We start from the raw sequence: 63,628 nt of genomic DNA, 5'->3' as shown, positions 1-63,628 counted from the left end.
GTGTGAAAAAGAGAAATTATTTGAGAGGGCCGCAGGAGTGGCAGTGTCTTCTGGTTTGATCCAGGTTTCAGTTAGAGCCATGAGACTGAGATGTGAATGAGTGGAAATAGATGAAATAAAGTCTGCTTTGTTTACAGCAGACTGGCAATTCCAGAGACCAATTGGAATGGACATTAATGTAGCAGAGGAAATGGGTACACTACGCAGATTAGTAGGATTACGGCGTCTAAAATGTACAGAGCGTGATTTACGGGTGTGTGTGATAATAGTAGAGATTTGGAAGCACATTGTGAATACGGGTCAGAGAAATTAGCAGATGAAAACAAGCAAAAACACAAAAGTGGACAAAATATATATATAGCTATACTCAAGTGCCTTGTCGGTGTCCTTGCTCGAGTGGAGTCGCGCAGAGTAGAGTCGAATGGTCTTTACACTCTTCGGGCTTCACACGAGGAGGGCTTCACACGAGGGCTGCCGCTTCCGCTGCCGCGGAGTACTACTCAATTTATACTCGCATTAAATGTCGTTATTGAATACAGCTGGCTACTCCCAGTGAAACGCATTAGTTCGCACGAGGTCAAACAATAACAAACCAGACTACAACAAACAGCCAACTACAGCAAACAGACAGCGTTCTAAAGAACAGCTGAACTACAGATCAAATGAGGAAAATGTAAACAGAACTCACACACTAGCTGTTTTCCCTGATGTTCGATGCTTCTCTCTGACTCAAAGTAAACAATGAACGCTCTATATAGCACGCTGGCTTATGGCCACGCCCAGTGAAACGCGTTAGTTCGCACGAGGTCAAACAATAACAAACCAGACTACAACAAACAGCCAACTACAGCAAACAGACAGCGTTCTAAAGAACAGCTGAACTACAGATCAAATGAGGAAAATGTAAACAGAACTCACACACTAGCTGTTTTCCCTGATGTTCGATGCTTCTCTCTGACTCAAAGTAAACAATGAACGCTCTATATAGCACGCTGACTTATGGCCACGCCCAGTGAAACGCGTTAGTTCGCACGAGGTCAAACAATAACAAACCAGACTACAACAAACAGCCAACTACAGCAAACAGACAGCGTTCTAAAGAACAGCTGAACTACAGATCAAATGAGGAAAATGTAAACAGAACTCACACACTAGCTGTTTTCCCTGATGTTCGATGCTTCTCTCTGACTCAAAGTAAACAATGAACGCTCTATATAGCACGCTGGCTTATGGCCACGCCCAGTGAAACGCGTTAGTTCGCACAAGGTCAAACAATAACAAACCAGACTACAACAAACAGCCAACTACAGCAAACAGACAGCGTTCTAAAGAACAGCTGAACTACAGATCAAATGAGGAAAATGTAAACAGAACTCACACACTAGCTGTTTTCCCTGATGTTCGATGCTGCTCTCTGTTTCAAGTAGCAGTTCCCAACTATAACCCTTGTCAGCAGTTGGATGTTTATTTTTGTCAGCCAGCAGAGAAGCTACTGTCAGCCCAAGGTTATAACATTGCAGTTTTTCACTCCTGTCAACAGGAAGCTGTCCCTGCAGGCCTGCTGTGAGGTGGTAGGCCCCATTAGGCCTCCCTGGAAGCAGGCTCCCATTCGCCAGTCGCTGTGTCAGCTAGCATGGGCTGCTAAGCTGTTGTTGGGTGGTAGGCCGCATCAGGCCTCCCTAAGACTGGTCGTAAGGTAGTAGGCCTCACCGGGCCTCCCTAAGGGCATGTTCCTGGGCTCCAGTCACCTGAGAAACAGCTAGCACGGGTCGCTATCAGGTAGTAGGCCTCACTAGGCCTCCCTGAGGCTTGCTATCAGGTAGTAGGCCTCACTAGGCCTCCCTGAGGGCGAGTTCCCGAGTCAGGATACTCGGCTAGCTGGTGTAGCTTGACCTTCAGGTAGTAGGCCTTCACTAGGCCTCCCTGAGAAAACGAGTCTCCGTTTTCCAGCTACTTTGACAGTCGGCTTCAACTGCTATCAGGTAGCAGGCCTCGCCAGGCCTCCCTCTAAGCGAGTTCCTGAGCATGACCTCTCAGGCTTCTCTGGCATACACTGGGCCTCACTAGGCCTCCCTAATGGGTCTTTGGATCTCAGTTCAAAGACTATTGACTGGCATGATGCTGACAGCTAGTGGTCACCCTAGCGCGACTGGTGTCGCTTCTGCTACTTGGTCCCCAAGGAGGGGATTTCAGCCTGCAACCTGGTTTACCTACCGGGCAGCCCCCTTTAAGCTCCCCTCCTTTCGGAAGGGTCATATGTGAGCCAAGGCTGCCTGGGCCTGATCGGGTGGTCGTAGGCCCCTAGGGTGGCCTCCCAATTAGATCAGTTTTTAGGCCAGTCTGGCCTCCTGAGTGTTTCTATCTGATAATAGCTCAGTAGATCCTAGGATTGAGCAGATTACTCCCCTCGCTGGCAAGGGTAGAAAGCGCTGTGCTGAGTGCTGCTCTCCGGGATTCCCGTCTCAGATCCGGTCCGAGGAGGCCACTGCCATTCTGCAGTCCCTGGGACTGGATGCCTCTTCAGGAGGCGAGTGTCCAGAGGCTCTGTTATCGAACAGACAGGGATGGCCCGGCTGAAGTGCCCGTTGAAAAAGGCACCAAGCTAGGCCTCCTTGGTGGCGGTAGTGGCTGGCTGGGGCGCCCTAGGGCCACCTAGCCACATTCCCTTAAAGGAGCCCCCTTCTTTCGAATGGGTTGGATCCGGGCCTTTGAGCGGCCTGGGTAGAACTTCTCTAAGTGTTCGAAGCTTCCTACTCGGGCTTATAGCTTGGGCTATGACCGTAGGGAATGTTGTCACTGACAGCCTTATGTGACCAGAGGGGGAGTGGTTCAGGCATTTCAGTTGAATTTGTTTGTTCTGACAGTGGTCACTGCCAGTAGGCATGCACTCCCCTCGGCATGGCGGTGTTGGTATTTCATTCCCCGTAGCGTCAAGCTGACGCAGCCCTATATTCATAGTACAAAAATTCAGTCAGACAATATGCAATCAAAAAGCACTTGGGAAATTTCAGTACAGTATTCGCCAAACAAATTGGTGACACTTGGCCTATTATTTGCAGTCTCAAATCAGGACGATACAACGGTTGTTGTGACTAAAGGAAAATGCATCAATGATGCGTTGAACATCCAAATCCTTCGCTCTTCATGTATTGATGGCCAAAAGTGCCAAGTCACTGTTTCTGGCATCCCCACAGTTGCTTCTCAGATACGTTTTCAAGCGTCTGAGACAGGAGAACGATCTCTCACATGACACAGATGTCACATGGAGTGTCAGGGATATCAAGATGGGTTTGAGCAAGTCCATAAACGCATCTTTGTATGGTTCCACAAGTAACAGGAATTCAGAAGTGTTTTTAATGAAGTGTCCTTGTTTTGTTTTTCTTTCAAGCAAACGCCGGACTTGGTGCATCTCTGTGTTTAAATTTTCTTCTGTGATGCCGTAAAACTGTGCCATGGGCAATAGACAATTCTTGTCTAAGAATGACTTGTGTTGGGGGCTGAGGGCTGAGACGCCCATCATTACATCGTCAGCATCTTTAGAGAAGCGTCTCGTCAATTCACTGACCAGCCTGTCAACAACTTGATAAAAGCAGCCGGTGCGCAGATCATCATCAGTGAGCGCAGTGTTATAGGAGCCTCAACGATAAAGTCATTCAGTCACTGGCTTTGTTGTCGGGCATCGCTTCTTCTTTGTGGTGTTATGCTCTCCGATTCTAGGCCTACCCTGGCACACAGCTCATTTGCACGGTTTTGTATGTCACTCCAATCTTCCTCTGAATGTTTTTCAGACAGTGCTGTGAAGACATTGGATCAGATCACTTGCTGATGAGATGTCCAGATTGAGTGACTACAGCTGGTCTGAAGCAAATTTGGTGACCCGGAAAATGAGGTGCAAAACAAACTGTTGGTCTATAAGCCCCTGAATTGCCCTGGCATCAGTTTTTCGCTTCGCACTCGTGTGTACATGAACATCCTGCAAAGTGGCCAGAATGGCAGGGAGTGATTTTTTTGAGTGCTGACATGCTCAACGTGTTTCACTAAGTTTCTTCAACTCGACTGGCTGTTCAGATGGTTCAAGCTCCTTCTGGGTTTTTTTCCTTCGGAAAATATCATGGACCACTGAACCAGAAAAAAAATTGTAGAGCTCAATCTCAAAAAACGCAGCAGCAGGCTGGGTATTTCGTACACAGTCCACTAGAACCAGATTAACCCTCTGGGGTTCTTCATTTATGAGTTACACTCAGGACCTTCGGGTCAAAAATGACCCGGAGGGCGGGATTAAGATAAAAAAGATTTGAGTAAAATCAATGAAATATATTTTTGTTCAATAATATTTTTTATTTTCTTTTTTGGTGTTTTGAGATAATTTTATGATTTATAATTAATATTTATGCAATAATTATGACCCATTTTTTCCCATTGAATATAATAAAAAAAAAAATTATATATCATTTTTTTATTTTTTATTAAAGCTGTATTTCATTTTAGAGTCAAGCCTAGGCCTAATGAAAGCAATTTTTTAAATGAGATCGGTGCCATCCGGTGGACACATTGAGCATTTTTATCACGCAATAGCACATTTTTACCACAATAGTGGATCTTGCGTTTTATAAAAAAAATGTACAAATCGTAGCTTCATCAGAATGGTCCGAAACTTGGTGACTTTATTGGTACTTGGTATATGATTGGTATATGTTTGTGTGTGTGTGTGTGTGTGTGAGAGAGTTTTTTTGTCTGTTTTGCACTCGTGATGTTTTAGAGATTCACCCCTTCACTGTTGAGTCCTTTTTGTCTGCATTCTGGCTGATTTGTAGATTGTATGCACAAAAAAACTCTATATTTTCATATTTTTGCCAATTTCCCATTAATTTCCTATGGGGGTCATTTTTGACCCGAAGGTCCTGAGTGTGACTATTTTTTTTACGACCACTTTCAAATCCTGTCCCCTATTTTTTTGGGTGTTCATATACAAAGTACCAATAAAGTCACAAAGTTTCGGACTATTCCGATGAAGCTACGATTTTTTACATTTTTTATTTTAAAAAATTTGGGTCAGAAATGACCGAAGAGCCCCAGAGGGTTAAGACAATGTGCATGACAGTGCCCATATAATGCGTCAGGCAACTCTTTTCTGAACTTTTCCTGCACCTGTTGCTACACCCCGACATCACCGCAGCTCCATCATAGCATTGGCCAATGCAGGCGTTGACATCGATGTTGCAATAACTGAGAATACACTGTAGAAGAGAATCTGCATCCAATCAATCAGCTGGCGTAAGTTTAAAAACTCTCCATAACATTCTCGGAAATAAAGGTAGCGGACTACTACCGAAATCTGTTCTTTTTTGCTTATGTCTTTGCTCTCGTCAACGATTAATGCAAAATCCTTCATCTTTTTTGCAACCGTTTGGTCAAAAAGGCTGATGACATTGAGGAGTTGAACAAAGTTTCCCTTGTTCGCTGACTGCTCATCCTCTCTGTGGCCACGCTGAGCGATGCCCTGACATGCCGTGTAGCGCAAACTTTCATGAACTTGACTGATTGATATAGTCAATCAAGTTTTGTAAGTGTTCTCTTGGTTCTCCAAACGTAATGTTACAGCTCTTGTTGTTAGCCGTAGCTAGCTAAGTTAAGGCGAAGGCTTACCTGACACGAAGTGTTCATTGCATAGTAATGTGTGAGACGTGGGTGTCCAATGATCTCTTCGAATGACAGCTAACCACTTCTTTTTTCTATCCAGTTCGGGGTTCCCCTTTCGGCTGTTGTTGCAGCCAACTGCACAACAAATTGCAGGCATTACTGAGACTGCCAGTCATAAAGATGGCGGCGCAAAGCCACAGTGACGCCATGTGACCCGAACTAATACACATTAGTTAAAGGGGTCCTATAATGCCTACAAGATGTAAAATAAGTCTCTGATGTCCCCAGAGTGTGTATGTGAAGTCTGAGCTCAAAATACTCCACAGATCATTCTTTAATAGCATATTAAATGTGCCACTTTTTGGGGGTGAGCAAAAGCAATCTTGGGTCTAACAATAAATTATTTTATAGTACATTTTAAGGATGAAACAATCACGATATAAACATCAATTCTGTGATAAATAAAAGTCAATGTACTATTAAAATTGAAAATGAATTAATGTACTTACACATCTTACACACTAGGGGTAGGAATCTCTAGGCACCTCACGATTCGATTCAATTACGATTCAGAGGGCTGCGATGCGATTATAAAACGATTATCGATGCATCTTTTTCTCTATACAGATTTTCTTTTTTTCTCACATGGCAATTTTAAAGTAAAGTATTTGTAATGACTCATAATGAATTTACTTTCAATATATTTGGAACGTTATATCTTGGCTCCAAAGTGTGCAACATAGCGCGAAAGCCCTGGTTCTCAACGACTGAATACGGACGCAAATCCTTGACAATAAAATTAGCGACAGCGCTTGTAATCCGCTTTGCCCTTTCCGAGCCAGGTGGAAACTTTGACACAATCGCCTGCTCAATGGTCCTCTGGTTGGCAGCAACAACTACCGGTAACGAGCGTTTTTCCTCCTCTGGGTGGAAACGGGTAATGTGATTCCTCATGTTTGTTGTGTTTCCAAAATATTTCAGTTTAGTTTTACACAACTTACATATGGTGTGGCTCTTGTCAATGTAATTTTCCCCTTCATAGAAGCCAAAGTGCTTCCATACGCTTGCTTTTAATGTTGAGGGCGCCGGTTGGATTTCGCACTCCGCCATCATGCGTATCTGTTATGAGCAAGCCACAGACTGTCCGGGCGATGCACTTCCCGCACTTCAGAGTTCCGCCTTTTTTCGTTCCGTATTATTATGTTATCAACATTTAGAAAATCGATTTTTTTACATTTGTGTATGGATTCAGAATTGCCCACGTCCGCATCGCGATGCATCTAAGAATCGATTTTTTCCCCCACCCCTATTACACACGCACACTCCTGTCAACAAAGTTGCGACTGAATGAGACGCGTCAAGCCAGCGACTGATTTCTTGGACACATCGTTTTCTTCAATGTGTTTCATCGTTGTTCGCAATGTCTGAAAATGTTGTCCTCCCGTCCTTGTAGTTTTAGATTCAGTTTGTTTAGAACAGAAAATATGTCAGCAAGATAAGACAGGGTTAAAAATTGAACGAGTTTACGAGATATGCTTTTCTCAGTCAGAAAAGCATGTATGTCATCTTTAAATTCGTACACTCGGCTGACCACCCTGCCCTTCGTCAGCCATCTCACGTCTGTATGATAGAGTAAATGTTTGTACTCGGCTCCCATTTCAGTACACTTGGCCTCGAAAAGTCGGCTATTTAGAGCACTGCCTTCTATGCAGTTCACAACTTTGACAATGTCTCTCATCACTACTTCAAGCTCAGGTGGGATTCCTTTTGATGCCAAAGCTTCACGATGAATAAAACAATGATGCCAAACAATGTTCAGTCCTGCTGCATCCTCAATCCTTCAGACAACTCTGAAAGACAGATCGTCTATGCCATGTGACAGTGATGTCCCTTGATTGTTTGTGTTTTTTTTAATCATTACTTTATTAGCCTAATTGGGTGGGCAGAAAGCTATGCCATAATCAGAAATAACATGTTCCGGCTCAAATTAAGCCCTGTGTGTTACACTTCTGCTGAGTACCTGAGCTGATGACTGAATTTCTTGAGCCTTCCTCTGGGAAAAAGCAAATGGTTTGCATGGCGTGTATTTAAATGTCTTTCCATTTTCGCCGGTTTCAAAGTTTAATTTGCCAACTTTTCACTGCATATTACGCACATTGGTATTGCAGCATGGCTTGCGTCGGAACAGTTTACACACCCAAACTTAAAAAAAATCATCTTTATATGGCTTTACTCCAGATTTCCGCTTTTTCTTTGCTGGGCAAGTACTGCTACGATGTTCACATGCATCGCCTTCGTTATCGTCCCTGCTAATCTCCGCTGTTTGCGGCAGGGTTGGACAGCTGACTGCGTTTCCTGCAGTTTCCTGACTGTTTCCTGCAGTCAGCTGGGAAATCATAAATGTTTCCTTTTGACTTTGGCTTGCTCATGTTCGGCATGGGTCAGGTGAGGTGGAGTATTGATTTTGTGTGTATTGAATGATTTTCAGTGTGCTTCTATTCAAAATTATTATTAATACTATTATTAATATTAGAAAACTGAATTAATTATTTTAATAAAACGTTTTAAAATCATACTGACGACCCATTTTTTAATTCTCAGACCCAAAGACCCATCAATAGACCCAGGGTTTGAATACCGCTGAAGTAGAGGACGGTTTTATGCCGTGATCTGCAATTGACCCGGCAGAAGTGCTCTCAACAGATTTTGAAGACGCAGGTTCCTGGACCTTGAAAACTTCACATTTCATCTTGTCCAACAAAGTCAAACAAGACCTGAAAACACAAGACCCGTGATAGACAAAAGGAGCACAATAAACCTATGACAGAACTTCTGAATTGGCTCAGACATGATGAAGTTCCTCTTGTTCACATATACATTTGTTCAAAACTCTCCATCTTGGCAAGATCTGCCAACCTTGGCTAGTATACAGTGTAGTATACCGCACTCTTCGCTTCTCTGGAGCAATTCGTTTTTTTTCTTACTATAGTATTTTTGTGCTTTTGTTGACTTTTTTGTAATGTTTTGTTTAGAGTTATTAATTAGTTCACATTTTGGTTATTTAGTTAGAATAACCAGCCCAGAAGAATCACCTGTTTTATTTTATCGAGAGTCAGGTTAGAATTGCTTAAGCTGTTTTTTTTCCATTATTGAAGTAAACGAAGGCGTGCATGGCATCCAGTGTCTGTGACTCATTCATATGTTTTATCCGGACCCACTATTTGTTTTATTCAATCTAACAAGCTATAATTTGGTTATGGGCCATAACAGCTAAATCATGGCTCTATCTTCTCAGTGTTTTAACCTTGTGCAAGGAACCGTAAGTAGATTTAGGTTACCAGATATTACGTCTCTGCGCAGGCTATATGGATGCAATAGTTCGGACAGATAACAAATGAACGCCTTTTCTTGAGAAATTTGGCCGCAGCATTTTGAACCAACTAAAGAATGGAAATGCTGTAGTTCAGAGAATAATCCATGCGGGAGGTGATAAAAGCATGGATCGCCGTCTCAAGAGATTTTTCGGAGTAAGAAATGTTACATTTTTGAAAGAAGGCAGAGCTTAAAGAAGCTTGAAGAGACAACAGAGGAATATGTTCATCTAAAGTTAATCGACTATCTAGCAGAAATCCAAGATTCTGTACACATTTGGTATCAAAAAAAGACAAATAACCTAGAGTTATCACACTCACTTTTGTCAGATGAGCCAAAAACTATAACCTCAGTCTTTGAATCATTCAAAAAAAAAAAAAAAAAAAAGACTTCATTGACCTCATTGAGACATGCTAATAAAGGTTGAATTGCAGAAGGGTCATTTTTTATCGGCAGATAGATCTGGGTATCGTCCACTTAAAAATGAAAAGATACACCATGCCTTCTGAAGATCGGACCTAAGGGAAGCATGTACAGGGAGAAAAGTGAGGGATCTAAAATATAACCCTGGGGAAGTCCAGTTTCAAGATGAGCAGCTGAGGAGGTAAAACCGCCAATCCTGACAGAAAAATATCTGTCAGATAAATAATATTTAACCAGTTTAAAACTGAACCTTTAAACCCCACATAGGATTCCACAGAGGTTTCATCCAGTGCTGCAGCAGTAGAGGTGGACATTTTGATTCTTTCAAGAGATTCATTCATTTTCAGTTCGTTCACCAAAATGATTCGTTCAGAGACCATTTCTTCATATTACATAAATACTCCAGCAGGTGGCGTAAAAGAGTCTTTTGTGTTATGTCTTAAGTCAACGAACGTATTTACTTGTTACAAAAAACTTCATAAAGTTTTGGCTTTGTTAAAATCTGTGCCTAATCTACTAAAATAAGTCTAAATAAGTGGTTCAGATGACCAAAGCACAAGGCTTTCTTCCATAATTAACATTTTAATTATTTGGTGAGACATTTACACATCCATAAATCTGTGATTAGGCTAGAGTTATGTTCTGTATGTTAAATGAATATATAAACAAGCGTATGTGCACAGTACCTATAACTCCGCTATCTGCTGATTGATGAATGAGATTGCCTCACGTGCTAAATGACCGACCTGCCGCAGTACACTCATTCATTTCATTCACCAACAACATTTACCAGTTCATTCAACTCGTTCACGAATGAGACTCAGTCACTGATGAGCGTATTCGTTCAGTAGATCCAACCAACCAAATACATGCCCCTTCACAGCCAGAACTGGAATGCTATTTCCTGACATGACGCAAATGAGACCGAAACAAAAGTCATATTTTTTTTTGTTTGTTGTACAGAGATGCCCCCCTCTTATGCTGCATTCACACCAAACGCGAATAGAGCGTCAAAATCGCGTCTTGTAGGACGCTTGAACATTTTGAATCCACTCTGCCTCTTTTCATTTTCATTAAAAATATATATTAAACATTAATAGCCACACAAATGTGGTCCAGGCAACTCCTACATTATCTTCACTGCATGTATATTTAAATATCTTTAAAAAATTAAGTTATGAAACGTCTCTTTGCCCTCAGTCAAAACGATTTGGCAGACAACAAATGATGATTCATGACATCAAAGATCAGCCGTTAGATCCACACAAGAACCACCAAAGGCCATCAGAGCCAGCGGCAGACGGCAGAAGGACTGGCCGAGGAAAGGCTGCTCTCGCCGGGGTTATGAGCGCTGAGCGCCGCTGATCCACTGGAGCTCACAACTACACACACACAAGATTATTATTTTTAAATAGGCGCTCTCTTTATAAATAAACCACAGATTTGAGCTTTAAACAACTACATTATCACCTGAAAAAGTCTTAAAACTACATTTTGTGACACAATAGTAGTATTTTAAATTATGCAGGGTTTCACATCACATGACTTTACCATGTGACAGCAGCGAGCAGGCTCCTGATTGGTTAACGCGGCGCAAATTGACGGCAAAGTTCAGATTTTTCAACTCGGGCGTCAGACGCGAATTCGCTTCAAACGCGAGAATGCACAAAAAGCACCACTTGCGTGCAAGACGCTCAATTCGTGCAAACGATCCGGAATCGTGTCCATCGCGCCGCAGGACCTCCAGACGCATGTGAACGCATCTTTCCATTGACTTAACATTGAAATCACTCACTCCTGACGCTCTATTCGCATTCGGTGTGAATGCAGCATTAGCTCAAACCACGTAAAAAATTACAATATTGATTTGTCTTTATGTTACAAACCATCAACTTGCATTATTAAACTGTTTTCATTACAGTGGTAAAGTGTAAATTTCTTTCTTTGCTGCAAATATGCTGTTCGCCATCATTATCGTTCAAACAACTGGTCAAAGAATACATTTGACTCCCTGCACTGTAAAGTTCCCACATGAAAAAATACTATAGTATATTATAGTAATTACTCTAGTAAATACTATAGTGTTTTTGAACCGTACTATAGTAAATATACTACAGTAAATTAACAAAGTGTAGTAAATACTATAATATACTACAATTTACTGTAGTATCTTTACTATAGTATGGTTCAAAAACACTATAGTATTTACTAGAGTAATTTTACTGTAATTTTGCTATACTATAGTATTTTTTCATCTGGGTTATGCCTAGCTTAGACTACACGACTTTAAACGTCGGCAGATTGCTGTGCTGTTCAGACTACATGACTTGCCGTCTGTAATCTGGATTCTTGAAATTGTTGTACGTGACAGTGTGTAAATGATCCACATCAGGGGGTCACACACTACACAAGCTGACGACAACTCTGTCACCCAACGACCCTATCCTGTCCCCAAACCACGTTTAGCCACAAATGAGAAGTGGAAGGTTAAATGATGTGAAACAGGAGTTGTTGTTTTTTTAAATGAACGTCTGGAAAAACATAGAGTTGTAAGCTATTTGCACAATGATCTGTTCTGAAAAACCCCAGAAAAAGGACAAAGAATAGGGTGAAAGACTGGATCAGGGACTGTCTGTGATACAGGGAGAAGAACCAGATATATTTACCAGATATTTATCCGTGAGCCTCTTTGCTGCGTTGAGTAGTTCACACATAAAGATTGGTGAGCCGATTCACAAAAATATTATATTAATCATATCATATAACAAAATAAAATGTATTGTTACTACTAATCTATATGAAATTATTATAGGATCTCATTCAATGCTTTCAGAATCTTTAATTTATGAAAAATAAACTTTGCTAAAGTGATTGTTTTGAACAAGTATTACCTGCATATTAATACATATTATTTTAGCTGAAGTATTCGTATCAATACCATGTGTCTTTGGTTTTAACCCGTGTATCTCGCCACCTCATACGATTTTTAAACTAAATAAACCACTTTTATGATTTATTTTCACACAAAATCAATATTTCTGCAATCAATCATATGGGAGTAGTGAAAAGCACATTTTTCTTAGGGTGTGCCTTTATATATATATTATTAGTTATTTTTTATTATACCCCTGGTATATAATAAACCCAGATGAGGAACAATCCATTTAAATCTAGAAACAAATAGTCATCTGTACGTGAATTACTATAGTATTTTCAAACAAAGCAAGCAGTGTTCACATTTCCACAGGCTTTGCTCTTCAACAGGAACTCATAGCTACACCCTTTTCAATGCCAACATAACGTCATTAAACACAAACACATCTATGCCTTTTTTGATATTGTGCCAGCACATCCACAGGGACTGAAGCAAAGCATGCTGGGAGCTGGAAATCTGCTGTAACTGATTCAGTTTGAGTTCTGCTGAACAGTTATTGAGTTATCTCAACTTTTTTATATCAAGTGCAATGAACTTTATCTGATATTTGAGCGAAATTAGCTCTTTTCGTTTAATACATGTATGTGTGTGTTTTTATATGTACATTTAATGCGTGTTTGTGCTTTGTTTTAACGCGTGAACGGGACTTTTATTTTGGTGTGGAGACGTGACGTCACGAGTATGAGCCAAGCTCCTCCGCCTGTGATTTGGCTGAAGAAAGGTTTGTGTTTGCATGCGTTTAAAGTGTTTAATTCGACACAAAGTCTATTCTATAGCGTTTGCAATATATGTGCATGAATCCACTGTTAATGCATGCAACATCTTAATGCGTCATCTAGCATTAACGAGCGTTGTTTATGTGAGTAAAGCGCAACTGCACGTGAGAAGCAGAAAAGACGCGTCTCATTTAAACGCGAATTCGACTGGGATGGAGAAACGGATCTTTTCCCAACTCCGAGTCAATTGAATCAGTTGCTCTGCAATCGCAGATTGACTCACTGTTCGATTCACCGACACAAACATGAACGATTACAACCGTTTGACAATGTTTTCATGTAAGTGGGAAATGATAAATGTGAACTATTAATAATTAAACACTAAATATAATTCGTATATATAACATTGTCTGTATAATTCATATTCTCTGTTACTCTTGTATTCATTTGAAGTCTAGTTTTAAGTGTTTTGCTAGTTAAATTTAGAGAAAATGAAGTGTCCGTCTAAAATAAATGTTATACTTTCCACAAAATGAACCATATTTTACTATAGTAAATGTGGAGTAACTGTGTTTTTGACTAATTGATTACCATTTGTGTAATCACAGTTTTACCACAAATATACCATGGCTAGAGAAGCAAAACCATTGTTTATTTGCTATCATGGTTTATATATTTGACCCTGGACCACAAAACCAGTCATAATCTTGTTATATATGGTCGTATACATAATCTGAAAGCTGAATAAATAAGATTTCCATTGATGTGTGGTTTGTTAGGACCACTATTGGAATGAAAATCTGAATTCTAAGGGTCCAAAACAATCTAAATATTGAGAAAATCTCCTTTAAAGTTGTTCAAATGAAGTCCTTAGCAATGCATATTACTACAAATAATGCATTTTTTAATGCATTTTATATATTTATGGTAGGAAATTTACAAAATATCTTCATGAAACATGATCTTAATAACCTAATGATTTTTGGCATATAAGAAAAATGAATATTTTTGACTCATACAATGTAATGTTGGCTATTGCCACAGATATACCCGTGAGATTATGACTGGTTTGTGGTCCTGGGTCACATATTTGTAGTAAAACCATGGTTGATTTCTGTAAGGGATAATAACACAAGTGTTTTGTTTGTTGGAAAGAACAGCAATGGAGGACGCCATATTCATTCTTGCGTATTTTGTGTGGAAGTCGTATTAAAATGTAAATGTCACTGCTAACTCCAACCCTAATGAAACACCCAGAATAAGCGAATCACTATGTTCAGAGTTACTTGTTTAATGAGGGTTGGAACTAAAGTCAATATCCCAAAGTAAACTGTACCGTCCCATTCGTTGCCAATATTATCCAAGCTTTTTTTGTACATTCACCGCTCCAGGTGTTTTTCTACCGCAAGCCGTTTTAACATTTTAAAAACGTACTAGTATCTATTTTCATGCTGCTAGTTGTTATGTTTGTAGACCCTGCTCTTTTTCCAGAAGTGACGTGTAGAATCAACACTGCTCAGGTTTATTTTGAACACTCTGTAGTGTACACAGATGAACACTGAGTAGTGGTGATGGAGCATGTGTGCTAGGCTGTTGTTTAACTATACCATATGTTAGCTTATTTTAGCCCAAAAAATTATTATACAAATTTTCAAATCAGTCGATATCGATAATTCTCATGATAAATGTCACATATTTATTTCTTTCAAGTTTAAATGCATGTTTTTGCTCCTAAGTGAAAGATGCTGAAACCAGAGTGTTAGGTGTTGTGGTTTTAAACTCCTCTTTATTATCAGAACATGACAAATAATTTACACTTTTCCAGTCATTTTTCCTTAACAAAATATATATCTTATTAGAAAGTGAATTTTTTAGCATGGGTTAACGGGTGATAATGTTTGAATTCACGAAACAGGTTTGCGTTCCTGACTTTGATGCGTATCTTCAGCACAGTTTGCAGCGCAGGCTGAAATATTAATGATGTTACATGTTTTGTCTCTTAGAAATGCACATTTGACAGAAGCTTAAGTTGGGATTCAGATGTAAATTTATGTTCATTAACAAAAACAATTTTATATAGTAAAATGTAAATATTCTGACTGAGTTTTATTAATAATTAACCATTGGTCTTCCATAGGTAAAGGATCATGATAACCACAGGTAAAACCACACATATAGCACCTCATTACCATGGTAAAATATAACTATATGGTATTTGTATGAAAAACTGTAGCCTAAACACATTTAGTTTAAATGCAGAAATGCTATAGCTTAATCACAAAAATACTGTAATTATATTAGGGATGGGCGTTTCAAGCAAAAACAGCTGGAAATTATTCGCACCCCACCCTCATTACTCCTTTAATAAAATAAATTTGTTTTAGCATCGATGTGTGAATCACAGGATGTGTGATGTCAAGTATAGGGATCGTACGGGCCAGCTGCACCTGTGATTCGCGGATTAATTGCAAAGTTTAACCATCATAGAGTGAAAGTTTATCATTTGCATGTGTTTTTAAGTCGAGTCAGGCGTGCGCTGTTTTCAAACGCGCAAACAGTGTGTGAACGCCAAAATCAGTTTGGACACGTGCATGCAAAATGAAGTCAAAATGGCCATCTCGTCGAGCATCGAAGTAAACACAGTCGGTTATGGTCATAAACAATTGAAAAAGAAACAGATGCGTATGGTTATATTGGATCCATGCGTTCGTCTTAAAGGGACAACAGCCTAATAAACACACAGCTGTTTGTGTCGCCAGTGGTGATCAAACAACAAAAGAGAAAATTACTTTTGTAGCTTTAAGAAAGATAAGTTAAGTATTAATTAATTCATGAAATAAATTATTATATTTCACTATATTTTCATACTGTTATTTTACATGTGATTATTCAGTTTCTGCTGCTGAATACTGTTAGATTTACCTGAAAAACATTATTTCTTATGCTTATTTCTACTGTGTCTTTCTTCTGTTGTATTTATCTATGCCTGTAATATATTTTATTATTTTCTATTTAGATTCACTCCCACACAAAATCACCCCAATTATTCTAGAATGATTCATTCTTTTCAAACAGAGCTATTCAAATAATTGGTGAAATCGTTTTTATATCGCAATATATATATATTGCAGAAATATCACACATTTTTTCCAATATCATACAGCCTTAATATGAATATCCCACATTTCTGCCACAATGCCTTGGTGGTGTTACTACAGTAAGTCCATGGTAAATGATGGTGATTTGTGGATTGTAAAGCCTTCTGACTGTATTTGTTGCACTCAGTGTTTCTCCTGTCTGTCAGTGCTGTTTCCTCTGGCTTTAATACTCAGACGTGTGTGTTCTTCGCTGAACTCGAGCGCTGTTTAGTTGTCATGTGACTGATCAGCGAGTAAACGCATCTGCTCTAGTAAAGCTTCTGCTGCCGTTTGGACTTTGAGGCGAGCGTTCAAATTAATTTCGTTATGCCTTTGGCGCATAAACATGATCTTGATATAATTTGATCAAGGAAAATTAAATCACGATAATTATCGTTTTATCGCCCAGCCCTATATTGATGTGTTTTAATTGTCTGTATCTCATGTACAAAGAGTCTTACATGACTTGAGAGGCTGTTCATGTCCAAGTTCCAACTGTGAAACTGGTATTTAGGCTAATTCTGACACACACAAAGGCAGCATGAGATTTAGCCCTAAGTTCTTTGCTTTCTGTTAATTATTCTCGTCTTAAACATGACACTTTGTCCAAACACACAGGAGTACCCCGGTTCAGCTGACATCCGTGTGACGCACTCGTGTAAAGATGGCGTTGTTTAAAGAGGAGAGTGAAGACATGGGGATTGGAGAATTCGGTGTGAAACCCGAGGATGTTGAGCAACAAGCAGGTTGGTTATTTGAGCCTTATTAAAATCATACACAAATGAATGATATTTCTGAATGTCACACAGGCTGTGTTCGATGTGTGTCTGTGTGTCTGATGCGAGTATTGATACAGCTGCTTCGGTTCTGCGGCACCTGCTTAAATAATGCTTTCTAACCGCAGAAAGCGCAATTAGAAATGGGCCGTCCACACAGAACGTGTTTTTCCATTCCACTGCGCCGTTTTTTCCTCTGTTTGTCAATGTAAACGTGCTAGACGACTGTCTTTAACCAGTGCAGTGTCGCTCAAGTCAAAAGAAGTTCACCTTTTAAAATCCGCATCTTAAGATACATCGCAAAATATGTAAGATGCGATAATAGAGGCATAAATCTAGGGCTGTCAATAACGATTGTTTTGGTAATCGGTCGATAATTTTTTTTGTGGTAATAAAAATAAACCCAAGCAAACAATAGCCTTTAAAAGGTATCGAGTACTCGAATTTAATCAAAGAATCGTGACAGCCCTACATAACGATATAATCGTCACGTATAATATATTCAAAGATATGGTGCCCGCAAATTACGTCAAAGCCGTCTATTTACAATAAGTGCAATTTGCACTAACTCCGCCCACTGAGGTCTGGTTGAGCCAGTCAGAGCGCCGCAAGACACTAGTTTGTGTACAGCAACAATAGTGCAGAGGTAAAGTGTGCAGCATAAAGTTTTGACCCGAGGTTCGAATCCGCCTTTTGCCGAACTCACTAGGTTAGGGGTAGGTTTAGGGAGGGCTTTATTGTCCCAATAAGGCGGCAATCATTTACAACCCCAAATCAGAAAAAGTTGGGACAGTATGGAAAACGTAAATAAAAAAAAGAAGTGTTTTCTAAATTTACTTTGACTTGTATTTCATTGCAGACAATATGAACAAAAAATATTTCATGTTTTGTCTGGTTAACTTCATGTTTTTTGTAAATTGCATCCTTTCCTGTCATTCAGACCTGCAACACATTTAAAAAAAAGTTGGGACAGTAAAGCATTTACCACTTTGTAATGTTGCCATTCCTTTTCACACTTAACACTTAAAAGACGTATAGGGACTGAAGACACCAAGTGATGAAGTGTTTGAGGTGTAATTTTGTCCCATTCTTCCTGCAAACAAGTCTTAAGGTGGGCAACAGTACGGGGTCTTCGTTGTTGCATTTTGCGCTTCAACATGCGCCACACATTCTCTATTGGAGACAGGTCGGGACTGCAGGCAGGCCAGTCAAGTACCCGTACCCTCTTCCTCCGCAGCCAGGAATTTGTAATGTGTGCAGAATGTGGTTTTGCATTGTCTTGTTGAAATATGCATGGACGTCCCTGGAAAAGATGTCTTCTTGAAGGCAGCATATTATGCTCCAAAATCTCTATGTACTTTTCAGCATTAATGGTGCCTTCACAGAAGTGCAAGTTACCTTTTCCAAGGGCACTGACACAACCCCATACCATGACACACCCTGGCTTTTGGACTTGTTGCTGGTAACAGTCTGGATGATCCATTTCTTCTTTGGTCCGGAGCACACGGCGTCCATTCCTCCCAAAAAATACCTGAAATACTGCTTCATCTGACCACAGTACACGTTTCCACTGTGTGATGGTCCATCCCAGATGCCTCCGAGCCCAGAGAAGTCGACGGCGCTTCTGGACACTGTTAACATAGGGCTTCCTTTTGGCACAGTACAGTTTTAACTGGCATTTGTGGATGTAACTACGTATTGTGGTACTTGACAAAGGTTTGCCAAAGTAGTCCTGAGCCCATGTGGTGATATCGCTTCTAGATGAATGACGATTCTTGATGCAGTGCCGCCTGAGGGATCGGAGATCACGGTTGTTCAGCTTAGGCTTGCGCCCTTGTCCTTTACGCACTGAAATTCCTCCAGATTCCTTGAATCTTTTAATTATGTTATGCACTGTTGAATGTGAAATATCCAAATCTCTTCCTATCTTTCTTTGAGGAACATTGTTTTTAAACATTTCAATAATTTTCTCACGTATTTGTTGGCAAACTGGCGATCCTCGGCCCATCTTTGCTCCTAAAGGATTAGACCTTTCTTGGATGCTGCTTTTGTACCAAATCATAATTACAATCACCTGTTGACATCACCTGTTTCAAATCACATCATTATTTAACCATTTTACCTCATTACTAGCCCTAAATTGCTCCTGTCCCAACTTTTTTTTAAATGTGTTGCAGGTCTGAATGATAGGAAAGGATGCATATTTACAAATGACATGAAGTTGACCAGACAAAACATGAAATATTTTGTGTTCATATTGTCTGCAATGAAATACAAGTCAAAGTAAATGTAGAAATCACTTCTTTTTTCTTTTTTTTTGCGTTTTCCATACTGTCCCAACTTTTTCTGATTTGGGGTTGTAATAATTTGTACAAAAATACTGTAATCATTTACGCTATTATTATTGCATCCTGTCATCTAACTAGTGTAAGTAGCAGATCTCTAATAAATGCTGCTATTTTCACTGTAAATAGAGTCTATTGCTATTTAAACTTGGTGTCTATATTAAGCTGCGTTTCCACCGCAGGAACTAGGGACTTTGGGGTGGTACTCTGTGGGCCCATACACCCAGCGCCAGTGCATGCGAGTCTCAGCTCGACACACTTCTCATCTTCACATCCAGCTCCACGTTGTTTAAATATCAAATGCACTGGCGCATCTGTTCACCCATGGGCATCTGGTCTGAACACCAGGTGTGATCAGGAGCGTTGCTATTGTGAGGACCTGAAAACGACTGACCATTGACTAACACACACCTGCTCTAAAGTCAATAGAGCATTTTTTTAAATGTATTTAAAGGGTGTGTTATTAATATGAGCCTATAGGTGGTGCACAATGTGCACTTATTACACACACACAGGAGCGCACAGCAAAACACAAGCATTTTAAAATATTAGAAATAAAAGGATTCCTCTCTGGAGAAGCGTTCAGTCTTTCCTCATGTAAATAGTGAATCCTCTCATGGCGCGAGCACAACTGGCTTTTAAAGGGAAAGGGAGATGAGACTCTGATTGGTTTATTGTACGTTACGCCCAAAACACATCCATGACTCATTAAGATACGAGGGACGACCCTTTTAGGCCATGCGCCGGGTGCGCATACCATTTTTCCCATCATTAAACTAGCAAAAGTGGATTTGGACAAGTTTTAGACCTTGTGATTAGATCGTTAAAATAGGGCCCTGTGTGTTTCGACAGCAGAAATCAGGGTCTAAATGAAGTTCTGGGTAAAATTTCCCCCAAAGAAAGTCCCTGCTCACGAGGTAGTACTTTTTCAAAGTTCAGGAACGTTTGGAGGTGGGACTTGGGTGCTGAACATGCTGAGTTCACGCAGCATTTTATTTCAACCACCATTTTTAAAAGTCAGTTGCGGTACGTGCAGTAAGAGTTGTTTGACATTCGAATCAACAATGGAGTTTAAAAAATACGACCGATGGAGTGACGAGGTTCAGGCTTTATTAAGCTCATATGCGGAGGACAAAATCCAGTGGGAACTGAAAACGTGCAGTCCTACGTCACCGGACTAATCTCACGGTACGATGGAAACGCAGACAGCAGCAGATCTGGGGGGAAAAAGTTCCTGTGTGTGTTCCTGCAGAACATTTCTTGAATCTGTTAACACTTATTTTTCTTAATTCGTATTATTTTAATTTATAATGTAGGGATTTAAACTGTCCTTTTGCTTTATAGCTCTTTTGCACATGTCTCTTTTGCAGGGAGAAGCAGTCAAACAGTAGGAGGAACAACATACTGTAAGTGTTTTTGTGTCTCTTCTCATTTGATTTGAGTGCGGTTGTCGTTTTTAATATATCTGTATATTAATTTAAATATAAATATGTATAGTGTATTCAGTAGAGCTTAGTTCAGCCCCAAAAAATCAAGCCTGACCCTACCCGAGCCCGTGCACGTTGTGTCTGAGCCCGGCCCGACATATTTAAGGTCCTTTCACACTGGACGCGATAGTTTTATTTTTTGATCAGCTGTTTGTTTAATGCTTCCACACCAAACACGAATGTGCAGCGGTGAAGAGAAATAGATTTTTTTTTTTCATTTTAATGACGATTTTTCAGTACGACTGTGGCACTTAAATGCTTAAATTGTGACTCAACTGGAAACAGCTGCTCTGGATCGATTGGTTCCTGAAGTGTGTGTTTGTCTCGTCAGATGCTGTGCTACTGCCTGGAGGAGCTCCTCAAATTGTCCAACGGACATTCGAAAGTAAGTGTTGAACCACCCATGATAAAGTGTTAGCTCCTGTACAAGATTAGCATACTCCCATTCAGACTCTGTTCTTTAAGACTGAGTAAACCCAGCTCGATCTGCCGGCGATTTGATTTCTTCCCGCAGCTCAGGCTGGAAACCGGTACATATTTCTATCCTGCTTCTGTTACAAATTTGTGGGGACTAATCACAAACTGGCTTATCCACCTGGCGTGCTATTGGCGGGTTTAACGGATAGAGAAGCAATGGATTGTTTGTCTAATTGTTTGAAGGACTATCCAATTTCGTACAGAGACATTTGAACTATGCTCGTTTATCACACCTCTTGTGCAGTAGAAAATACAGAGCAGACTCCCCAGACCAATGTTCAATTAATGAATGATGAAGTGATTTTGACGCGAAATATTTGCTTTGAAAGAGCCTTAACAGTAATTAGGAGCCTGAGCCCAATTTAAACCCAACCAATTTTTAATACGTGGGCCGTTATAACTGACATTATCTTCAAAGGGATAGTTCACCCTGAAATGAAGATAAAGCCATCTTTTACTCACCCTACTGTTGTTCTAATGCCCTATGGACCTCAAAAGCAGAAATTTAGAAAAACGTCCTGCACGTGCTCCTCCATATAATGGCAGCAAATGGCGACCAGGCTAAAACTTTATGAAAAGGATTTTTAAAAATTGTATCACGCAATGATACAGTGAGACACGCGCCATATATGTAAAGTGTTCAGGACGACCCGCACGCACTCAGGAACGCGCACAGAGTAACGGCCGAGCTCAGTATTTTGACTGAATAATAAGTTTTTTTCTCGCAAAAACCTTACAGTATGCCTCTGAACACTTTCCATAGAAGATAGAAGGACATTGGGCATTGGAACAACAGCAGGGTGAGTAAAAGATGATTGCTGCTCCCGCCCCCCTTCCTGAAGACGGTGGCTTTTTTACACAAGCTTCAGATACAACATCAACAACAAAACTGGCCAATCTCACTCAGCCAAAATGTCATAAATAACCAGTTGTAGTGTGAAGACTTACATGTTTGAAGTCGGACACAGATGCAAGGTTGTAGCTTTTAGACGCACCTGTTAGTTTCTGAATGCTTAGTGGATCATTTATGTAACGTTAGTTGTTGTAGAGTTACGTTGATTCAACTCATTGACTAGCATGTGCCGTCATGTTAATCTATAAATGGTTGTATCGGTACTTTTGTGGGAACGTAAAACGTCTGTCACCTGACTATACAATGCTAAATAAATGTGTGTTTATGAATTACGTAGAAGGTGTTTTCAGGATAAAACTAACGCCACAGCTCTAGTCTCTGTGAATACAGTCAGAGACTATGGTAACTGTAGCCATATTAGCCGTACAGCATTCAGCTGGACTTTTGGAAACATTCACAGAATATGAAGTGCCATCCTCTCGTGTTCTGGATATGTTAACGCACAAAGTGTTGGTATTGACCCATCCTTCAGAAACAACCTCTTTGTAAATCCAGTGTTGTACTGACCCTCGTTGGTGAAGCGGTCATGCGTAAAATTACTTGCGCAAATATATACAATTTAACCAACATTCTTACATTTACATTTATGCATTTAGCAGACGCTTTTATTCAAAGCGACTTACAACTTGGGAGTACAGGAAGCGATTGGTCATGAAGAGTCAAGTAAGCGCAACAAGTGCCTGAAATACTGAGTCCATGTACATTGCTCAGTGTAGCACAGGCTAGAGTAGGGAGGGAAAAAGGGAAGAACAATTAAAAAAATTTAAATAACAAAAAAATATGAGGTTAAGTGCTCACGGAAGAGATGAGTTTTTAGTTGACTTTTGAATGTTGTCAATGATTCTGCGTTTCGGATGGCGGTGGGAAGACCATTCCACCAGCTGGGAACGTTGAATGAAAATGTTCTGGAAAGGGATTTTTTGCCTCTCTGTGATGGTACCACAAGCCTTCGCTCCTTTGCTGAGAGAAGGCTTCTAGTGGGGGTGTAGACTCGTAGGAGCGAGTGAAAGTATGCAGGAGTTGAGCTCGTGGTGGCTCTGTAGGCAAGCGTCAGCGCCTTAAACTTGATGCGAGCAGCGAGTGGTAGCTAGAGCAGAGATGAAGAGAGGTGTGATGTGGGTCCTTTTGGGCTCGTTGAAGACCAGACGTGCTGCTGCATTCTGGATCATTCGAAGTGTTTGGATCGCACAAGAGGGGAGTCCAGCCAGAAACGCATTGCAGTAGTCAAGTCTAGAAATAACCATGGCCTGGACAAGAAGCTGTGTTGCGTGCTCTATTAGGAATGGTCTGATCTTCCTGATGTTGTGGAGCGCAAACTTGCATGACAGAGTCTTTGAAATGTGTTCTTTGAAGGACAGCTGGTCATCAAATGTTACTCCAAGTTTTCTGACAGACTGATGGCGAAATCAAGGATGTACCCAACTGGATGGTGAAGTTGTGTTGATAGTGGGACTGGCAGGGAAGACGAGAAACTCAGTCTTTGCCAGGTTGAGCTGCAGGTGATGTTCTTTCATCCATGCAGAGATGTCCGCTAGACAGCTTGAGATTTGTGCAGCTACTGTGGGGTCGTCTGGTTGGAATGAAAGGTAGAGTTGTCTGTCATCAGCATAGCAGTGGTATGAGAAGCCATGTGCCTGTATGATGGGTCCCAATGAAGTAGTGTAGATGGAGAAGGGGAGAGGTCCAAGCACTGAGCCCTGAGGAACCCCCGTGGTCAGTTGATGTACTTTGGATTCCTCTCCTCTCCAGGCAACCTGGAAAGACCTACCTGTGAGATTCTTCTGCACCTTTCCTTTGAAAATTACATTCATCATCGATGTCCTCTGTGGCTCTAATGCCGGGAGTCTATGAGACTCGTATGTTCGTTGGTACATCCAACATCGCAGACATTGTAATACTCTTTTGCTGATACAGCGAGTAAACAGAAATAGTGGTCTTTGTGCTAAAAGGGCCAATCATCAACAACCATGGCCGGGGTTTCTCGACTCTTGATATGAAACTGCGCGTTATGAGAGATTGTTAATGATTGATGGGGATTATAAAAAGTATTGGGTGGATTTTACCATTATAGGCTGGTTGTTTAGACACACTGTGGACACATTTATGCCTCATAAAAGTAAATTTTGTATAATAGGTCCCCTTTAATGGGTGTTATTGGACTGTAACTGGTGTGGTTTTCTTACAGATGCTCCAGTGTCTCATCCAGCCAAACTTCGTATCATTCTTCAGGAACATGACATTCGCAAACTGGACTTGCCTCGTGGAATCCCTGGGACTGTGAATGAACTTGAGTGTATTGTGAGGAAGACATTTGGCCTCGGTGGGAGGTTTACTTTGCATTACAAGGATCCAGATTTCGGAGAAGAGTATTTCTCTCTTACCTCAACAAGTGAAATCAAGGACAAGGACACCATTAAGGTCATTCACCTTTTAGAAGCTCCTACACTTACTCTGACCTTTACCAATGTGGATAATTCCATTAAAAATGCACCAAAGACCTCCATCCAATCCTCCGCATCCTCGGTCTGTGCTTCAAAGACCGCCATCCAAACCCCAGCATCCTCGGTCTGTGCTTCAAAGACCGCCATCCAAATCCCAGCATCCTCGGTCTGTGCTTCAAAGACCGCCATCCAAATCCCAGCATCCTCGGTCTGTCCTTCAGTGACCTCCATCCAATCCTCAGCATCCTCGGTCTGTGCTTCAGTGACCTCCATCTATCCTTCTAACAGCAGTTCCTCTCCTGGATCACAGGATACTCAGATTATTTCGTCACCTGAACCCAATGCTCAGCGTTCAGAGCGTTGGCCCGCTAAGTTCCCAGTACCTCGCTTTGCATATGATACAGAACTTGTGCTTGCATCAGGAAATGAAGCTTTCAAGAAGGATGGATTTCAACTCAACTTCGCCTCAATCCTTCCAGACATCCTGGAGAAACTGGCCGAAACCATCTTTCAGTATGTGGCCTATCCAACAAGCGCACAATTGTCGGATGTCATTGAGGCGCTGATTCAGAAACATCCTTGCCTTAAAGAACCGGGCTCATATAATGGATGCTATGGATGGCGACAACGACTAAAATATAAAATGGGCAACTATAGAACAAAGCTGAGAGGGCTTGGATGCCCTGAGCTCGATGTGAACTCTCTCAAAAAGAAGCGAGCGCATGAAAAGGCACCAGCGAAGAATATCAAAAAGCCAAGAAAGGCAGAGGTGAACTTTTTGCCTCCTCACCCACAAGGAGAAACCGAAGTAAGCTTGGAGCGTGAACGACTGGAGCTCCTTAATGAAGTACAGATGAGGAACAACTATCAGATCATCTGTGAGAAAATGGCAAAGACGTTCTCCTTCCGCAGGCAGGAAATTGTCATTCAAGCACCATCAGTCAATGACGTAAAAGACAGGTGGCCTGCTCTTTTCTGTTCAGATCAGGTAAATACTTGTTCATTAAATTGTTCACGGTATGTGCTATATTAAAGTAAATTTTCTACATTAACAAATTGCGCCTTCTTTATTTGTGCCTTGTTTTCTGCAGATAAACAAAGAGTTCACAAGGATCACCACAGTTACCCTGGAGGAAACATTCATGGCAAAACTGGACCAGTACTTCCCGAAAATAATATCCTTGATGTTGTCAAGAAGAGGGCCTGCAAAAATTAATGTTCAGCGAATAAGGAACATGCTGCTGGAGGTATGAATAAACGTCAAGTCAAGATTTATTGAGCACTTTATACAATACAGATTCTTTCAAAGCACCTTCACAGTAATAAACAGGAAAATAATTCATCAAATATAAGGCAGGGTTCATCAATACTAGGCGAGTTGCAGGGGGAACTAATACTATGATACAAAACAACACAAAAATATGCTCCAATGCAAATGGTAACACTTTAGGGTCTAATTCTCACTATTTACTAACTATTAATTATGACTTTTGCCTCAATAAATTCCTAATCACTGCTTATAAGGTAGTTGGTAGGTATTAGGTAGGAATTGGGTTGGATTAGGGGATATAGAATATGGTCATGCAGAATAAGGCATTAATATGTGCTTTATAAGTACTAATAAACAGCCAATATCCTACTAATATGCATGCTAATGTTAATTCATAGTTTTCACGTGACGTCACACCCCTATAGGAACGCCCACCTGGAGGGCAAAACAAGGCTTTCCTCCATAGCCCGCCAGTCATTTTACCAGGTTTGTAGTCAGTATTTATGTAGTAAGACCAAATTCAATATCACCTTATGGATGATGCATACTTTGTACAGGCAAGCAGAGGAACACAATATAAATGCAACATGAGGTTTCTTGTTAAGTGTTTTTCCATCGAAACCCATTATAAAGAAAATGTGTTGCGTTCATATTCTGGGCTCATCTGCTCGCCTGTATATAGCATGCAGAAATGAATTTGATCTTTTAATATCACTGTTTTAGTACATTAAGGCATTTTAAGGGTGGGTTGCACCAATAAGGTTTAAGCATCTCTTTCTGTGTATTTAATCTGTGTTTAAAATTAAGTGGTGCAACACAACTCGATTTCAAATAAAACCCATATCAACAAAGCGTTAAACTTTGCTTAATTTAATCCTTCTTGGTGCAACCCACCCTAATGGTGATGATACACAGGGCAACTTTTTGAGCAATGTTACTAGGCAATGTTGCCGTCAACGGGCAACCAGGTAAGACACGGGGCCCGTGACTGATCTAAAGTATCCAGATAGAAATTTGTTGCCCATTCCCAATGGGAAAGTGGCCAAGCAACATTTCTTTGTAACATTGCCCAGCAAAATTTCTCAAAAAAGTTGCCCCATGTATCATCACCTTATGTGTTTTTCACATTAAGCATTTTAGAACGTCCCACTGTTGTTACAAAGTGGTTATAAAAATCTGGTGCACGTACAGTACACTCTTCTGGTGACGAACTTCACATCACATGCACTGTACGCTGACCCTCACATGCGCATAAAAAGTGAAGAATACTTTTGACAGTCATGTGACTGAAAACTGAATAGTGAGAATTTGACCCTAAAGTGTTACCATGCACATTTTTCAAATTGCGAAGCACTTTATTTACATAATTACACATCTTGTGGCACATTTTGCACCCTTTGTTTGAACATGCCTTTCATAAGGGAAGGCCTCTGTTTGGGGTCCATTTATGGAGATCCTCAGACAGGCAGAGAGGTACTCTCCTTTAAGCTGGTTTATGAGGTCTGTTTTTACCTAAAAATAAAGCAAAAACAAACTACCACAAACTACGCAATGCAAAGAAAGTGCATAATTGTTTGTTGTGCTTTTCAAAGTGGTGCACTTACCCTGTTCATGGTCGAGAAATCACGTTCAGTTAATTGTGGAAATGGGGATAACAAGTGCAATTCTCGCAAGAAGGCTCAGGAAGGGGTAGAGGTTGTCCCACTCATCAAACTCACTTGCCAGCAGACTCATGAGCTCCTCCTGGAACTTGTTCTTGAAACAATATTTGGTTTACCATGGCATTAGTGTGCTGATTGTAGTCATAATCACGTTATTTCACCTACCGGGAATGCCCCAGTAAGGACATGATTCTTGAAAGAGCACAACTCTTGCAGGACCACATTCTCATGTTGAGGGCTGTTTGTAGTCCTTAGACACTGAAGGCTCCAAGGATGTCCAGATCATGGAACCTCATGTGAAGGTGTTTTTTCCAGGCCAGTTATGCAAGGGTGGATGACCCACAATGCACAGATCAACATCCTTTTAAGAAGAACCTACTCCAACCTTGCCTCCATCAGGCCATGGAGTCTGTTCAGGAGTGCAAATGATAATAATAATGCAAATTTTAACATTTTCTTCTAAGAGGAAAATTAGTTGGTTATACCTCTCGCTGGAATCTGGCCCATTGCTCCTCCCTCTGCACTACTTTGACATCTTGCCCTTTCCTTTTCCTCTCCTCCTCGGGCTGTATGTTGAAGGCTCCAAGTCCTTGGGGATCATCGAGGTCCCGATGAAGGCGAGACTAGATTAATCCAAGGAGTGGGGTATGTCCAGCCTCTTTCATGCTCCTCTGAATTGTGATAGGAACCTCAATTTAAAAAAGGATAGCTGCTGTTTAGTGGGCATGCAAACTATCCTTATTTCAATTTAACCCATCAAACATATTTGGCATACCTGTTCCTTAATATGTGATTAAGATTATGGACAGGAGTGCAAGGTGTGGCAAAACATCGGCCTAGAGGTAAACACCTGCCACTAATCTGTACGTAGCACAGAATGTGTAGTTCATTTGCCCTTGGACATCATCTCTCTCTACCAAGGCTCCTCTGTAGAGTTTCAATGGCCTTGTGCTGAGATAGCCAGCTAGTTTAGCTGTCCTTAGTTGCAAGGCTCCTTACATGCTTAACTGTTGTAGGCCAGTAAGAGCTGTGCGAGTAAACCTCACTCCTGCGGTCTTTAGCCTCCTTGTTAGAGCGACCGCCTCCCACGCCGGAGACCCCCGGTTCGAGTCCCACTCGTAGGAGGGCGAGTAGGATTGGTTACACATGACAAAAAAACGTATTTGAAGAGTTAGGTCTCCGTGATTGACAGCGTTGTGTTAAGAACATTGACTCTTATCAGAGTTAACTTTACTGCATGAGTTTTGGACAAATTTGTGCAGGTGACCGTGTTCATGATTCTAACCATCAATGAAGTCCTGGTAAACTCGGTCAGCCGTCTTCTCCGTCATCTGACTTATGATGTTTCCATGGGATCGCGAGTACACAGAGGAACGCATATGGAGAAACACCCCCATGTTTTAATTTGTTCGTTGTCATGTGAGAGAGTTGCTGAGCCAGTCAACGTGCTGCACGCAGCTCTACAATAAAGTATTATATATGGTAGGGTATATATATATATATATATATATATATATATATATATATATATATATATATATATATATATATATATATATATATATATATATATATATATATATATACATATATATATATATATATACATATACATATATATATATATATATATATATATATATACATATACATATATACATACAGGGAGTGCAGAATTATTAGGCACGTTGATTTTCTGATCATATTTTTTTTCCAGGCACATTTGACCAATTCCAAACCACAGTAATCCTAATAACTACTATTGATTTAGTATTTAATAATGTATAAGTTATATATAATTGTTCATGAAGGCTGGAAATGAAAATCACCTTATATTCAGGTGTGCAGAATTATTAGGCATGTTTTCTTTTACAGATAAATTGAGCTAAAAAAGAGATTTAACTCCGACTGAATGAGAAGGATGAGAAGGACCCATGAGAAGGATGCAATACTAATGCAATACTAGACATTGCAGTTAAGGCGTGACCATTGGACAGTGAAATGCTCGTTGGGTCAGCAGGATCTGACAAAAACAGGTGGTGAAGAAAAGACACCTGTTAACTGCAAAAGAATTAAGAATTAAGGTGAAGAATTAAGGGTGAAACCATCAGGAACCCTTTAGTCTCCAGCGCCACCATTTTCCAGAGCTGCAACCTACCTGGAGTCTCCAGAAGTGCAAGGTGTCAGGATCTCAGAGACTTCAGTTAGGTAAAGAATCCTAAAAAATGACCCCCACTAAATAAGAATCATAAGCTGAAGTGTTGTAAAATACATGAAGCCTGCTTTTTTATAGGCTTTATAGGTTTTATAGGTTGAGAATGACTCTTGAAGGACCAGCACCACATCCTCTAGCACCACTAATCCAATTTGAAGAATTAATCTGCCAGAATCTGGCAGTATGTTTTGGGAGTTCATTTTTGTCCATCCTGAAGTCCGTTTTGCAGAGATGGACTAAAAATGAACTCCCAAAACGTACTGCCAGATTCTGGCAGATTAATTCTTCAAACAGTGGTACTAGAGGATGTGGTGCTGGTCCTTCAAGAGTCATTCTCAACCTATCTGTCCATAAAGCCTATAAAAAAACCTTCTTCGTGTATTTTACAACACTTCAGCTTGTGATTCTTATCTAGTGGGGGTCATTTTTTAGGATTCTTTACCTAACTGAAGTCTCTGAGATCCTGACACCTTGCACTTCTGGAGACTCCAGGTAGGTTGCAGCTTTGGAAAATGGTGGCGCTGGAGACTAAAGGCTTCCTGATGGTTTCACCCTTAATTCTTAATTCTTTTGCAGTTAACAGGTGTCTTTTCTTCACCACCTGTTTTTGTCAGATCCTGCTGACCCAACGAGCATTTCACTGTCCAATGGTCATGCCTTAACTGCAATGTCTAGTATTGCATTAGTATTGCATCCTTCTCATGGGCATTTAATACTTTTTGACTTTTCAGTCTGAGTTAAATCTCTTTTTTGGCTCATTTTATCTGTAAAAGAAAACATGCCTAATAATTCTGCACACCTGAATATAAGGTGATTTTCATTTCCAGCCTTCATGAACAATTATATATCACTTATACATTATTAAATACTAAATCAATAGTAGTTATTAGGATTACTGTGGTTTGGAATTGGTCAAATGTGCCTGGAAAAAAAATATGATCAGAAAATCAACGTGCCTAATAATTGTGCACTCCCTGTATATATATATATATATATATATATATACACTCACCTAAAGGATTATTAGGAACACCATACTAACACTGTGTTTGACCCCCTTTCGCCTTCCGAACTGCCTTAATTCTACGTAGCATTGACTCAACAAGCTGCTGAAAGCATTCTTTAGTAATGTTGGCCCATATTGATAGGAGAGCATCTTGCAGTTGATGGAGATTTGTGGGATGCACATCCAGGGCACGAAGCTCCCGTTCCACCACATCCCAAAGAAGCTCTATTGGGTTGAGATCTGGTGACTGTGGGGGCCATTTTAGTTCAGTGAACTCATTGTCATGTTCAAGAAACCAATTTGAAATGATTGGAGCTTTGTGACGGTGCATTATCCTGCTGGAAGTAGCCATCAGAGGATGGGGACATGGTGCTCATAAAGGGATGGACATGGTCAGAAACAATGCTCAGGTAGGCTGTGGCATTTAAACCATGCCCAGTTGGCAGTAAGGGGCCTAAAGTGTGCCAAGAAAACATCCCCCACACCATTACACCACCACCACCAGCCTGCACAGTGGTAACAAGGCATGATGGATCCATGTTCTCATTCTGTTTACGCCAAATTCTGACTCTACCATCTGAATGTCTCAACAGAAATCGAAGACTCATCAGACCAGGCAACATTTTTCCAGTCTTCAACTGTTCAATTATGGTGAGCTTGTGCAAATTGTAGCCTCTTTTTCCTATTTGTAGTGGAGATGAGTGGTACCCGGTGGGGTCTTCTGCTGTTGTAGCCCATCCGCCTCAAGGTTGTGTGTGTTGTGGCTTCACAAATGCTTTGCTGCATACCTCGGTTGTAACGAGTGGTTATTTCAGTCAAAGTTGCTCTTCTATCAGCTTGAATCAGTCGGCCCATGACCTCTGACCTCTAGCATCAACAAGGCATTTTCGCCCACAGGACTGCCGCATACTGGATGTTTTCCCCTTTTCACACCATTCTTTGTAAACCCTAGAAATGGTTGTGCGTGAAAATCCCAGTAACTGAGCAGATTGTGAAATACTCAGACCGGCCCGTCTGGCACCAACAACCATGCCACGCTCAAAATTGCTTTAATCCCCTTTCTTTCCCATTCTGACATTCAGTGTGGAGTTCAGGAGATTGTCTTGACCAGGACCACACCCCTAAATGCATTGAAGCAACTGCCATGTGATTGGTTGATTAGATAATTGCATTAATGAGAAATTGAACAGGTGTTTCTAATAATCCTTTAGGTGAGTGTATAGGGTATATGATGTATAGGGCAGATTCTGTTTACATTGAGTGAAATAAAAACCCACGAGTTCCAGCTTATCGCCGACCCTGTCTTCTTCCTTTCATCCATAAAAACGAACATTGTAACACTGGTGCCGAAACCCAGGAAAGGAAGAAGACAGGGTCGGCAATAAGCTGGAACTCGTGGGTTTTTATTTCACTCAATGTAAACAGAATCTGGTGCCACGCGCACTCGTTCAATAAGAACACTCAAAACTTGACACTCGTCACTATAACAACAGCTTTCTCCTGGACAACACTTCCTCTGCCAGGTCCCATGAGTCCTCAGCTTCCCTCTCTCCCGGCACACTGTTCCTGCGGGGTTTTTATCCGGTCTGTGCGAAACCACGCCCCCCTTGCCACAGTGAGCAATGGCCTTCTGCTGCTCAATGACTGTTTCTATCATGGCCTGACGGGATCGCCACCTAGTGGGACACTCTGTTTTCAGTGAGTGCTTTTGTGCTGCTAGATACTCCCTCTTATGCTTCCAGCTGTAGGAGAAGGTGCTCTCTAGCTTTCTGCAGAGGTCCACAGCTTGGTCAATTATTGGATCATTCATAGCATTCCCTATAGAAAAACATTGTCAAGCCAATTTGAAAAAAAAAAAAGTAATCTTGTGATTTTATTGTTTACATTAATCATACTTACCAGTGGCATTGTGAAGCCAATTCTCAAAGCACTGAAGATGAGTCCACTTGTTCATCTTCATGGTTTTGATCATGTTCAGTGCTCATGCACACCAAGGTTATTTTCGTAAACGAAAACTGAAACTAAGACTAAAACTATTGGTCAAATATTTTCGTAAACTGAAATAAAATTAAAAAATCATAATAAATGAAAAACTAAAACTAAATGAAACTAACAACTCTTAATGAAAAACGAACTGAAATAAAAGAATAATTAGCAAAAATAAATATTAGTTTTCGTATTTAATAAGCTCTCTTTACTGTGGCGGAAAATCTGACCTGTAGCGGTTGAGGGAGTGTGTGTATATGGAGCTACAGCGCGGCGCCTGAAGTGATGAGTTGAGGAGATTAACCGCTGTCCTCTGACGCGACGCATGCAGTGAACACATCGCTATTCCTGTTCAACGGCTGTTTACAAAGAATGCGTTCGTGGCAGGGAAATGAGAAATGACACAAGGTAATGAGATGCACGTTGAACTTAAGCTCACTGCTTTTAGAATGCCGTTACATACGCGACGCGAGACGCAGGTGCAACAGAAATAGTAGCCAGTGCTACTGTGTGTTTGAGATTTCATGTTCGCATAATATTGACAGGCTCAAAGGTGTTATCATTGTTTTTACAAATCATTTACTACTAATAATATTATCATCCGTGTGGAGACATTTCCCCACAAAGTAGGCTAGGGAATACCAGGACACACACACACACACACACACGCACGCACGATATACACTTCATTATTTAATCACACTGTCTTCACAACAGTTTGTGTTGGCTGTAGTCAGATGACTTTAGCTGTGCTCACACTGCTAGCCTACATTGTACTACTGAAGAAGTAATCTTTAAATAAATAAGCTTTTAATTGTTTAACAATATTTCATCTTTAATATGAACGAGTTTGTCTGGAATTGATCATTTTTACTTTCATATTTTTACGTTGCATTTATTTGGTTCTTTGTTCAATCTCAGACCATTTTTTGTCATATAGGTCATAGTTTGACTCAAGCTTTTTTGCTTAAAGGTGAAGACCCAACTTTATGCATGTTTTGTAAGATTCCCATCTCCTTTTAACATATTTTGTTGGACTGTCCTGGGTTAAAGAATGCTCTTTTATCAAGTTATTTCACTTAAGAACCTATTTAGTAAGATTATGCATGAAAAGGTTTTGGATTTTTTTTATCATAAATTGATTTAAAAAAATCTTATATATGACATGTTTGTTTGCTTGGTTTTATTGTATTTATATGATATTTGTATTTTTGTAATTTAATTTTTGCCATGAATATAGCCTTAGCTGCTGACATTGCATTAAATAAAAAAATCTGTATTCCATTATTTTATTTATATTATTAAGATGTCTGCATAAGAGTAAACTCTAATCGGTGCAAACATTAAACTTTGCTGAAATTAAAAATCTTGATTTGGTCTCTACACTTTGTTCTGGTAACTGCTAAACTATAATTACTAAAACTAAAACTGAAACGAAGTATATAAAAACTAAATAGAAATGTGTTTACAAAATAAAAACTAAACTAAAACTATCAAAATAATTTATAAAACTAAACTGAAATTTGTTGCAAAATCGAAAACGATAATAAAATAAAAACTAATTTAAAAATGCAAAACTATAATAACCTTGATGCACACATGTCAATCCTCCACAAGCTTCCAACAGGCCAGTGCATCTTTTAGCCCTTGACCAATTGTGACCCTGGACCACAAAACCAGTCATGAGGGTCAATTTGTTGAAATTGAATAAATAAGCTTTCCATAGATAAATGGTTTGTTAGGACAATATTTGGCCGAGATACAACTATTTGAAAATCTGGAATCTGAAGGTGCAAAAAAAATCTAAATATTGAGAAAATCTCCTTTAAAGTTGTCCAAATGAAGTCCTTAGCAATTCATATTACTAATAATAATAATTTTATATATATTTATGGTGGAACATTTACAAAATATCTTCATGGAACATGATCTTAATATCCTAATGATTTTTGGCATAAAAGAAAAATTGATAATTTTGACCCATACAATATATTGTTGGCTATTGCCACAAATATACCCGTGAGATGCTCCATGGTCACAATTAATTTCCCCTGTGTGATCGTCTGGAAAATAACATGTCTGAAGGCAAAATTTTTGCAATTTACATTCTGCGTCAACATAATGGACTGTGAGGCTCATGCATGTACATTCAGGGAATCCCTACTTCTGTACAATATTGGCAGCTTGGCAACTTGTATCTTGGATCAACAGTGGGCAGCATTTTTATGAACTCTGGTTTTTCGATGGAGTATATTGGAACCATGTCCTTAGCGGCACAGAACCTGTGATTTATCTTTTTGCCCCTCTGGGCGACTTTTTGTCATGGAATGGTGTTGGAAAATGATACAGCTAATGGCATCTGGCATTTTGCAATTTTGTGTGGACCTGTTGCACTTGGACGGCTGACTGTTGGCATGTTTTCATCTCTTAACTTTGTGCATTCTTCCCATTCAGCTGGGTGTCTCTGTCGCAAATGCTGCATTTGACAAGTTTGTTCGACGTCTGAGCTTTCAAATCCAAACCATTTCCAAACCACTGAGGAAACGTTACTACCTTTCTTTGACACAAGGTCATCCTGATGTGAAGAGCTATCCGTCTCCGTGTTGTTAGACACTAGTTGGTTCTACATTACGTTCCTTGAGAGCGCACTCACACATGAGCGGTTAATCAGGCGTGGTCGGATAAAAACAATAGTCTCTTAATTATTATGCCATTGGTGTATTGACAGTGTATCCTATTGGATGCGTGTGCTGTTTACATGAAGTCTTTTCAATCCAATTGAGCCGTCAATCCGATTACTAACGGATTATTTGGTTGCATGTAAACGTAGTGACTGTTGAATCTGTCAGTGAGGTCCAGAGTTGCAAAATAGAAACTGACTTTCATCTCATTCCTCTGACAAAGCAGAGTTTGGCTTTTCCATATGTCATCCAACCTCTTTAAAGCTTTTCTGGCTCTCGTTTTCCTGGAACTCAACGTTAATGGTTGAGGCTAGTTTTACTGTTTCAGTCCACATCTCTTCAAAAACAACATCAGACTAGCTGATTCCTACAGTCTTCAACCGGCAGCTGTACTCATGTCCATGTCTTCTTTTTGGAGGTATCTTGCGAGAACAAAAGAAGAATTCTACTCCGTGCCACCAGATGTGAGCAGAACTCAAAACCAATGGCTTTGCTAAGTGCCATTGCAGTACCTGATGACTCCTCGTCAAATCCATCACCTGTCTGAATGTGCTCAAGGGTCTCAATCACAGAGGATCCAGAAGAGCTCTGCAGTTGCTTGCTGACCATCTGGTTATACTTAATGATTTTAGGGTCTGAGGTTTTCTGTGGTCTTTTCCACTTACAAGCTTCTGTTGAACTTCAATGAAGAAGCAATGTCTTTCAATGATCCTTCCATTAATGAATGAGTTGTTCAACCAACCCAAAAACAGTTACGTGTGGCTGTGTTCTTGTAGCACATGTCAACGACAACAAGATTCAAGCGATGAGCATAGCAATGTTCTCTCATGTGTTTTCTCACTGCTCTGTTTTACACCTTTGCACACCTGACATGGCAGCACAGCCATCACAGCCATGTCCTCTTATATTTTTCACATAGAGCCCAAACTTCTTGATGTTTCCAGTCGATAGCTGGATATGCCAGCACCAGTTGTCTTTTGCGTGAAAGACATCAATCAAGCACTCATGAATCTTGGCATCCTTGTCAACAAACTGGAGAAGGATTGTTACGTCCCAACTAGTCTAGAGGTATCTAAGGGACATCAACATAAACTAGATCTAGAATCAACTAGAACAACTCATAATACACAGAGAACAGAAGACTTAAGCAGACCACCAACCAAGCTTGGAGCAAAATAAGTAAAGCTTGACTGAGGATAGGTAAACGTATTTACAGTCCATCAGAAAAGAAAAAGAAAAACAAATAAAAGGGGTGGAAAGGGAACCAGAGTGTTGCCAACAAAAAGAAACAAGGAAAACCAAAAGTCCAACTTAAACCAACAAAAAAACTTACAACAGGTGGCAAAGCTCTTTACCTGGTATTATTATACAGGGTTAAGGTCTATGTGTAGCAACAATGTGCAGGGCCCCTAACCTGTTCCCAATTCAAAAATAAAACAAACAACACAAAAAAGGTCCAGGGACCTTGCAAAGTCAAAAAGGGGAAACCAAAGAAAAAAGGAAACAAATTGAAAAGCTTAACATCAAAAACCACGAGCTGTAAAAAACAAATGAGGTCCTCTTGTATAGCAGCCATCTTGAGTTTTTATAGCCCTGGATGATCTCAGGTTCCCGTGTGCGATTGGTTGGTCACAAGACAGGCAGCGATTGGCTGGAGCATGTGCAAATGGATGAACCAATGGGGGAGCAGGCTCCTGCAACAGAACACGCACAGAAAACAAGACTTATACGCCTAGAGGGCGTAACAAGGATTGACCGCTGGTCCTGTTTAGAGGAGTCAGGAGGAATGTGGCTGCTTTCACATCATCTATGATTTTACTCCTGACTTCATTTCCTGAGCAACTGATCATCTCGGCTTTTTGCTGAGATGTACTCCTTTTGGGACTCTGTTTCTGTGATGAGTTTGAAGCACTTTTTCATATCTTGCTACTAGATCTGTCATTTCACTGAAAACACCTTTGTTTTTTTAATCCTCTGAAAGGTAGTCTAAGTCAGGCTGATGGGGAGGTTACATCTGCTTACCTAAGCAGAGCATCATCTCGGTTTTCCCTCTCCTTTGTTTGAAATTGAATCTGATTTGCATTTTTAGTATAAAGTTGCTAATCAACAGGTGTTGTTATTAATGCCATATTTTGAAGTTTTCAATGTGAGGCTGCGTTTCCATTGTCGGGCCAAAGACGGGCATGCTAGTACATGCCAGGGTCAGTCGCGTTTCCACTGTCACTTCCAGGGCTTGATCTGGCCTTGTCAGGGCCTCCTCTGGGCCAATGGACAGGGTTTTTTGGCCGGCCGAATACCGTGGTCCAAAGCGGGCCAGCTCGGGCTTGAGGAGTAGTTACAAACAAAGGCAGAGTTTATCTGAGTCTGAAGACGGCAGCGAAGATGGATGATTTCATACACCAGATCATCAGCATTAAAGGGCCCTATTTTAATGATCTGATCGTGGTCAACAGCTCATGGCGCAGTTGCATTTAGGGTGTGTCCGTATCCACTTTTGCTAGTTTAACGACGGGAAAAACTGTCCGCTCATGGTCCAAAAGGGTTGTCCCTCGGCTCTTAATGAGTCATGGGTGTGCTTTGGGCGAGTCTCATCTCCCATTCCCTTTAAAAGCCAGTTGCGCTCTCCAGAACGCTTCTCCAGAGAGGAATCCTTTTATTTATAATATTTAAATATGTTTGTGTGATGCTGCACATCCCTGTGTGAAATAAGCAAGAGTGTATGCGTTAAATAACAAAAAGTACAGCGTTTTCAATCGTTTTCAGTTCCTCACAATAGCAACTCTTTAACAACGCTCCTGGTGTTCAGACCAGACGCCCATGGGTGAACAGATGCGCCAGTGCATTTGATATTTAAACAACGTGGAGCTGGACGTGAAGATGAGAACTGCATCAGGCTGAAACTAGCAAATAAACACCAGTTTTTATTGAAGCTCCTGTCTTTCCTTTAATTAAATGTTGTGGATAACTTTCTAGACCTCCCTTAATGTAATTCTCCCTGGCCGGTTGATCTTTTGACCATAATGCAACATGAATTAGTCTAAACAAACATTAATAAACTCCTCCCCTGTCAATGAATAACCAAGTTGCCATTTACTTCCTCGTACAGTGACATTCAGCCCTCTCTCACTTACACCATCAGCCTCCTGCTAACATCTACAGTAACATAAGTAGAAGATAAATTATTAGAAAATAGTCATCCATGCTAACACTTTCCAAAAGTCCCATTTGTTAACACGAGTAAATGCTTTAGGAATTTAAAACAATTAATTAAATGTTTTAGTTACAGAATTTACTACACTTTCAATTTTCTATTGCTTATTGTTATTGTTAGTTTATAATACAATAATAATGTTAACACACTAATTCATAGATTCATAAATAAATGATAACCACAATGTAAAGTGTTACAATTGATTGTGACACTGATTTCTAGCCTCCAAAACAGCAATATATAATTTGTGTATATTTTATGGGCTGATAAATGTGCATACCTACATTTACATTTACATTTATGCATTTAGCAGACGCTTTTATCCAAAGCGACTTACAACTTGGGGGTACAATAAGCGATTGGTCGTGAAGAGTCGAGTGAGCGCAACAAGTGCCTGAAATACTTAGTCCGTGTACATTTCTCAGTGTAGCACAGGCTAGAGTAGGGAGGGAAAGAGGAAAGGAAAGGTTTTTTTTTTTTTTTTTTTTTTAAGAGGTTAAGTGCTTATGGAAGAGATTAGTTTTTAGTTGACCTTTGAATGTTGTCAACGATTCTGCGTTTCGGATGGCGGTGGGCAGATCGTTCCACCAGCTGGGAACGTTGAATGAAAATGTTCTGGAAAGGGATTTTTTGCCTCTCTGTGATGGAACCACAAGTCTTCGCTCCTTAGCTGAACGAAGGCTTCTGGTGGGGGTGTGGATTTGTAGAATCGAGTCAAAGTATGCAGGAGTTGAGCACGTGGTGGCTCTGTAGGCAAGCGTCAGCGCAGCAGCGAGCAGCGAGTGGTAGCCAGAGCAGAGAGATGAAGAGAGGTGTGATGTGGGTCCTTTTGGGCTCGTTGAAGACCAGCCGTGCCGCTGCATTCTGGATCATTCGAAGTGTTTGGATCGCACAAGAGGGGAGTCCAGCCAGAAGCGCATTGCAGTAGTCAAGTCTAGAAATAACCAGGGCCTGGACAAGAAGCTGTGTTGCGTGTTCTGTTAGGAACGGTCTGATCTTCCTGATGTTGTAGAGCGCAAACCTGCATGAGCGAGCGGTCTTAGCAATGTGTTCTCTGAAGGACAGCTGGTCATCAAATGTAACTCCAAGATTTCTGACTGATTTTGAAGGGGAGATCAGGGATGTACCTAAATGAATGGTGAAATCATGTTGCATAGTGGGACTGGCGGGAAAGATGAGGAACTCAGTCTTTGCCAGGTTGAGCTGTAGGTGATTTTTACTCATCCATGCAGAGATGTCAGCCAGACAGCTGGAGATTTGTGCAGCTACTGTGGGGTCGTCTGGTTGGAATGAAAGGTAGAGCTGAGTATCATCAGCATAGCAGTGATATGAGAAGCCATGTGCCTGTATGATGGGACCTAATGAAGTAGTGTAAATGGAGAAAAGGAGAGGACCAAGCACTGAGCCCTGAGGAACCCCCATGGTCAGTTGATGCGCTTGGGATTCCTCTCCAGGCAACCTTGAAGGACCTACCTGTGAGATAAGATTCAAACCAATGGAGCGGAGTCCCTGTGATGCCCAGTGATAAGACGGTGGACAGAACAATTTGATGATTGACCGTGTCAAAGGCAGCAGATAGATCAAGGAGGACTGATGATTTGGACTCAGCTTTAGCTATCCGCATACCTCCTTCAATACAATTGTATGCCTCACTAGACCAATCTCTGCTTGTACTTGGAGATAATTAATCTGAATATTCATCTGAAAGGCACACAATATTACTACAAGACAATGTAGAAAAATTATTTAATGTTCAATTCAACTCCTTAACTGTGGTTGTTGGCTGCCAGTTTTCTTGAAGAATGAATGTATTTTCTCTGTGCCATGATGAATGTAGAAATATACACACGATAAGCGACACAATTATTTTCAACCATCTTCTTCGCACACAACACAGAGGGTAAATTGCACATTTGTATGCAAAATCCACTCGGCCCAAAATAATTGAGGTGCTATACCATTTAAAGCTTTGTAAAACCATTCTGTCAGCATCAAATCAAATACTTTTTCTAAAATTTTGGACATAAATTGGAGGGTTGAGAGCGTTTTATAATTATTTCTAAAAATGTCCAATGTGTTTCTGCTTAAGAGCCTTCCTCAGGGTATACAACACAATACATGAAGACTTTAATAAAACATCTCCATATTGAATTACTCACACAAAGAAAATGATCAACTCGGCTTGAGAGCGTTGAATAATTAACCAGATCTCCTTGGTCAAGCTGGCTCTTCTTGATCAGGGGTTTGATAACTGACAGATTGAATGTTTTGGGATGTGTCCTAAAGAAAGTGAAGAGTTAATAATGTTTTGAAGAGGTTCTGAGATTACAGGAAACACCTCTTTTAGTGTCTTAGTTACAGGATCCAGCTTACATTTGTTGTTTCTTCTGTGTTACCAGGAGGCCAGAAATACAATTTCAAATTAATATTTTTTTAAATGGATAATATCTCATTTTAATTCAACTGGGTAGAAATATGTAATTGGTGCAGTTATAAACCTCATCTTTCATTGTTTTCAGAGATGAATTTATTAAAAAGCTATCCTCATTTTGTCTTTACAGGATTATTCTGTGGATAGAAGGAGAGAGGCTGCTATCCGTTCCTTAATGGTGCAACTCAGAGAAAACGAGGAAGATCTCTTTAAAGAGCGCTTGGTAAGACACAATCTGGGGCTGTATTCACTAACCATCTTAAGGCTAAAAGTAGCTCCTAACTTTCAGTGACAGAGACCCGTCCCCCATCAGCCAATCACTGTTAGGGTGACCAGATGTCCCCGTTTTCCTGGTACAGTCCCGGTTTTTGGTGTTCTGTCCCCGGAAATGTCCCTGGTTTACAGCTTGTTCATAACAACCCGCAGATATATTGGGGAAAAAAAGCGCCCAACCAACATACAGCAGCCTGTGAGATACGCTGACTCTACTTGGTCACGCACGCGCCGCTAATACCGCTACTCGAAAACAAGGGCAGAGCGTCATTATCGTCAAATAGTATCAAAAGAAACATCGTTATCGCTTTCAAGGTAGTAACATACTAACTGTTCATGTTAAAGTAAAGTAAAACTGTTTGTATGTGCTTTATAAAAGAGCCTCAATAGGGTCCAGGATTGTTGTGTCCCCAAAAGTGCCCAGTCACAACGCAGTGATTACCACACATCTGAACTATAAAAAACCTAAACAATTAATGTTACAATTGCAACAAATACATACACAGAATACACATACTTTCTGCTTAAAATAAGCCTAAAATGCAAAATAACAAGACCAACTGGGGATAGTAAGAGTTATTTGCAAGCACAAACATAAAACATTTTAATTAAAAAAGTAATTTATATAGTACAAACTTTAAATACAATTATAAATGTTAAAATATTTGTTAAATAGTTTTATTTATCATATTTATTTTATTTTTGTAATGTTTTTGTTAAGTCATGTTATAATATTGTTTTGAACTGCTTGTGGTTACTATTAACAGTTTTCATTGTTTTTGTTGTTTGTTTGTTTTTTTGTGGGTGCGTTGAATTGTATTAAATCCAGGCCAAAAATCCTAATAATCAAACTAAATCATAGTAATTATTCATGTTAATAATAATATATGGAGCCTATAACAACAACAGCAAAACATTCAAAATTGTATTGTCCCTGGTATTTTTTAATTAAAATATAATAACAAATTAGATTTTAGTGATATTTTGACCACTCAAATAGGAAATCGCCCCGGTTTTCATTTCAGAAATCTGGTCACCCTAATCACTGTAGGCATAAGAAAATGCGTTGACATATCCCATTTTATCCAGCGGAAACTTCTCGCTGTGAGCGCTTGAGAGCGTTTTGGCAGCGCAGCATTTTTTTCAGTTGAGACTCAGTGCTTGTTATGATACAGAATATCTGCGGAAGTTTTACTAGTATCTCATTTCGCAGAGAGTTTGTTTCTGTATTGATTCTATATAAAAATGCTGATATAATGTAAAGTATTTGCTCTGGCCCTTGTTTTAAATTATTTGTTCTGTTATTATGCTGCTTGTTTTCATCTGTTGACGTTGTACAAGCAGAATGTGGCGGGTTTTTTTGTCCCGCCCCTGCTCCACTCTGATTGGACGGCTGGGTGAAAAGTGACAGTGATGAGCACTGCGTTTTGCTCAAAGTTGAACATTCATCAACTCTCGGCGACCAGTAAAAACGCTCAGTGATTGAGCGGGAAATACTCACTCAGCGCCTCGTTATGCTCATGGAGTTCAAAAAACGCGTTGCTCCCATTGAAAACAATTGAATACGCCGGCCAGCCGCGTGAAAAAAATCTTTGGTGGACACACGGCCTTAAGGCTGATTTGTACTTCTGCGTTGATTTTCATTTATACTTCTGCATCGTTGTCCAATTACCCATGCAGAGGGAGCATGTGTAGCCCTGAGGGAGGGGTTCTGGCAGACCAATCACAGTTCTCAGTTTAGGTTTAGAACGAATTCAACCCAAGCGCTCTTTGGTGACGTTGATGATTACGCTACTTTTGATCATCTGTCCATCATCGTCTAAAGCCCGCCCTGACAATTTCATTGGTCCGAACAGATCCACAACAGATCAAGTCCAGACCGAACTTCCCGAACTCAAACATCCAGGCTAGCTATGGCGTACACACGACGCAGACGTATAAATTGGGCTTTACTCTTAGCTTAAGACTTCTCTCTATTCCTTAGTAAAAGTTGGTCTCAGCAGCTTTGTGAATGGGTTTTGAGAGAAAACTACGGTGGCCGAGAAGTGCAAAACAAATCACAATTCGGAAAACAAAATAACAAATTATAAACGCAATGACAAGTCCCAAAAACAAATTAAAAAGTTAGAAAACACAATAACAATTCCGGAAACAAAATAACAAATCAGAAAACACAACGACAAGTCGGACAAAACGGAAAAGATAGGTATATGTGGCGAATGGAATACTGACCGCTGATTGGACGAGACATCTGTCAATCAAGTCATGCAGAACGTAGCTATGGCTACAGCAGCTGCGGCAGGAGAAAGTTGATTCGCATGTGCTTGTGTAAATATTAGAGATATATAGTCTACGATAATAATTGTTTTTTTTTTATGATCTGCAAAGCTGCAAGCTAAAATTATTATGTCACTCACTTTGCAAAAAACAAACACAAACACTATTAGAAAGCAGTTATAATGTCCCAACATTCCAGGGGTCTCATTTATAACTACGTTTGATCTAAGATCGTTTTGTCTCGTCTTTTTTCATCAATGATATTGCACAGTATCATTAATGGACGTTTGTGTCATTTTGTCTTTATAATTTCACATATCAATACTCAATAAAACAAAACATTACTCTAATAGCATGCAGTGTACATGCATCGTGTAAATTCCCTTTCCTTGCCAATCGAAACTTTTCTTGATTTATATATTCTGGAGTATGTAGTTTGGCTCGTTGTAATTGGTTGCAACCACTATGGCACATCCAGTTAGAATGCTATAAGAACTCTGATGTTTCCTCTTCAACATTTATTCTCCACTATAAATGCTGCAAGTTTGTGGTTCTGAAAAATACATACAAAAATAGTAAAACAATACACAAGAATATTGTGTAATTATGATAACAATAGACAAATAACAAACATACTAAACTGTTATACCCGCAATGAAATCTATTTAGGATTAACTATATAATGTAATGTAGGCTTATCTATCATCATGTTAGAATCCTGTTCTGAGCGGGGCTCGAACTCGCGGCCGGAATAGCCTATTCTAGATTCTAGATGCCATTTAGTGCAAAAGATTATCATATTGTAGGTCTATTAAGTAGGCTACCTGTTAGACACTTTATTTTAATTTAAAATTAAATGCCTCTCGCCCTCTCCAAGCTAATAAGCGATGGGTATATGAAAGAGAAAGGGATGGGAAAAGAGAGACTCGAACTTGCTTGCTCTCTCACTTATCAGATCGGGTTCAACCAGACAGTGGTAGGCATATTTAATATGAAAGTTTTTCTTTTTCCATAATTAATCGCACTAAATTAGCCCTTAAAAAAGAGACGCTCTAATATTTACACATGCACACGCAAATCAACTTTCTCCTGCCGCAGCTGCTGTAGCCATAGCTCCGTTCTGCATGACTTGATTGACAGATGTCATGTCCAATCAGCGGTCAGTATTCCATTCGCCACATATACCTACCTTTTCCGTTTTGTCTGACTTGTCGTTGTGTTTTCTGATTTGTTATTTTGTTTTCAGATTTGTTATTGTGTTTTCTAACTTGTTAATTTGTTTTTGGACTTGTCATTGCGTTTATAATTAGTTATTTTGTTTTTAGAATTGTGATTTGTTTTGCACTTCTTGGCCACCGTAGAAAACACTTAACTGAGAACTTTAAATGTTTAGGAGAACTCTTAAGGTCCTTGCACACTGAGTCCGAAATTTTCGTCCGTCATAAATAATTCAGATCGGATTCCACATCCGTAGCAAGCATTTTGAGAGGGGTTTTGACAATTCAGAGCCACCGAATACGAAAAACGTATATGAAAAATTCAGACTTAAAGACCTTTATTGGTAAGACCAAATGTTTTGTGAATACGGCCCCTGATTTTTAAAGGGGTGGTAAAACACATTCTTTTGAAGGCTTGATTGTGTTTGTGGGGTGCACTGTAACATGTGTTCATGCTTCGTTTTAAAAAAAATTGCCTTATTTTTCATATATTTGACCTTTATTCTACACTGCTCTGTCCCTCCTTGTAAAACGGTCTGATGCTTTCCTAGTTGTATGAAGCCAGTCCCTCAAAAATACGCAGTGGGCTCTGATTGGTCAGCTGGCCCAGTGTGTTGTGATTCGCTAAACGCCTAGTGCACGTATGTCGGAAACGTCACGCCCCTTATCTTACCGGTAGACTGTGCTTTGGTCAGTGTTAGAAACAACGGCGTCAATAAAACCATATGAGCCCGAATCAGACCCAGAACATTTGAGTGAAGATGATCGAGCAGAACCTGTTCAGTCCTCAAGAGTAAAGACTGCGGATCTATAGTGAGCGCTACTGAATGGCACTTTAACTTTTGTATTTTTAGAACGATTATAGCCAAATATCTGTCACAAGAACTAACCCAAAACGAACACTAAGCACTGGCTTTAACTAGTAAGTTAGCCAAATCACACACAGAACCATGTTTAGCATGCCTGTAGATAAACAATACATAAAAGCTCTAATCAAAGAATCATTTACACTAATGCCAGGTTCGCTGTTGAGATTTTAACGTTAGTGTTTGTAATGTTAGGTGTTCGTCGGATAACGTTAAGTATGAATGAGCTTTTAACAGACTGGTTTGCAGAACAGCGTTGTCATCTGTTTACTTCCTTGCTACAACCTATTACAGGAAAACACATCGATGAAAAATAAATCAGACTTACAGGTTGTGGCCCGTGAACAGCTTCTGTTTGTAAATCCAGCTTTCAGGACAAGCCGTTGTGCATATCCTGTATTGAACTCGCGAAGTTTGTGGAAGTTTGTGTTGTCCTCCGTGAAATGTGCAGCGCGCGCGTCATGCATCCACGCACCGGCAGTGTTTTTTTCACGCTGCTGACGTTGTGCAAATCTGGCATTGAAATCGCGAAGACGGTGGATGTTTTCCTCTGTTAGATGTGCTGCAGGAAGCCCCGCGAGCGCCTGATTCCCCGCTGACTCAAACACACGTGCATATAACATGCTGTATGTTAAACGCTCTGCAACGCACCCCCGTCCCTATGAAGGCTGAACAGAGCAAGTACCCCAGACCTGCAATCCGGATGAATATAACAGCGTTTCCTCTGCATCGCGGCAACAACACTCCAGCCTAACTATACCACAACAGCGCCGCGATACAAAATGGCCTCACCCCCCCTTATTTAATATTCTCGGAGGAGGGGTTTATGTAAATATTGAGCCTGGTGATGTCAGCAAGCCCTGGAGGAATGTGTGTAGTCGCCTACTGGCCGTTTGCTGTAGTTCTTAGAAACTGATTTCTTTAAAAGCAAATATCTCCCTTTGCTTTAAACTTTGAACGTTGTAACTTTGCAGATGTTGTTTATGCTCAAGCAGCAACATTACACGTTAGCTAAAGTTAGAATAGTGAAATCGTGGTTTACCACCCCTTTAAATATGTTTACCTAAAGCACTGGCTATGATTACATGCACACCTTTAGTTTCAATCGGAATTAATTCATTCAGACTCAGACATGAAGGATAAATAGAGTTTATTAAACGTGTTCATCACACGTCATTACGTCATTTCTACGTCATTGCACATGCGCAGTCCTTTCCGGATTCAGTTTTCAAGCCAATCAAGTGTTTAGATGTCCTCTTGATCGGACTAGAAAAGTAAAAAAACAACCCCTTAAATCAGATCAAAATTTTATTAGGATCGAGCTCAATCAGACCGATTAAGGTGTTTACATGAAGGCTGTTCAGTCGGATTGAGCCATCAATCCGATTGCTAATGGATTATTTGGTTACACTGACATTGATTCTGATCTACTTAGGATGATGGGAACACCAATGAAGCGATGAAGATTATCATAACTAAAGGAGCCACAATTGCTGACCCAATCACCGCGAGAATTGTGATCGAGGGAACAGAACTCCAGGAAGACCTAGACATACCCCGGGCCTGTGCGCTGCTAATGGGGCTGATATACGCACTCAACCTCAGCTACCCAAAAGAACTGAAAAACACCTTTGAGGCGTTTCAAAAGATCTTCCTTGAGCTGGATGATCTGAAAGCTAGCCCGAAGGTAATGTCTCTAAAAAACAAGCTGCTGTACTAAAACACTGTAGAGTTGGGCTGCTGTCCTCTAATGTTGTACTGTTGCAAACGTAAAAGTTTAGTTGTGTATAGAAGTACAGCGGCTGTACTGTTGACAGTTGGCAGTCTATTAGGTACACCTCGATCAAATCAATGCTGCACTGTCAACACTGTTAAAAACAACCTGAGTTAGTTTAGCAAGGTGGACCCAATAAACTGGCAATTGAGTGTATATTGTTCAAATCCCTTTTTTCATGTCTGTCTTTCTTTTGTTTCTTTTTTGGAAATAAAACCACATATGTACAGTACTTCCAAAGCTTGAAATCCATTCTTTTATTTTCCATGGGTATTTTCTTAGGTAAACACTGGATTCAGTTCAGGGGATCAGTCCTCTTTTGTTTCATTTTAAGGAAAACCTCCTGGTAAAACCTGCCAATTGTTATTTGGCACATAATGCAGAATGTTCATGATTACCACACTATTTGGACAAAAGTTGATTGGTTTTATAGTAAACCAGTTATAAAACTGGAATTGGAATAAAACGTATTGAAGTTAGAGGGTTATCATCTGTCCATCATATAACTCCACACGGCTAAACTTTATAAAGTAAACTATCTAGCTCCCGGCCGATCGCCTTCCGTATTCAACTTACGGAAAAAGCATTTTAAACTGCGGGAGGCGTTCAACTTTTTCCGTAAGTTGAATACAGAAGGCGATCGGCCGGAAGCTAGATAGTTTACTTTATAAAGTTTTAAATATGGATATTTTTCTTACACAAACGCATCGATTCGCTTCAGAAGGCCTTTATTAAACCACCGGAGCCATGTGGAGCAGTTATATGATGGATAAATGCACTTTTATGGACTTCAAAAACAGAACAACAGTCCTCCCATTATAAAGCTAGGATTAGCCTGGACTTTTTTAATATAACTCCGATTTTATTCGTCTGAAAGAAGAATGTCATATACACCTAGGATGACTTGAGGGAGAGTAAATCATTTTCATTTTTGGGTGAACTATCCCTTAAAATAAGTTACTAATACTAATCATACTAATAATCATGCTGCTATGAGACACCCATTTGCAGATCTGCGTAAGAGCTGCATCTAAAAATCACAAATCCACTTCAGTAGTAACATTTATAAATTTTGTAATCCAGCTTTAACACATTGGGTGGGTTGCACCAATGAGGATTAAATTAAACAAGGTTTGGAGCTAATCAAGTATTTGTTGTTCTGGGTTTTATTTTAAATCGAGTTGTGTTGCACCGCATAATTTTAAACACAGATTAACAAATCAGGGATTATAATTCTAACCTGTGATTAAAACCGCCATTTATACAAATTATTATTTTTCTCCGTGATTGATTCGTTATTGTAATTAAACAGCAACAATGTTAATCAATTTCCTTCTTTATTGACCACCAGAAACTCTCTCTATCTCTGACATAGGTAGCTCTTGCCGGATAAAGGAAATTAAATTATAAAATGTCAGCTGTCTTCATAAACTGCTATGTAGAGAGACCGTTAGAATAAAGAGCTGATTAAGCAGGCAATTAAAACATTGTAGCAGTGATACGGATTTCATAAACATGGAAATATATTTATAGTACCAATTTACGGGGTAATATGGCAGCAGGGAAGGAGACATTGCTTTTGTTGATGTAGGAGTTTTACTTTCATCCACGCAGGGACGCTAAGTAATGGAGTTATTTTTTGTACTCACATCACAGCTGACGTGGTCATTTTTGGATCACCCTTCACTTAAAGGGATAGTTCAGCGATTAGCATTAAACTTTGTATCAGTAGCAACCCGGTAGTATATTCGTATGATCCTGCTTACCTCCCTCATGTCCCCCTGAAACGAGAGATTTCTGTATTTTGTGTCTGGAAAAAAACCTCAGATGACCCAAATATCGCCATTTTCCGTCATTGGAGGCTTTTTTTGGCCAGTGGCTTGAGACTACAGCCAGTAGCAGGAGCTAGTTCCAAATGTTTTCAACCTGCCCATAGGGGGTGGGATCTCACTCACAGAATGTACAAATGGTGTCAGCCATCTTTTTTTTTAAGCTAAGCTAACAGACTCTTGCTCTGTGTAGAAAGCTGAATAGCAGGCTAACCACGATGGCGGAATGTAGTTTTGAAGATGATATGGCAGAAGGGGATTTTGAAGATCTGGTGCGTGATTCTGATGCTTGTGGCTACCTGTACGAGCCGCAATACAGCGAGGAACAGTTGTGGATTATGGAGGATCAAGAGGCGGCCGGAGCAGCTGCTGTAGCAGAGGAGCAAAACCTGCTGGGCGGTCAGGAGGAAGAGGCCGGGCAGACTCGAGCTGGGGCGGACTGGTGGTGCCAGTGCTCTCGCTGTGCGCCTATGGACACCGATTGAGAGTCCTAGGAAACCTGGAAACCTCTTTTAGGATCCCAAAAGAAATGCCAGCCAAAGCCCACAGGGACAAACGGACGCCTGAGTGTAAAGTGAGTATTTTTCTTTTTGTTACTAACACGTCATGTACAGAGTTTGGAGACCCGGCATTATCACAGTGTTCTTCCCATGTAGTCAGCTGAGCTATCGTTGTTATATTTACATCTATGCTAGCCTACTGTAGTTGTAAGTAGCTAGCATTGATAACATAATGCTAACTGTTTTATAGATAGCCTACCGTCACTTCATGGAATGGGTTGAGAGACTGGGGAAAGGCTAGTTTCAGTCAATGTCATGTCAATCTTGAGTACCTATACAGTAGTATTGCATCCTTCATATCTCAGAGAAGTCTTTAGTTTTATTATATTTATAAAATAAAGATACGCTGTACCGAGTCTTTCCGGAAAAAAAACCGAGCGGCTGGAGGCGTGTCGTGTGGGCGGAGCTAAAGAATCACGAGCGCACGCAGCGATTGCGTTGAGAGCGTCTGAAAGCTCTGACATCCTTAAAAGTGGAGAAAAACGTTATCCTAAATAAACCATGACTATCAATCAGATTTAGCTACACATAAATGAGCCAGAATCAGATCTAGAGTCTGAAATTGAACAGGAGAAGCAGCAATGATGACTACAGCAGAACGTCTCTATGGTATGTACTGTAACTGTAACTTATATACTTGCTTAGCAGCTTGTCATGCGCAAGTTTTACACAATGTTTGTGTGTTTACTCATGGTTTATGTGGACATGATTTGGTTTATGGACTATTGTATGTGATTTAATGTAAGCAGTAGAGAGCGGAATGGTTTTTCACGTCAGACTGGTGCGTGTTTACATAGAAAAACAATGGAATAGAAGCGCATTTGAATGAAGGAGTCGATAGCTAACAACACACAGACATTTGAAGCAGTTTTACTCACCGCCTGCTTCCAACACATGACTGTGAACCTTAATCGCTGGGACCGCTCCATCTTTCAGCATTAGACGAGCTACAAATCCGGAGTTGAACTGGGCCTTGTTTATAAACCATCGTCGACGAAATTCAGGGAACAAACAAAACACTTACACAACTCCCGTTGCTGCTCCGGAAAAACAAACTCCATCCACTGTCCCATTAACGCTGGGTTCTTTGGGAAGCTGTGCAGGGTTGTCTTGCCCTGACAACCAAAAACACACATCTTTGCTGACATTGTTGATTTCGTGAAGTCCTGTGACTGCAGCGTAGCCGCTTCCCTAAAGCGTTTGCTCTCTCGCTCTGGTCGCGCACCTGCGCCCCTTTCCGGGAGAAGAGCCCGTACGGCCAGTACAACGACATTTCCACCCTTGCTGACGTCAGATAGACCCATACTCTAAAAAAACTTTCCGAAACTTATGAGAAACCGGAAGGAGTATTTTTGGCACAGAAATACTCCATCAAACGTCCTACTTTATTTCTGTTTAGCATGGGAATCTAAGTCTTTAACAGTGTAAAAAGCTCAGTATGCATGAAACAGCAACCCCCCCCCCCCCTAACATTGTTTGTGGTTCATGTAATAGTCCTTACTGTTCCTCCATTAGAGTAGGTATTAGCCTAGAGAAATAGGGATTTCAATTGGAGGAAAGCACTTCATATGTGGCGCTACTAAGCTACTCTGTTGATATGGTCCTGCCTTGCATCATCTTTTTAATGTGGAAGTCTACGTTCTGTAATATACATTTGGCTCTCTACTTTTAACCCAAAGTGAATTCCAATAAGGGAAATAATCCAGGTACTTACAGTGTAAGTACAGTAAGTGATGACAGCAAAATCACTGACAGTAACCATTCAGCCTCCTTCCACAGGTTTTTAATGTAGAACTTTGGTGTACACAGGAGTACAGGGTTAGATGAAGAAATGTTTTTTATTATTATTATTCACAAAGGAAAAATATTGTTCCACCATAGTCAAGGGTACACATTAAAATAAACAAGGAGATGCATCTAAAAATGTCCTGCACAATACACACACACACAAAGCAAGCAAAACATTAATAATGAAATATAAACAGCGGTGGCAGAATCTGATTTGAACTCAGGGAAGAGTAGCAGAGGGAATTTGAGGTAGGTGCCAAGGGTGCTATCCGAAGGTGGTTTTGCGGCTTTGGAAAGAAGCCGTGTCAGCCTTCTTTGATGGTTTAGGCACGGGTGCAATGTTGGGTGGCAGCGCAGGCTGTGGCAGGGCAAGTGAGGAGGTTGACACGTTGAACTGAATGTTTGGGTTCTTCTGTCCATCCTCTGGATGAGTGTGTCTATAAACTGGGTGGTGTGAAGATTTTCTTCAAGACCCACTGCTTGGATCTCTTGCAGAAGACTTGGTTAAACCATGCTTGTCCTGTAAAGGATAGGAAATATAATTAAACATAAAATCTGAATGAAGACTTTGCTAGACATTTTTCCCCTTATGTGTGCAATACCCTTACTGCCAATGCGAAACAACAACTCAAAGAAGGCGCACTTCACTGCACACCTTCTGTCTGATCGTTCCCTTAGCTGTGGACATGCTAATTTTGGATATTATAGTACTCTGACAACACATGAGAACACACCTGTCTTGGTTGTGGCCTGCTTCCTCTGGACAATATTGTCATTGTGCTCCAGGATGGCAAGGTGACATCGCTACCCGAACACCAGGCAATCTCAGGAGTGCACTGTGAAAGATTTCCAGCGGCCCTGTGTGCAATTAAAAAGAGAAAGGGAGAAGGGATATAACAAATTAAAACATGATCATTAGGATTTGGAAAAAGTACTCAAGTGTACAAGGGCAACTATTCTCACCAGTATGTTTGAACAGGGCCATCTTTTCCATGTCTCTCAGAAGACCAGCGATGACAGGTCTTGAAATGTCCCAGAATCCTTTTTCATCCACATGTGCTTCTTTTGCTCCTGGGCTGTTAGAGGAGCATGGTCTGTTCTCCGTCATCATCTGTCCATTCATGCTCATTACTCACATGGTGTGTAATGGACTTCCACCGGCATTTCAATACCTGTATGAAAAAAACAAATCAAGTCTAGAAAAATTGTTTTTCAAAAAAATAATAAAATGTCTTACCTCGACGTCCCCCTTACTTGCTGCACAGGCAAACCACATATGGTTTACGACAGACCTTATGAAAGATAATACAAGTAGTAATTTTGAACATTGCAAACCAATGTAAAGTCTGCCACATTACAAACCAAAACCGACCTGGTCCATGCAAGGAGGATTTCTCTGGCCTTTTTCTTTCCCTTCTTCTGCATCTTCTTCCGGAAACCAGTGAGTAAATGCAGCACAGGTTTTGAGATTGTATTGCCCCCCCCCATTCCTTAGTCTTAGTCTTAGTACCTTAGTCTCTCACTCTTCGCCCCTTACAGAGCTTTGCAGACTTCCTGCACTCTGCTATATGTCGTAAACCAAATAGAAGTTTGCATTGTTCATTGTTCACACTGGCTGAGTGCATCAAGGCTGCAAAGCTCTGGGAGGGGCTGAAGACTGAGACCATGAGGTGTCAGTGGGGATAGGGTGGGAGAAGTGTGGAAGTTTGTGTGTGTACAGTGATTGGCAAAACAAATACGTACTTTGGCTGTGTGCCAGATGTCAAACTCATGTTGGACATTAGGAAATTGTTCCCCCATTATTTTTTTAATAGATGGCCCAGGTCCATCAGCTCAGTCATGCCCCTTTTGAATGCCAGTGGCAAGGTTGAAAATGAATTGGATGTTATCACAAAAATCCAAATAGCATCTGTAATTTGCCATTATTATAATTCTGCTGCTATTTATGTTTATTTTAGCTGCACCAGTTCAGTGTGGAGTATCTCCTTTGTGTCATCTATCATAAAGGAGTAGTGGCAGTATTTTGCACTGAAACCTGGTGTGTCACATCGACTATCACCCGTCAAGTGTAGCCTCTTTCCATCCTCCTGTTCTAAATTCTCTTTTGCCAAGAGTTCTGTTCTTTTTCACTATACACTTCCTCGATAGCAGGGTGCAAGTATACCTTGTGGATGTTGTAAAATGAAGTGGGTCCCATCATTTGGACACCCATTGTCTTTCACCAGTCTGAAAGTTCTGTGTATGTGCCCCCCTCGAACAGAACAGCTAACTTGGGGGCCATGCTGGGACTTTGGCATCTTCAAGACATGTCCAATCCACCTTCCTCTGTGCCCCAAAGTCAACAATAGTCTAGCAATTAGCTTCTTTTCACACCAGTCCTTTTCACCTTCATCATCTGATGATGATGTTGATGTGGAGGTGATGGTTGACTCGGGCTGATAGCTTTCATCACGCACAGGTTCAATGCTGCTGACGCTGGTATTGAGGCCTCCAGGTGTACTTAGGCATGGTGATTTTAAAACAAACAAGTTTTTATTTTATTTTTAACTCTTCTAATTATTGTCATACAGTTTCTTTAGAATTCGTTTAGAAAGATGATGCAGTGAAGTATGCTGGTTCTTCAGAAATTGTTCTTGGACAGAGGCAGGAAAATGCCCGGTGTTAAGGTCAGCAGGAATTGTTCTTCATCTTCCGACGACACTAACGCAACAGACATGATTGGAGTGAAATGACATAAGATTAATAACGTTAAATAACATTTGAATGAACTGAACTTATTCTGAAGGGAAAACAAGGCAGTTTTCTTCCTGCCCAAATAAGAAGGGCATACCTCTAACATATGCGTGTTTGAGGTTACTCCCGGACATACTGGAGATAAAAAATTTTACCATGTGGGTGTCAATTATTTTCAAGCTTACAGGAATTAACATTAGTTTTTTCTAATCTAGTCGACAGCAGGGGTCCATCTCGGAAATGTATCTGTCTCTGCAGCCATCTCAACCATCGAATACAGCAACAGGCTTGCGTGGTATAAGCTAGCATAACTCAACAAGTAGCTCAGTTTGATAACAGCCAACTTCTATACAACTTATATGCAATTGTCTATCTAACGTTACTTTGCTAACTTTGCTGTTTTACAGCTAAATAGAGTCCAGTATTAGCGAGAGTCTTACCTCTAGGCGAATGTGTTTAGCACCAGATGGCCCAGGCTGTTCGTCATCAGGGAAGGTGAATATTGATGGAATCGTGGTGTCCTTCAGAGTGGTTCTCTTCATTCCAAGGACATTCGGTTCATAGTCTTCCTGCTTGACATGGCGACTGCAAACCCTCTGGTTTTTCAGGTTTTCCATATCAATGTCCTCTCCAAACTTCGGGTGGTTTATAGCCCACAGCCACTGTTTGCACCGCTCCAAATGTTTAACCGGCAAATGATTGAAACTTACTGCTTGTCCTTTTCTGGTTTTGGCTGTACATCCGCAATTTGGCGCCATTTCGATGGAAAATACACTAGTATTTAAATTATTCAACTAACTAGTCACTGAGACACCCCCCCCCCCCCCCATTTTAATTAATTTATAATTAATGTAAATTCTAAAGTTGGTCAGCTGATTTATCTGAAAGATTGCTAACTTGTAAAGCCTCTTCTGAATTATCAGCAAGGAATACACAAGTGTAATACAATAAATGTTATTAAAAGATAAACAAGAATAACTAACACCATGGGCATCAGAATCATTGTATGTGAGTGGGACAAGACCCACATACAAAATTATAACATGTCCCCTTTACTATCAGAATATTTGTTTTGGGATTTTAAACATTATATTGCTAGCAATGTTCAAGTGTTTTCTGTTGTGGTACCTCCCCTTGATTTTGTACTGGGTGGGGGTTTCTTATAATATCACTGTCTTTAATGCATCATAGTCACGCCAAACATTTTCTTTACTACAAGTTCTCTATGTTGGGGAAACGTGTGTATCAGCGTGTATCATTATATATTTATTATTTTTAGTTTCTCGAACCTTCCCGAGCAGCGTTTTGCCTCTTGGATAGCGCACTCGAGGGTTATGCCCTGCCCCATGAGACGGTCAAGTTGCTATAGTTGACGAACTTCAACAGAAGTCTCCCCTGAAATACATCTTGATGGAAAAATATGGGCCTCTTAGATCTGTGAAGATGGCAGATGATAAAGAAACTGACCAGTTGAAGGGCATGCTAAGAATAACCCTTGACTATCTGGTAGATCAAGGAAGGGTCAATGAGCAGGACTGTGACGAAATGATTCTGCAGTATGGACATTTAACTGATGATGACGTTCAGAAAAACATTCTGCATTTGCTGACTTCAACCCACTTTGCAATCGTGTAGACACACTCCTCATAGCACTTTTTCCAGAGATTCAGAAATTCCTTTTCTTTGGACATATAGCTGTCAACTCTCACTACTGTCTCATGGGCCAGGGACAGTATAGAGAGGGTTTTCTGTCAACCGGAAGATGGAGAACCTTGTAGAGGAGACATACAGAGCTCAGAGAATGATTGTCAATCATCTCCAGTTTGTAGGAGGAACTGTAAATGGGGTGTTTGACAAATAACTACTTCTATCTGTATCGTGTGCAAGACAGAGATACATAGCCAGTTTGGAGAAGAAAAATAAGAAACACAAGCAAGGAATAAAAAAAGAAAAGCACTGTTTGAAGAAGTTGAGGAGCTTCAATCAAAGAAAAAAGCCTGGAGAGTGACATGCAGGCTCTTGTTGAATCAGCTGACAAATATCCTTTTGAAGGCTGAAAGTACAGAACAAGTTACTTTGATAGTAAAATCAAACTCCCTGAGACATGGAGCTAAGAAGAAAAATGTAGAACTTGAAAAGTTGGAAAAACAGCTTGGTGAAAAACAGTCCTGTTTTGTATCTATTGAGTGAATGTGCAAATTGCATAACAGAACGAGCAAATAGACAAAAAAAACTCTTGGAGATTTAATTTCCAGTTTATATCAGATGCTAAGGATGGGGGGTAAGGATGGATTAACATTTTGTTTTGAGTACACTTTGTTTTGCATGTGTGTATTGGCCACAGAGAGGGCGTTTACGCACGATATCATTGCAATTCACTGTTTGTCACACAATTGCAAAAAGAAGTCACAGAGAAGAGAATGGTGCCATACGAGGCAACTTTATTGAGCTGTATTGGCAAGTTTGACTGTTGGAAACAAAATACTTGATGATCCCCAAAATGCAAAATACACACACCATGATATCCAAAATGAGTTAATGGCAAATATGGTTAGGGACAGAATAAGTAGTGGGATTGAAGAGGCTGGACTGTTTGCCTTGCTGTACCTTAACTAGTTCTCATATCTTTCATAGAGGATTTAAGTGCTTGGAACAAAATAAAATTACAAAAAAAATGTTATAGGGATGTATACAACTTTTCTTTGAGGCATGAGTCAATGAACTCAAATGTACCCCCCATTAAACCAGGAACAAGGCTATGGGATGCCAAATGTCCAAACGTCTCCCAGTTTCTCCTTAAATTGGCCAGAAGTATTTGTAAGGTCTTCCTGCAATTTAAGTACATAAAGCTTTTGGTTTCAATTTACATAGTCATTACAATCAAACAACATCAAATTTACCGACAGGCTTTACCGGCAGGCTTCAGTTTTGGAAATTGCATCATGAAAATCCTCATTTTCACACATTTCCCGGACCACTTTCTGTTGTGGAGTAAACTTGGCTGCCAGGAACATTACAGTTCACTGCATTCATCTGAAATGATATAGAATGATAGAATGATATAGAAAAATAGAATTATTAGAAAAATTATAAGACCTAATCAAAAAATTTACCTTCACACAGTTTAGTGCACAGTGAAGTCAGTTTGGTCCGCTTGGTGGGCTGCCACACTCATGCCAGCTAGCTTTTCCTGTATTTTTTCCTGTGCCTTTGCTTTTCGCAAATGAGAAACCACAGTGTTGCTGGAGTAACACTCAGGTGGTGAGCATCTCCTCTGTAATTCCCTTGTAGAGATAAGATATCTGTAATATTAAATTAGAAGATGTTTACCCTAGTGAATAATACATATACTAAAATGTGTTTTAAATACACTTATGTTATGTTAAATATACTACAAATACATTTATATTTATGTACCCTGTTATCCATGGCATTAATGGCTACCATCATGGTCATCAGAGAACCACGCTCCGCAGAGGTCACAGCTCCAACCTGTCTGGCACCCTTTCTCACCCTGCCGGGGTTCTGGACTGTAGTTATACCAGTTTCATCTGCATTCCATATGTCTTTTGCACTGAAACCGTATATATCTCCATGACATCTCCCAGATTACTGAAGAACCTTCCCACATTGGCTTGGTTAAAGCTTGTGGCTCTGGCAAGGCTTGTAGCCTGGGAACTGCAAATAGAAAGTGTACAAGAACCAAATCAGAACAACAACTCATAGTTTTATGAAAACAAACACACATAACTGCACACACACACAGCAAAATAATAAATCGCATATAAAATGCATTGTCTGCGTAAAACTATTCTACTTCACGTCTTTAGGAGACGAGCCATAATGCAGGTATGATGCCTCCTTCAGGTACTCCACCAACTTGATCTGCTCTACTGAGAAAACCCTGGATGGGTGGGAGCTTGGAGTTGGAATTGCTGTTTCCTGTCTTTCTCCTGCCTGAAACTTTTTTTAATGAAATGATACAAGGTCACATGACAAATGTCAGGACTTCGCCACAGCCAGCACTGAGTTGCCCCTTGACACATCATTGGAGGCAACCTCCAATCTGGACAGTGATACTCCCCATGCTGTTTTCCTTGGTCTGAACCTGGGCGTGCTGTGAACAGAGAGTGTACAGGCCCTACTCAGTAATATGGATCCTCAGATTGAGAGGCAAAAACTTAAACATCTGATATATGATAACACAGTATATAAAGTATAGTAGGCTATAGTTCATTCATATATATAAACCTTTCACATTATTATTAGGACATTAGTAAAAAACTATCATCTATTATTTTCTATATTGAGTTTCCATGCTAGGCTACCATTTCAAGCCAAACATAATAGTAAATATGTTAATAAATATCTTACGTCTATGGTTGTATTATACACAGTTGGTGCAGAACGAGGTGCCGGCAGAGGTGGACCAAGATGGATGGTATGCAGCAGCAAGGCGCCTGGACTAGGTGGGAGAACGCCGAGAAGCGCAAGATCACTTGGGCAGAGTTGTGGAGCTCTGAGCCACTGCGCATCAAGTTCCTCATCAGTTTGGTGTATGACCTTCTACCTAGCCCATCCAACCTGCAACGCTGGGGCTTGGTAGACTCTCCAGCATGCCAACTGTGCCAAAGGAGTGGCACACTGGGGCATATCCTCAGCTGCTGTCCAAAGGTTTTGGAGGATGGGCGGTATCGCTGGCACCTTTATCGGGTCCTCAGGGCTCTGGCAGATACAATCACTGCAGCGATTCAGAGCAGTAAGCGTCAGTATCCCTCCAAGCATACCATCTCCTTTGTCAGAACTGGGGAGAAGGCACAACAGCAGCCACGCTCACCAAGTGGGCTCCTCACCAATGCAAGAGACTGGCACCTCCAAGTGGACCTGGGTAGACAGCTTAAGTTCCCGAAGCACATCACGGCCACTTCACTCTGCCCAGACGTGGTGATAACATCGGAGTCGACCAGGCAGGTGGTCATAGTGGAGCTTACTGTCCCCTGGGAAGACTGGATTGGAGGAGGCAAAAGAGCGCAAGAGAGTCAAGTATGCAGAGCTGGAAAGTACTCAGTGAGCCAGTGGAGGTCGGTTGCCGGGGCTTTGCTGGACAGTCGTTTCTCCGAACACTCAAACTCCTTGGAGTTAAAGGACAACTGTGCAGCCGAGCCATAAAGAACATCTCTGAGGCTGCCGAAAAAGCCTCATGATGGCTGTGGATCCGGAGGGGGGATCCGTGAAGTAACATGACACTTGGACACAGGCCGGGGATTGATCACCCCCAGCAGGGTCGCCCAGGCGAGGGTGTCTGTTGATTAAAGACCCGAAACACCTGTTGACCCCGGGATCATCACTGAGGACATGTCCAAGTAGCACCAGACGCTGTATATTAGGACCAATTCAGATACATTTCAGTGATTCTTGGAAAATTGGATAAAACAGGTTTTAATTTTGAAAATAAAAAGTTAGTTAAATGACAAAATCTGAAGGTATCTTATTATAGACCAAGGTCTTGGCTGTTCATCAATTTACTGGTGCAACCTCCTCATTTTGTATTTTTTTCATAAAATAGGCGTTTTTCCAGTTATTACTTTGTTTTTGTCAACACCGTCAGACACAATAAAAAGTAAGTTATGTTTTTTTCATTGGGTCTAATATGCATTTATAGTTTTTAAATCATTATCTGGCATTCTTAGTACACATATATGCTGTTAAATGTTGAATATTCACTTTTGTTAATTTTTTATAAGGTTTCAAGTGTACTCCTTTAAAAGCTCTAACATCATACAACATTTACTTTAAGCCAAAATAGAAAAAGTAATGTTTTTTATTTAACAAAAATATTTTTTTGTATTAAGAGAGACTATTACTTTAATAACTCAACAGCAATGAAGAAACATATTGAGACCATTTTAATTTAAAACAAATAAAACTCCCTCTGACGGTGGTGACTCTAGAACTGACGGTGGTGACACTAATCTGACGGTGGTGACTGTGGCCTCATTACAACATACAATTCCAAAATGTATACCACTCAAGACGATGGCTTCTTGCTTAACAACTTTATTTAACTATTTGGTCCAAAAAATAACAATCCTGAGAACTGTGAAAAACATAAAATTAGTAAAAAATAAAGTCAACACCAGCAGGAATAATGTAATGCCTTCCGAAAACAGGACTGCAAACTGTATATTAATAATAATATATGTGAACTCTTGTGAATACTCTTGTATTCCCTGACTGATTTACATCCACCACTCATTTAGCTTTATCAGGAAGTATATGGTGTATATGTTTCTCCTCTATGAAGTCCATGACTTCAGCAGACAGGTTGTAGATCTCCCTCGTCCTGCTTGCACGACCTGGTGATGACGGTTCCACAAGTTTGACCAGAATATGATCAAATGGTATGAAGCACATATTCTTTCCACCTCCTTTTGGGTAGAATCGTGTGTTGGGCCCATGAGGGTGGAAAAACTCCACTTCCACATCTTGATGATGAGTGTCCACAGTGACAGCCTTTGCTAACCACCAGTTCTGGTCATAAATGACCGCAAGCCAATCTCCGCAGTGAACTACATCAGCAGATATATCTGTCACAGTCCCATCAGGACCACTCTTGGTCAGTGGTTCTTGCTCCATTGGCTCTTGCTCACTTTCCTCCCGTTCTATTTCCTCCACCAACATTGCCAAAGGACCTTTCCTCTTTTGCATTGGTATAGGACCATCATCCTCAACCTGTGCCCTGGGTGTGTTGGCAGTCAACTGGAATATTGTTGGACTGAAACACTCGCACATCTGTGGCTCACTGCAAAAACAGGACAGTATTCTGCAATGGATCTCAGAGCCGTTTTGGCGTGTCGGTGTGACCTGATGGAGTTTCCTTGTTGAAGGTACAGGTTTTAGCGGTTGAGAAAGGAGTGCAGCATATGGCTGAAGGTCAGCTTCAGTAATGATGTAGAGTTTAGTGCTGCAGAGGCTTCTGCCAACCATCTCATAGAAGATATTCCCATTCACAATGTCATTCCCCTGCAGTATAAGTCTGTCTGCAGTCCTTTTCACAGTTCCTCCAATGCCGTCTGGGGCTCCCTTCCCATGTGAGGTGGGGAAGAAGTTCCAGGTTGTTCTCTTGAAACCTAGAGTTGGAGGGACACTGCAGAGGAGAGAAAAGTTCTTCTTGTTCTTGTATTGCTTGCTGGGGCCATCTGACCAAAAGTGAATAGTATCAACTTTTGGAAACTTTAAACGAATATCTGTCAGCACTGGGTTCATGTGAGACCAAATGGCAGATGCATCTTGACGCTTGGATTCTGATACTGTGCAAAAGCCTGTCTTCTGTTCTTTTGTATAGTACAAGCCAGTGTGCAGGTTGAGCTGTGGGAGATTCTGACCAAAATGGCATGACTGTACCTCAGAACTATACTTGCATTTCCATGCCTCAGAAAAGTCCACATGCACAATTACTGTGTTATCATTGCACTTCTCGATCATGCTCCTGTACTCTCTGGTCTGGTTCTGAACTGAGCACACGTGTGTTGTTGTTTCTGTCTTCAGTTTGTCTTCATATCGTTGGATAAGCTCTCCCAGCGTGCCACTGTGCATCACAAGTCTTGTGTTGAAGTGGAGCCCATCTGCTGTTTGATCCTGAACTCGTTCCCATTGCTGCCATTCAACATTGGTCTGGTCTTGCTGTGGAGTGGGAACTGTATGTTTGTGGAGACACCGAGTGCAGGAGCGCAGAAGACATGCCTCGTTTGTCTGTGAACAGCAGATACGCTCAAAACTATCCTCCAGTTTGTTAGACCTGACGACACAATTTCCTCTTAGGACTTCAAGCATCAGCTTAGCATTGTCGTGGTACTGACATTGGCATGTCTTACGATCCGATGGTCTTGGTGCTGTGACATAGAATGGACGTAAGGCACAGAAGGATGAATAACTTAGTTTCACTCTGGGTTCCTTCTTGGTGAACTCCTTGTGGAGGTTCAATACTGTATCAGTCAGAATCATTCTCTGATGCTTTATTTTCTTGCGTGTGATTGTGTCCTGTTTGTCAGTTGTCATTCGTGCTCCATTATGGTAGAAATCCTGAACCTTCTGAGTAATTGTTTGAATGTATGCAGGTTTTTTGTCAGTAAGCCTCCTCTTCCGCAGTGTGTTATATGTAATGCCAAATTGCCTTGTCTGGTGAATTAGTCGATATTTTTTCAGAACCTTGCCTGACAGAGTCAGGTTCTTGTTCTTGTGGGCAGACTTGTTTTGTTTCAATTCTTGAATGAGTGCGTTGTGGAACAGCAGAGTTTTCTTGATGGAGGAGTTTTTGAGTTGGCTTCCCCGCAGCAGCTGCTCTGTTTTTTTTCTTGGTGATTCTTGTGTTTTTTTATTCCTAGCTTGTTCTCGTATCCAACGCTTTTTCATTTTGTTCCTATCCTTTGTTACCTCTTGAAGTTTATTTCTCAAAGCTTTTATCTCTCTAGAGTACCTTGCTCTTGTTTTCTTTCTTTCCCTTTTTCCTGCTATAGCCTGCCTACTCCGAGCTGGCTCGTGTATGGCCTGATCCACTGGACTGTCTGGGGGAGTTTCTGGGTGATCTGAACCCTTTCTCTTACGTTCTCTTGATGCTTGTTGTCTACGTTTCCAAGCCTTTCTCTGACTTCTCTTTCATTCAAGTCATTGATATTTTTTAGCTTCCCTGCCTCCAACTTCTTCTTCCATCTTTGCCTTTTCCGTTCTAATTTTGTTTTTTTAAATCAAGTTGAAATGACTATCTCTTATCTGAGGACAGCTGATTTTATAGGCAATGGGCCAGCATATAATCATTAAATTATTAAAAAATAAAAATAAACCTATAAAAGAACCTTACATATGTGCAAAGGACCCCCTGATTATAACCTTGATTCTTTTTCTTCATGAAAATGTTATTAATTTCAAACATAATTAGCACTTTTCTAAGTGGGACATGTTTTTGCCAAAGTTTCAAGAATCAGTGATTTACTATTGTGGGCATATTTCTTTAAACGTGGTTAATATTATTTAAGGTGCATATATTACTTGTGGTCGGTGGGCACCTCCCTTAAAATGATCACTAGCGGTGCCTTTTTGAATAGAGGACTGTTATGCCATATCTCAGATTACAAAGGAAGGAAAAGCAGTGATGTGCCTTTGGATGCCTCCTTACCGGACAAGCTGAACAC

The 63,628-nt window shown here is 40.5% G+C and overlaps 1 protein-coding gene across 3 annotated transcripts; it reads left to right on the top strand.

Moving 5' to 3' along the window:
• The first annotated feature begins 13,026 nt into the window (after nt 1–13,026).
• Nucleotides 13,027–47,768, top strand: LOC307128949 (sterile alpha motif domain-containing protein 3). Of its 3 annotated transcripts, XM_079821036.1 has the most exons (9): nt 13,027–13,091; nt 15,224–15,246; nt 16,842–16,969; nt 20,715–20,750; nt 21,163–21,216; nt 24,407–25,650; nt 25,754–25,909; nt 41,254–41,346; nt 47,192–47,768. In XM_079821036.1, the coding sequence occupies exons 3-9, from the start codon at nt 16,888–16,890 to the stop codon at nt 47,474–47,476; spliced, it is 1,950 nt and encodes a 649-aa protein (XP_079677162.1). In that variant the 5' UTR covers nt 13,027–13,091; nt 15,224–15,246; nt 16,842–16,887; the 3' UTR covers nt 47,477–47,768. The 3 variants fall into 3 exon arrangements, with proteins under 3 accessions (XP_079677162.1, XP_079677163.1, XP_079677164.1); XM_079821037.1 differs by lacking the exon at nt 15,224–15,246 and having other exon boundaries at nt 13,048–13,091; nt 47,192–47,761; XM_079821038.1 differs by lacking the exon at nt 15,224–15,246 and having other exon boundaries at nt 13,048–13,425; nt 47,192–47,761.
• Nucleotides 47,769–63,628: the final 15,860 nt, after the last annotated feature.

The sequence above is a fragment of the Gobio gobio genome (genome assembly GCF_949357685.1).
Source record: "Gobio gobio genome assembly, chromosome: 7".
In the NCBI taxonomy this organism is placed as follows: Eukaryota; Metazoa; Chordata; class Actinopteri; order Cypriniformes; family Gobionidae; genus Gobio; species Gobio gobio.
This window is presented reverse-complemented; position numbering and strand designations above follow the sequence as displayed.

Excerpts from the sequence above, each read along its gene's own strand:
- LOC307128949 (XM_079821036.1), top strand. The coding sequence starts at position 16,888 with ATGGCGTTGTTTAAAGAGGAGAGTGAAGACATGGGGATTGGAGAATTC. Across the intron at positions 16,970-20,714 it reads GGATGTTGAGCAACAAGCAG|GGAGAAGCAGTCAAACAGTA; the intron begins GTTGGTTATTTG and ends TCTCTTTTGCAG. Across the intron at positions 25,910-41,253 it reads TAAGGAACATGCTGCTGGAG|GATTATTCTGTGGATAGAAG; the intron begins GTATGAATAAAC and ends TTGTCTTTACAG.